Here is a 72,089-nt window from a genome sequence, read left to right as displayed (position 1 = left end):
GCATTGCAGGTATATTCTTGACCCACTGAGCTATTGTACCACTGTTAAACTTTTTAAGTGTTAGTCGCTCAGTCGTGCCCAACTCTTTGTGACCCCATGGACTGCGGCTCACCAGGCTCCTCAGTCCATGAGATTTTCCAGGCAATGATACTGGAGTGGGTTGCCATTTCCTTCTCCAGGGGATCTCCCTAACCCAGGGATCGAACCCAGGTCTCCTGCACTGGATGCAGATTCTTTACCAAGTGAGCTACAAGCCTTGGACAAGTGACAGGGATTATTTCATTTAACGTTCAGAGATGCATTTTATTATTATAATGCTTATGCTACATGGGGGTAAATTTAAGCCTGACAAGGTTAAGTTACATGCCCAAAGTCATACAGAAAACTTCCATTCTACTTTACCACTATGAAGTTTGAGATCCCTCGAAGAGAGTGATCAGATTAAAATAAAAATTCAGAACTGCTATAAATTTAAATTTACCTCAGGCCATTCAGAGTAATCATGTGGTTTGAAGAGTTCTGCAAATAAAGAACAGACACAATAGGTTAGTAGTTCTCCACGGAATTTGATTTCACTCACTGAAGTTACTGACTGAATAAAGAAATGTAATGTACAATAAAATTTGTAGGTGGTCTGCCTTTGTTAATTACTTCATCCATTTATTTATTCTCTACTCCTTTTTCACAGTCCTAACTTCATTTATAAATTTGCTGTGTCATTGAAGAAAGAGTAAAAACTATTTGGGGTTATATGATCTGAACATAAAAAATAAAACTATTCAAAGATCAAAATACAACACAACTGAATTCCTCTTTAATCTTAACGTAGGAAAGACTTTCTGGTAATGGTTCATTGATCTCTGTGCAATAACAGAAATAACTGATACACTTTATGACATTCAAATAAAAATAATTTTTTCATGACAAATATAAACTAAAAAATTCTGATAAACTGGAAAAAATATTTGCAACACCTATCATAAAGGGTTCATATATACACACAAACCCCAAAGATATGGAAATGACCCTTAAATTTGTAAAAGATATTTAAATGCAGTATGATAAGAAAAATGCTATAAAACTATATTGAAATACCATCTATTACTGGTGGGAATGCAGATTCGCACAACTTTTATGAAGCGAAATTTGGCAATGTTGAACAAAACTACTTTGCATTCATATTTGATCACAATTCAGGGAATATACCCTGAAGATAACCTTCCAACAATAGAAAAATATATATGCATAAGATTATTTATTGCAGCATTGTTTTTATTGCAAAATATTGGACACAAACTAATGCCTGTACACCTAAAGACTGACTGAATAAACTTTGGTATATTCATCCAATAAAGTTTTATGCAGTTGCATAAAAGAATGAGGAAATCCCTGTAAACTGATATGCACTGGTTTTCAAGACATTCTTAAATTAGGAAAAGCATGATGCAAGTAGGTACCTATACTATGCTATCTTTTATGTAAGAAAGTGGGAAGAATGACAAAATGTACATATGTATGTTTATTTGAGCAAAAAGAAACACAGAAAAAATAAACCAGAGACTAATAAGATTGGTTACATAAAGGATAAGGATGGAATTGCAGTAGAAGGTGAAGGGTTTGAAGGTAATGACTCTCTTTGAGTCTAAACTTTTGTTCGTTTCATTTTTGTCATGTTCAAAATAATTTTAAATTGCATTTTGATTTTTCTTGACCCATGGATTATATAGAAATGTGTTATTTATTTGATTTCAAAATAATGGAGGATTTTCCATAGTAACTCCTTTTCTAATGTGTGTGTGCATGCTCAGTCACTCAGTCATGTCTGACTCTTTGTGACCCCCATGGACTGTAGCCTGTCAGGCTCCTCTGTACATGGGATTATCTAGGCAAAAACACTGGAGTTGCCATTTCCTCCTTTAGAGGATCTTCCCATCACAGGGATTGAACTTGTGTCTCCTGCATCTCCTGCACCGGCAGCAGATTCTTTTACTGCTGAGCCACGAGGGGAGCTCTCCCTTTCCATAGTGCTGTGCTCAGTCACTCAGTCATGTCTGATTCTGTATGATCCCATGGACTTTAGCCTGCCAGGCTCCTCTGTCCATAGGGATTCTCCAGGCAAGAATACTGGAATGGGTTGCCATGCCCTTCTCCAGGGGATCTTCCAAACCTAGGAGTCAAGCCCAGGTATCCCATATTACAGGCGGAGTCTTTACCTTCTGAGCCACCAGGGAAGCCCCCCTTTCCGACAGTGATACCCAATTGGTATTATCAAGCCCAAAGGCCTATGTTTCAGCAAAATTTTCCCATCCAGTCACAAATGACTCTTTTTCTTTTCTACAATGAAAAGAAAAAAACAGGTGTTTTGCTCCTAAGTTTGCTTACCTGAAAAAACAACATGTGCCAAAGTGGAGGATTCCAGGAAAAATATGATCATACAGGGAAAGGCAGTCATTTGATCTCATCTAATGCCCTGCTTGGAGAGGCCTGTGGAAATGCTCAAGATAGTTTATTCATCATTTCTTGCACAGCTGTCTTTCCAAACCTAAGATAACCCACTACTCTGAATTGAACTTGGTCATGGTGGTCTCAAACTGGCCTGGTCTCTAGGGATTCAGACCTAAGAAGCCTCTTCTGCCCTGAAGAGGGAAAGAAAACCATTAAAATAACTTTTTCCCCCCAGCCAGCAAGCGTTGTGTTATTACAATCTGTTTTGACTTGGAAGAAGAATTAGCCTCAAGGCTATCACCAGGACTGAACCCAGGCATGTTACATATAAATGGATTTATCCTACAACATAAAGTAAGGTTAATGAATATGGATACTTTAAGAATTCTGAGAAAAAAGGTATGATCTGAGGACTATCTTGTACAATCAGAGCTATGTCACTTTATAATGCACATTGTTTGATTCCCTAGGGTAGACCAATTTCTGCCACACTGAAATGCTCCGTTTCCTAGTTAAGTTTCTTCATCCAGGCCATTTACATGTGCTCAAATACAAAGAATAGATTGAAAGTGGAATTGTTGGTCTGGTGATCATAAAGATTGTGTATACCTTTCCTGATAGGTGAATCAAGATAGTTGATATTAATCATTTTTTGATTCATATATAGGTACACATGATTTGATGACATCTATCAGTGAGATCCAAGTTCAAATTCTAGCTTCAACAGTTTTTAGAAGTATGAGCCTCAGAAAAAGTGTGAACATCATAGGATATTGAGAATATCAACTGATACTAGTATCAATATAAGTGGAGTTTCTTTTGTAAGAATGCAAATATTTAGCCCAGAGAGAAGATAATTTCCAAGTTATTTACACTCAACTTCCTTATGCCCTACTCTATTCATTCTGTCTCTTCTCCAAATTGCAGTTGGTGGGCATGTAGGGAAGTAAGGGAGATCCATATTAGCCGTACAGAGGAAACAAAAGCGGGTGATGGAGGAAAACAAACATAATGACAGAGAGAGAGAGATACCATCACTGACTTAGACTAAGAATCTGAAGAGCTGTTTACCTGAATGGGCTTGCTGCAAAAGCCTACTGTAGTTACCCTGAGGTCACAGCTAGCCTTGAGCAAAGTTACTGTTCAGTGAGTCTGTGGCTAGGGGCATATTGAGCAGAGGAGGCTGGCTCCCTGCTCAGTTGAGCGACCAATTGTTTGGCAAGAACCACCTCCTCTGATGTTTCATGCTCCAGCAGGCAGGGACACACATGGATGTTCTGTACTTGTGGTTTTTGATTGTGGATCATGAGGACAAGATGACATTTGCAAAGCAGATTAATTACCTACCTCATTCCAGACAATCTGGTTTACATTTTACTAGATACAAGACTGGTTCTTTTTCCTGGTGTCTGCCTCCAGAGGTCGCTTAGCCCATCCTGCTTCTCAGAAGGTTTATCTGTTTTGTTCTTTCTAGGACAGGATTTCTGACATCAGCCAGGGAAACTCCAGCACCACAACTAATAATCTCCGCAATACCTTAGTCTTCTGATGTTTTCATTTTTTCCCTTCCACTCCATCTTAATGTTGGCAAGTGTGAAAATTTGCCATTATGTGGAAAATTTCTCTCTCACACACTTTAAGCTCTCCTAGAGTAGTCTGTTAGTGTACCTTCTGCTGTTTGTCTTCCCTTCTCAGCCTTAGTCCCATAAACTGACATATTAGCCCCTTGGCATGACCATATTTTCTTGACATCCTACTCTTGATTCTTCCCTCCTTCCAAGCTGGGATAAATTAAGCATCCTGTTTTCCTGTCCCAGACCTTGGCTGTGGAGCAAGGAGAAAAAATTCCATACAATGAACTCTACAATCCTGCTATCATTACTACCTATCTAGGCCCTCTAGACTCCTAAAGAGGCCTCTTATTTTAATGTCAGATTGCTACCTATGCCACCCATCTCCATACAATTTCCTTTTTTATCTAACTTTTTACAGCAAAACACACCTCCACATTACTTTGAATAGTAAATTTCACCTCTTCTTTACGGAATAGGGAAAACTCAGGATGAACTAGCTCCACTTCCCCCCACCCCCACCCCCAGCCCCTGCCTTGTAATTCTGGTAATGTATCATCTACATTTCTGTTTTTATCCTTCTCTCCACATCAGCTTACCTAGGGACTTACACATTCATCCATTCCTTTCTTTTTGCCAGTACCTGGCTATGTGGTTTACATTTCCCATTATATTTATTCCTCACAGTAATCCCATGAGGTTTACATAGTTCTACAACTTGTAAAGGAAAAGGAAACTGAGGCTAAAAGGACTAAATTCATGTGCTGAAACTAACTAACTACTAACAAAGTTACGAATGGACAGAGATGGGATTCAAGCACAGGTACCTTTAGCTCCAAAGTCCGTATTCCACTACTTTTAAGTTTTCTTTCATTTTAGAGAATAAATTTCCCTTTAATTTACTATCTATAATTTTCTGAGACCAGTACCATGAACATCTTATGTGACACCCTGTGCCTTTCTTGGCAGTATCTTTGCTTCTAACTCCTTCTCTCCATGGTCAGTACTCTTAATCTCTCCACAATACTATCCCTCCCCCACACCACCCTCCCCAAGTAATTAGTTTGCATGCTCTGGAACAGAAAAATTCTATCTTTACCCAATTTTTACCTTGTAACTGCAGTATATTGCAGGGTTTTGTTTTTTAAATCAATTAATAAATATACAGTAATATGTACAGAAGGAATGAAGAAAGAAATCTATCCATTTTTGAAAATTGTGTTCTTGGATATCCTTGGGAGTATCGTCACAGATATATTTTAGACACACTGTATCTAGTCCACAAGACACAATCTTACTGGAATTTTTATTAGTCACATAAATTTGGTAAAAGTAACATCTCATGAGAAGAGTTGACTCATTGGAAAAGACTCTGATGCTGGGAGGGATTGGGGGCAGGAGGAGAAGGGGACGACAGAGGATGAGATGGCTGGATGGCATCACGGACTCAATGGATGTGAGTCTGAGTGAACTCCGGGAGATGGTGATGAACAGGGAGGCCTGGCGTGCTGCAATTCATGGGGTCGCAAAGAGTCGGACACGACTGAGTGACTGAACTGAACTGAACTGAACATCTTTATAATAGTTTCTTTTTACACTAATATGTTTTATTACAAAAGGTTCAAACAGACACAAAAATATGGAAAATAATATAATGAGCTCATATATACCTATCATATAGATTCAGTAATTATCAAGATTGGCACTTTTCCTTTACCTATTCAATTTTTTAGAAAAATGCTAAAGCATTATAAAGTGTTCCAGGCTTTGTCATTTCTTCCCTACAACTTCAACTGGCATCTCTCATACAGAGAATTATTTTCAAAAATAATCTTACTGAGATTCACACATTTAACAATTTAACATTAAGAGTAATTCGTATCATCTGAAATAATGGCTTTTTGTAATCAAATTGCCCTATTACCTCAAACTTGTTTACAGTTTGAGTAAAAATCCAAAGAAGGCCCACTTGACACTTGTCTCTTACAACCCTTAATGCAGAGAAGTTTCCTTCTCTTCTCATTGTTTCTCTGTGCCATTGACTTGTTTGAACGGGGTCAGTTTTTTTCACAGAACCACATTTTGCATTTACCTCTTAGCTTCCTTGTGATATTTTTAAACTCTTCCTCTGTATCAAAATACACTTCTGAATTGTCGGTTTTCTACTTATAAATGCCTTTCTTGAACAAGATGAATAATTAAGGGAATTTATTGGGGTGAACATAAGCTTTATTTTTCTCAGATGAGTAGAACTAAAATTAAAAAAAATTTATTGGATTTTAGTTGATTTACAATGTTGTGTTAAGTTTCAGATGCATAGCAAAGTGATTCAGTTATACATATACATATATTTATTCTTTTCCAAATTCTTTTCTTATATAGGCTTTTTACAGACTATTGAGTAGAGTTCACTGTGCTATACAGTAAGTCCCTGTTGGTTATCCATCTTATATATAGTAGTCTGTATGTGTTAATCCCAACATCCTAATTTATCCCTCTCCATCCATGTTGTCCCTCTGGTAGAGATGTTTGTTTTGAAATTTGTGAGTCTGTTTCTGGTTTGCAAAGAAGTTCATTTGTATCATTCTTTAAAAATTAGATTTCTTTAAATAAGTCTTTAACTTATTTCATTTAGCTAATAATATGTTGGTCCATCCATGTTGCTGCAAATGGCATTAGTTCATTCTTTTTTATGACTGAGTAATACTCCATAGTATATATGTAATAGCTTAGCTTATGGTGAATGGTGCCAGTATCTGTGGTCTCTGAAGGAGGAAATTTCACTCCAGTATCCAAAAGATGTGGTCTCAGTAACTCAAGATTTGTGTAATAAGCTTTTATTAGAGTGAAAAGTATAGAGAAAGCCTCCAGCAAAAGATACTGGCAGAGGGTAAAAGAATACCCACCTCACTAGTTTAAACAGGGCATTATATGCTTTTCAACTGGCTGCTGAGGACAGATAAAAAGAATGCCTCAAGGTTGGTAAAGTTCCACTAGACCCTGTCCCAAGGCATACACCCTGATATAACTTTGACACATATTAGCCAGGGATAACAGGTTCCAGGCAACTTCTCTGGACAAGATGTACTGTTGGTGTGTAATTAGGGGAAAAGTCTTGAGAAATAGATTCCCAAGCAAGATTTGATACAATTATAATCATTAACATAGAGACATAGAGTCTTAAAAAAGCATTCCCATGAGCAAGATATATTATACTTAAAGAAAGGCCAGTTTTCAAATGAAATATATTGTTGCAAAGTTTACACAGAGCTTTCTTTTTTTCTTTTAAATAAGCATGTCCTTGAGCAAGAGAGTTCCAGAAAAACATCTATTTCTGCTTTATTGACTATGCCAAAGCCTTTGACTGTGTGGATCACAATAAACTGTGGAAAATTCTGAAAGAGATGGGAATACCAGACCACCTGACCTGCCTCTTGAGAAATCTGTATGCAGGTCAGGAAGCAGCAGTTTGAACTGGACATGGAACAACAGACTGGTTCCAAATAGGAAAAGGAGTCCGTCAAGGCTGTATATTGTCACCCTGCTTATTTAACTTATATGCAGAGTACATCATGGGAAATGCTGGGCTGGAGGAAGCACTAGCTGGAATCAAGATTACTGGGAGAAATATCAATAACCTCAGATATGTAGATGACACCATGCTTATGGCAGAAAGTGAAGAACTAAAGAGTCTCTTGATGAAAGTGAAAGAGGAGTGTGAAAAAATTGGCTTAAAACTCAACATTCAGAAAACGAAGATCATGGCATATGGTCCCATCACTTCATGGCAAATAGATGGGGAAACAGTAGCTGTTTTATTTTTCTGGGCTCCAAAATCACTGCAGATGGTGACTGCAGCCATGAACTTAAAAGACGCTTACTCCTTGAAAGGAAAGTTATGACCAACCTAGACAGTATATTGAAAAGCAGAGACATTACTTTGCCAACAAATGTCTGTCTAGTCAAGGCTATGGTTTTTCCAGTGGTCATGCATAGATGTGAGAGTTGGACTATAAAGAAAGCTGAGTGCAGACGTATTGATGTTTTTGAACTGTGGTGTTGGAGAAGACTTGAGAGTCCCTTGGACTGCAGGGAGATCCAACCAGTGCACCTAAAGGAGATCAGTCCTGGGTGTTCATTGGTAGGACTGATGTTGAAGCTGAAACTCCAACACTTTGGCAATCCTGATGCAAAGGGCTGACTCATTTGAAAAGACCCTGATACTGCATCAGATTGAGGGCAGGGGGAGAAGGGGACAGCAGAGGATGAGATGGTTGGATGGCATCACTGACTCAATGGACATGGGTTTGGGTGAACTCCTGGAGTTGGTGATGGACAGGGAAGCCTGGCATGCTGTGGTTCATGGGGTCACAAAGAGTCGGGCATGCCTGAGTGACTGAACTGAACTACTCCTTGGAAGGAAAGTTATGGCCATCCTAGACAGCATATTAAGAAGCAGAGACATTACTTTGTCCACAAAGGTCCATCTAGTCAAGGCTATGGTTTTTCCAATAGTCATATGTAGATGTGAGAGTTGGATGCAAAGAAAGCTGATCACAAAAGAATTGATGCTTTTTAACTTTGGTATTGGAGAAGACTCTTGAGAATCCCTTGGACAGCAAGGAGATCCAACCAGTCCATCGTAAAGGAGATCAGGCCTGGGTGTCATTGGAAGGACTGATGTTGAAGCTGAAACTCCAATATTTTGACCACCTGATGAGAAGAGCTAACTCATCTGAAAAGACCCTGATGTTGGGAAAGATTGAAGGCAGGAGGAGAAGGGGATAACAGAGGATGAGATGGTTGGATGGTGCCACTGATTCAATGGACATGAGTATGGGTAAACTCCAGGAGTTGATGATGGACAGGGAGGCCTGGTGCCCTGAGCAATTACAGGGCCTACATGACTAAGACAAAAGAATGCATGAAGATAAGTGTTTGCCTCCTCTGCCTTCTTTTGGGTCCCTGAACTCCCTACCAAACTGCCTAAGTGTAACTTTCTCATATGTACTGCACTTTATTCATTACTCTGTTGATATTTAGGTTGTTTCCATGTCTTGGCTATTATAAATAGCACTGCAGTGAACATCTTGAACATCTCAGGGTACATTTATCTTTTCAAATTATGGTTTTCTCCAGATATGCCCAGGAGTAAGATTGCTGGAGAATTTGGAGTTCTATTTTTAGGTTTTTAAGCGGCTTCCATTTGTTCTCCGTAGTGATTGTACTGATTCACATTCCCACCAACCGTTCATTTGTTGTTTGTAGACTTTTTGATAATGGTCATTCTGATTGCTGTGAAGTGATACCTCATTCTAGTTTTGATTTGCATTTCTCTGATTAGTGATGTTGAGCTTTTTTTTTTTTCATGTCTTATTTTGGCCGTTTATATGTCTTCTTTGGAGAAATGTCTGTTTAGACCTTCTGCCCATTAAAAAACTTTTTTTGGAAGGGGAGATATTGAGCTACATAAGCTGTTTGTATATTTTGTGATTTATTTTGTATATTTTATATTTAATCCCTTGTTACTTGCTTCATTTGCAAATATTTTCTCCCATTCTGTGGACTGTCTTTGCATTTGTGTATGGTTTCATTTGCTATGCAGAAGCTTTTAGGTTTAATTTGGTCCCCTTTTTAAATTTTTGTTTTTACTTTCATTAATCTAGGAGGTAGATCAAAAAAGATATTGCTAAGATTTATATCAAAGAGTACCATATGTAAAATAGATAGCCAATGGGAATTTGCTGTATGGCTCAGGAAACTCAAACAGGGACCCTGTATCAACCTAGAGGGGTGGATGGGGAGGGAGGTGGGAGGGAGGTTCAAAAGGGAGGATGGAGTTTCAAAAGGGAGGGGATATATGTATACCTTAGCTCAACTGGAATTCTGTCACCTCCTCTAGCTTTGTTCGTAGTGATGCTTTCTAAGGCCCACTTAACTTTACATTCCAGGATGTCTGGCTCTAGGTGAGTGATCACACCATCGTGATTATCGGGTCTTAATGATTTGTTTTTTTGTACAGTTCTTCTGTGTATTCTTGCCACCTCTTCTTAATATCTTCCTCTTCTGTTAGGTCCATACCATTTCTGTCCTTTATCAAGCCCATCTTTGCATGAAATGTTCCCTTGGTATCTCTAATTTTCTTGAAGAGATCTCTAGTCTTTCCCATTCTGTTGTTTTCCTCTATTTCTTTGCATTGATCACTGAGGAAGGCTTTCTTTTCTCTCCTTGCTATTCTTTGGAACTCTGCATTCAGATGGGAATATCTTTCCTTTTCTCCTTTGCTTTTCACCTCTCTTCTTTTCACAGCTATTTGTAAGGCCTCTCCAGACAGCCATTTTGCTTTTTTTGCATTTCTTTTCCATGGGATAGTCTTGATCCCTGTCTCCTGTACAATGTCACGAACCTCAGTCCATAGTTCATCAGGCACTCTATCTATCAGATCTAATCCATTAAATCTATTTCTCACTTCCACTGTATAATCATAAGGGATTTGATTTAGGTCATACCTGAATGGTCTAGTGGTTTTCCCTATTTTCTTCAATTTAAGTCTGAATTTGGCAATAAGGAGTTCATGATCTGAGCTACAGTCAGCCCCTGGTCTTGTTTTTGTTGACTGTATAGAGCTTCTCCATCCTTGGCTGCAGAGAATATAATCAGTCTGATTTCGGTGTTGACCATCTGGTGATGTCCATGTGCAGAGTCTTCTCTTGTGTTGTTGGAAGAGGGTATTTGCTATGACCAGTGCATTTTCTTGGCAGAACTCTATTAGTCCTTGCCCTGCTTCATTCTTCATTCCAAGGCCAAATTTGCCTTACTCCAGGTGTTTCTTGACTTCCTACTTTTGCATTCCAGTCCCCTATAATGAAAAGGACATCTTTTTGGGGTGTTAGTTCTAAAAGGTCTTGTAGGTCTTCATAGAATCGTTTAACTTTAGCTCCTTCAGCGTTACTGGTTGGGGCATAGACTTGGATTACTGTGATACTGGATGGTTTGCCTTGGAAATGAACAGAGGTCATTCTGTCATTTTTGAGATTGCATCCAAGTACTGCATTTTGGACTCTTTTGTTGACCATGATGGCTACTCCATTTCTTCTAAGGGATTCCTGCCTGCAGTAGTAGATATAATGGTCATCTGAGTTAAATTCACCCATCCCAGTCCATTTTAGTTTGCTGATTCCTAGAATGTCGATGTTCACTCTTGCCATCTCTTGTTTGACCACTTCCAATTTGCCTTGATTCATGGACCTGACATTCCAGGTTCCTATGCAATATTGCCCTTTACAGCATTGGACCTTGCTTCTATCACCAGTCACACCCACAACTGGGTATTGTTTTTGCTTTGGCTCCATCCCTTCATTCTTTCTGGAGTTATTTCTCCACTGATCTCCAGTAGCATATTGGGCACCTACTGACCTGGGCAGTTCCTCTCTCAGTATCCTATCATTTTTCCTTTTCATACTGTTCATGGGGTTCTCAAGGCAAGAATACTGAAGTGGTTTGCCATTCCCTTCTCCAGTGGACCACATTTTGTCAGAACTCTCCACCATGACCCACCCATCTTGGGTGGCCTCACGGGCATGTCTTAGTTTCATTGAGTTAGACAAGGCTGTGATCCTAGTGTGATTAGATTGACTAGTTTTCTGTGAGTATGGTTTCAGTGTATTTGCCCTCTGATGCCCTCTTGCAACACCTACCATCTTACATGAGTTTCTTTTACCTTGGACGTAGGGTATCTCTTCATGGCTGCTCCAGCAAAGCGCAGCCTCTCCTCCTTACCTTGGACGAGGGGTATCTCCTCACCGCTGCCCCTCCTGACCTTGAAAGTGGATTAGCTCCTCCAAGCCCTCCTGTACCTGTGCAGCCATCGCTCCTTGGATATGGGGTAGCTCCTCCTGGCTGCCGCCCCTGGCCTCGGGCGTGGGGTAGCTCCTCCCGGCTGCCGCCCCTGGCTTCCAACATAGGGTAGCTTCTCTTGGCTGCTCCTGTGCTGTCACAGCCTGGCATTCTTGGCTGCCGCCCCTGACCTCAGATATGGGATAGGTCTTCCCGGCCGCTGCCCCTGACTTTGTACATGGGGTAACTCCTCTTGGTCACCGCCCCTTGGGCATGGGGTCCTCCCGGCTTCTGCCCCTGACCTCGGACGTGGGGTAGCTCCTCTTGGCTGTGCTATGTGCGCCGGTCACAGCCACCCATGCTATGAAAAAGATATTCAAGACCAAGATAACCACGATGGTGTGATCACTCACCTAGAGCCAAACATCCTGGAATGTGAAGTCTCGTGGGCCTTAGAAAGCATCACTAGGAACAAAGCTAGTGGAGGTGATGGAATTTCAGTTGAGCTATTTCACATCCTGAAAGATTATGCTGTGAAAGGGCTGCACTCAATATGCCAGCAAATTTGGAAAACTTGGCAGTGGCCACAGAACTGGAAAGGTCAGTTTTCATTCCAATCCCAAAGAGAGGCAGTGCCAAAGAATGCTCAAACTACCGCACAATTGCACTCATCTCACATGCTAGTAAAGTAATGCTCAAAATTCTCCAAGCCAGGCTTCAGCAATACGTGAACTGTGAACTTCCAGATGTTCAACCTGGTTCTAGAAAAGGCAGAGGAACCAGAGATCAAATTGCCAACATCCGCTGGATCATGGAGAAAGCAAGAGAGTTCCAGGAAAACATCTACTTCTGCTTTATTGACTATACCAAAGCCTTTGACTGTGTGGATCACAATAAACTGTGGAAAATTCTTCAAGAGATGGGAATACCAGACCACCTGACCTGCCTCTTGAGAAATCTGTATGCAGGTCAGGAGGCAACAGTTTGAACTGGACATGGAACAGACTGGTTCCAACAGGAAAAGGAGTGTGTCAAGGCTGTATATTGTCATCTTGCTTATTTAACTTCTATGCAGAGTACATCATGGGAAATGCTGGGCTGGAAGAAGCATAAGCTGGAATCAAGATTGCTGGAAGAAATATCAATAACCTCAGATATGCAGATAACACCACCCTTATGGCAGAAAGTGAAAAGGAACTAAAAAGCCTCTTGATGAAACTGAAAGAGGAGAGTGAAAAAGTTGGCTTAAAGCTCAACATTTAGAAAACAAAGATTATGGCATCTGGTCCCATCACTTCATGGCAAATAGATGGGGAAACAGTGGAAACTGTGTCAGACTTTATTTTTCTGGGCTCCAAAATCACTGCAGATGGTGACTGCAGCCATGAAATTAAAAGACACTTACTTCTTGGAAGGAAAGTTGTGACCAACCTAGATAGCATATTGAAAAGCAGAGACATTACTTTGCCTACAGAGGTCCATCTGGTCAAGGCTATGGTTTTTCCAGTGGTCATGTATGGATGTGAAAGTTGGACTGTGAAGGAAGCTGAGCACTGACAAATTGATACCTTTGAACTGTGGTGTTGGAGAAGACTCTTGAGAGTCCCTTGGACTGCAAGGAGCTCCAATCAGTCTTTTCTGAAGGAGATCAGCCCTGGGATTTCTTTAGAAGAAATGATGCTAAATCTGAAACTCCAGTACTTTGGCCAGCTCTTGCGAAGAGTTGACTCATTGAAAAAGACTGATGTTGGAAGGGTTTGGGGGCAGGAGGAGAAGGGGATGACCGAGGATGAGATGGCTGGATGGTATCACTGACTGGATGGACATGAGTCTGGGTGAACTCTGGGAGTTAGTGATGGACAGGAGGGCCTGGCGAGCTGAGATTCATGGGGTCGCAAAGATTCGGACACGACTGAGCGACTGAACTGAACTGAACTGAACTGATATGTATACCTATGGCTGATTCATGTTGAGATTTGTCAGAAAACAACAAAATTCTGTAAAGCAATTATCCTTCAATAAAAAATAAATAAAATTTAAAAGAGAGTATTCTATGTTTTTTTCTAAGAGTTTTATAGCATCTGATCTTACATTTGTCTTTCATTATTTTTGAGTTTATTTTTGTGAATGGTGTTAGAAAATTTTCTAGTTCATTCTTTTACATGTAGCTGTCCAGTTTTCCTAGCACCCCTTATTGAAGAGACTGTTTTTTATACGTTGTATATTCTTGCCTCCTTTGTCATAGATTAATTGACCATAAGTGCATGGATTTGTTTCTGGGCTTCCTATCCTGTCCCACTGATCTATATTTCTGTTTGTGTGCCAGTACCATGCTGTTTTATTACTGTAGCTTTGTAGTATATTCTGAAGTCAGGAAGTCAGAGTCTTGTGTCTCCATACAAATTTTAGTTTTTTTGTCCTAGTTCACTGAAAAATGTTTGGTAGTTTGATAGAGTTTGCACTAAATCTATCAATTGACTTAGGTAGTATAATCATTTTGACAATATTGATTCTTTTAATCCATGAACATGGTATATTATTCCATCTATTGAGTCATCTTAGATTTCTTTCATGAGCATTGTATTGTTTTCAGAGTACCAGTCTTTTGTCTCCTTAAGCAGGTCTATTCCTAGGTATTTTATTCTTTTTACTACAACAGTAAATGGACTTATTTCCTTAATTTCTCTTTCTTATATTTTGATGGGATTATTTCATTAATTTCTCTTTCCAATATTTTGTTGTTAGTGTATAGGACTATAAAAGATTCTTGTACATCAATTTTGCATAGTGCAACTTGACTGAACTCATTGATGAGCTCTAGTGGTTTTCTGTAGCATCTTTAGGGTTTCCTATGTGTACTATCATGTCATCTACAAACAGGGACAGTTTTACTTCTTTCCCAGTTTGGATTCTTTTTATTTCTTTTCTTTTCTGATTGCCATGGCTAGGACTTTCAAAACTATGTTGAGTAAAATTGATGACAGTGAACATCCTTGCTTTTTTCCTGGTCTTAGAATGCTTTCAGCTTTCTTTTCACCTTTGAGAATGATAATAACTTTGGGTTTGTCATATATGGCCTTTGTTGTGTTGAGGTAAATTCCCTCTGTTTCCACTTTCTGGAGGGTTTTTATCATATGTGAATGTTGAATTTTATCAAAAGCTTTTTTCTGTATATATTGAGGTGGTCATATGGTTTTTATTCTTCAATTTGTTAATGTGGTATATCACACTGATTGATCTGCAAGTATTAAAAAATTCTTTCACCCCTGGGATAAATTCTACTTGATCCTTTTAATGCATTGTGGATTCAGTTTGTTAAATTTTTTGTTGAGGATTATTTTGCCTATGTTCATCAGTGATGTGCTGTGCTTAGTTGCTCAGTCATGTCCAACTCTTGTGACTCCATGGACTGTAGCCCGCCAGGCTCCTCTGTCCATGGAATTCTCCAGGCAAGAATACTGGAGTAGGTTGCCATGCCCTCCTCCAGGGGCATTTTCCCAATCCAGGGATCAAACCCAGATCTCCTACATTGCAGATGGATTCTTTACCATCTGAGCCAACAGGGAAGCCCATATCATTAGTGATACTGGCCTGTAATTTTCATTTTTTGTGGTAGCTTTTTCTGATTTTCTTATCAGGGTTATGATGGCCTCATAGAATGAGCTTGGGAGTGTTCATTACTCTGTAATTTTTTGAAGGAGTTTCAGAAGTATATTATTAACTCTTCTCTAAGTGTTTGATAGAATTTGCCCAAGAAGCCATCTGGTCCTGGACTTTAATTTTTTGGAAGTGTTTAAACACTCTTTAAATTCCAGTGCTTGTGATTGGTCTGTTTATATTTTCTATTTCTTCATGGTTAAGTCTGGGAAGGTTGTATATTTCTAAGAATTTATCCATTTTTTTTCTAGGTTGTCCATTTCATTGGCATATATTTGTTTGTAGCAGTCTTATGATTCTTTATATTTCTGTGGTGTCAGTTTAAATTTTTCCTTTTCTGTTTCTAATTTTTTTTTTTTGATTGGAGCCTTCTCTCCTTTTATTCTTGTTGAATCTGGCTAAGAATTTATCAATTTTGTTTATCTTTTCAAAGAATCAGCTTTACTTTCACTGATTTTTTTTTTCTGTTGTTTTCCTCTTCTCTCATTTATTTCTGATCTGGTTTTTATGATTTTATTCCTTCTACTAACTTCAGGTTTTCTTTGTTCTTCTTTCTCTAGTTGCTTTAGATGTAAGGTTAGACTGTTTATTGAGTTTTGCTTGTATCCTGAGGTAAGTTTGTATTGGTACGGTCTTCTCTCTTAGAATTGCTTTTGCTACATCCCGTAGGTTTTGGACCAATATTTTTTTGTTGTCACTTGCCCTAGATATTTATTTATTTCCACTTTGATTTCTTCAGTTATTCATTGTTTAGCAGCATAGTTTAGCCTCTGTGTGTTTGCAATTTTTTTTACATTTTTTTTCCTGTAATTGATTCATAATTACATAACATCATGGTTGGAAAAGATGTTTGATGTGCTTTCCATTTTGTTAAATTTACCAAAGCTTGATCTGTGTGGCCCAAGATGTGATCCATTCTGGAGAATGTTCCATGTGCACTTGAGAAAAAATGATTTCTGCTGCTTTCAGATGGAAATATCAAGTTCATTTGGTCTGATGTGTCATATAAGGCCTGCTTTACATTATTGATCATCTGTCTGGATGATCTCTCCACTGATTTAAGTGCCCTAGTATTATTGTGCTAGTGTAGACCTCTCCTTTTATGGGTATTAGCATTTGCCTTATATATTGAGGTGTGCTATGTTGCATGTGTATTTATAATTGTTATATCTTCTTCTTGGATTGAGTCCTTGATCATTATGTAGTGCACTTCTTTCACTCCTGTAACATTCTTTATTTTAAAGTCTATTTTGTCTTATATGAGTATTATCAATATTTATGTCTTACTGCCATTTTTCTAATTGTTTTGGACTTTTTGGAAGGTCTTTTATTTTTCTTTACTTTTTTGTTCTCTTGTGATCAATGTCTGTTGTTAGTGTTGTGTGTGAATTACTTTTCTTTTTTTGTGTATCTGCTGTAGATTTTTGGTTTGTGGTTTCTCATGTGGTTTTGATATAACAGTGTATATATGTACAAGATTGTTTTAAGTTGCTGGTCCCTTAATTTCCAGTGCATTTTCAATTATCACGCACTAGGACTTCCATCTTCTCGTGATTGCTGGTTTTTATATCATATTTGGGTGTAGATGATTTCCTACATTTACTTTATGTTTGCCTTTACCAGTGAGCTTTCCTATTCATAATTTTCTTGATTCTAGTTGTGGCCTTTTCTTTTCTGCATAGAGAAGTTCCTTTAGGATTTGTTATAAGGCTGGTTTGATGGTGCTGAATTTTCTTAGTTTTTGCTTGTCTGCAAAACTTTTGATTTCACCTTTGAATCTAAATGAGAACCTTCCTGAGCAGAGTATTCTTGTTGCGGGGTTTCCCCTTTCATCACTCTAAATATATTGTGCCACTCTCTTTTGGCCTACAGAATTCTGCTGAAAAATCAGCTGATAACATTATGGGGATTCCTTTGCATGTTGTTTGTTGCTTTCCCTTGTTGCTTTTAATATTTTTATTTGTCTTTGATTCTTGTCACTTTGATTTATATGTGTCTCGGTGTGTTCCTCCTTAGGTTTATCTTGTGTAGGATTTTTGTGCTTCCTCTACTTAAGTGAATGTTTCCTTTCTCATATTAGGGAATTTTTAGCTATAATCTGTTCAGATATTTTTTCAGGCTCTTCCTCTGTTTCTTATCCTTTTGGGACCACTATCATGTGAATGTTCATGCATTGAATTATGCCCCAAAGAATTGGACATGACTGAGCAACTGAACAACAGCAACAGAGGTCCCTGAGACTGTCATCATTTCTTTTCATTCTTTTCTTCTTTATTCTGTTCCACATTGGTGATTTCCATGATTCTGTCTTCCAGTTCACTTATTTGTTCTTTTACCTCAGTTATTCTGCTATCAATTCCTTCTAGTGTATTTTTCATTCCATCTATTGTGTTGTTTATCTCTGCTCTTTTGTTCTTTAAATCTTCTAACTCTTTGTTAAACATTTCTTGTAACTTCTTAGTCTGTGCCTCCATTCTTTTTATGAGATCTTGGATCATCTTTACTATCATTACTGTAAAGTCATTTTCAGATAGGTTCCCTATCTTCACTTCACTTAATTGTTTTTGTGGGTTTCTACTTTTTCCTTCATCCAGAACATTTTTCTCTGCACTTTGATTTTGTCTGCCTTTCTGAGTTTGTGGTCTCTTTTCTGTTGGCTGCAGGATCATAGCTTCTGTTGCTTTTGGTTTCTGTCATCTGGTGGGTAAGTTTGGTCCTAAGCCTTATGCAGTTTTCCCAGTAGAAGGAAGTGATGCCTGCCCAATGGTGGGTAGTGCTGGGTCTTGTCCCACTGATGAGCAGGACCATGTCAAGGTGTATGTTTAGGGGTGGCTGTGAGCTCAGTATGGCTTTAGGCACCCTGTCTGCTGATGGATGGGGCTGTAGAGCTGAGTTTTAATGTAAGTTTCTCCACTTAGTTGTATAAATTCATATTTGTATACATTTTAAAATTTCTCCTTATTAGTTTCATTGTCAATAATTTCATGGGGTTGCAGCCAGTCTTCCTATTTATTCTTCTTCTTAAGTGAAGGAATTTCCCATAACAAGTTCTGGTAAGTTTAAAATAACAATTGAAAAGGTCAAGCAGAACCTTTGTACATTGAGTAGCAAAAATTCCTAGAGCAGCCACAGGTTGGATGTGCTGATGCACCCTCTCTAATATAGTCTTTTCATAAATGAATGTGATATCCCTTCTTTTTGACTTGCAGGGAAATTTATCTATCCTCTCAGCATATGGGAATTTCAAGAATACTATTTCTAAAATACAAATCTATTCTTATTTCCTTACTGAAGTCATCTATTGACTCTTCATTGTTTGTATTATGAGGTTATTATTTATAGTAAAACTTGAATATGAAGAAGTATAAGATTTTATTTTGTTTAACTGAAATAGACTTGTTCATGAATATCCATGAGCCAGTCTACCTGATAAAACAAAAAGTATGTTTGGACCTGTGGCTTCTGGGAGATGGAGATTGAATTCAGGTATGGGTCACAAGAAAAAGAGTAAAAAGAAAGGTAGATAAGTTGGAAAGTCTTTAAATATGCTCAGCACTAGTGTCCACCTTTTCAGTGTCATTAGAGGCACTTTATAAATTAAATTCACATAAGAAAAGAAAGCTGCCTGCACTTTCCAACTAAAAAGAGTTTTGTCTGTTAAAGATTCAGAGGTCTTTCCCTTCTAATTGCCTTTTGCTTCTCTTGGGCTCCTTTTCCTTTGTTCTCAAGAACCTAAGTGATACTTTGTATACTAGCATAGTTTTAGTTTTCCAGGTGGAAAAAAAGGCACTAATATTAAGATTAAGACAATTTCCTGATCCCTATTAGAAAATGACACCTACTTAAGTCAGATCTCCTCATCCATCTTTCCCCTACCCCCAAATACAGATTAATTTAGAGACCACATAAAATTGCACATGGCCTGTGTATGTCTGGAGCATAACTGACAATATTATCCACTTTGCATTCCTAAATTGTGTCCTTCAATCATAATAAGAACCACAAGGGCCTGACCCATACAGCATTGGCTCACTGGGAAAAATGGGGCTGCCACAGTACTTTAAGCCTCAGGTATTCCTAGTCATTCCTAGCAATAGTCATCTGCATCATTAGATTGAGACTGACATATTAAATATGCTTAATATTCAAAGATATGCAGCTCCATACAAAAGGTTGGTTGAAGTTCACTGTATTTGTTCGGATATAGGCTAAACTAATATAAGAGCCATAAAAGGGTATAGCATCCTCATTCATGACTTCTTTTCTTTCCATGTAATGGTTCCAAAGTTGACAGGTAGATCTGGACTGGAGGAGACTCTGACATACATAACCAAAGTCTTGCAATTTGGGGTAGATGACAGAGGGTGATCCATTTTTATCCACCTCTGGACCGATAAGAGTTATGCATAACTGTAAGGCCACATGCTAATTTAAAATTTATGTTTTCTAATGAACTGTAGAAATAATATTTGAAAACAACAATATACCATCAAAATAATGTCAGGTTCATGGTAATGACTTTATAAATATTTTTGCAAATGAAAGGGTGATAGCATAATTACTTTTTACTTAACATCCCAAGTGTCTGTTCTTTATTGTATGTATTCATTAGAATGAAAATTTACTGAACAACATTAAGTGAGCCTCTAATAGACTCACTTTTGTAGGGAAGCAGAATTTGCCACTCCTAAAGGGATCTCTTTGGCATAAGGATAATTTCAGCTTGATTGTTTTTAACACACAAAAGACTCAGGAAGAACCTCTGATCTTCCCCCTAATTGCCTAAAAGAAACTAGATTGAGGACCTGTTCTAGGAAGGGAGGTTTCACCAGAAATACCTAGAGTATATAATATAAACTTGGTGTGTTAGATAGCTCAGAACCTAGCAAATATCTCTCTGTGAATTGGTATGTGTGTGTATGTGTATCATCTTGTCCGTCTTTGGGATTTCTCATGTTTGGATTCCCAATGAGAAATTATATATTTACATAATTAAATTTTATTTTCTCCTGTGAAAGTCTCTCCAGTTCAGTTCATTCAGTCACTCAGTCATGTCCGATTCTTTGCAACCACATGAATTGCAGCACGCCAGGCCTCCCTGTCCATCACCAACTCCTGGACTTTACTCAAACTTATGTCCATCGAGTCGGTGATGCCATCCAGCCAATTCATCCTCTGTCATCCCCTTCTCCTCCTGCCCTCAATCTCTCCCAGAATCAGAGTCTTTTTCAATGAGTCAACTCTTCATATGAGGTGGCCAAACTATTGGAGTTTCAGCTTTAGCATCAGTGCTTCCAGTGAACACTCAGGACTGATCTTCTTTAGAATGGACTGGTTGGATCTCCTTGCAGTCCAAGGGACTCTCAAGAGTCTTCTCCAACACCACAGTTCAAAAGCATCAATTATTCGGCGCTCAGCTTTCCTCAGAGTCCAACTCTCACATCCATACATGACCACTGGAAAAACCATAGCCTTGACTAGACTGACCTTTGTTGGCAAAGTAATGTCTCTGCTTTTGAATATGCTATCTAGGTTGGTCGTGACTTTCCTTCCAAGGAGTAAGTGTCTTTTAATTTCATTGCTGCAGTCACCATCTGCAGTGATTTTGGAGCCCAGAAAAATAAAGTCTGACACTGTTTCCCCATCTATTTCCCATGAAGTAATGGGACCAGATGCCATGATCTTAGTTTTCTGAATGTTGAGCCTTAAGCCAACTTTTTCACTCTTCTCTTTCACTTTCATCAAGAAGCTCTTTGGTTCCTCTTCACTTTCTGCCATAAGGGTGGTGTCATCTGCATATCTGAGGTGATTGATATTTCTCCCAGCAGTCTTGATTCCAGCTAGTGCTTCCTCCAGCCCAGCGTTTCCCATGATGTACTCACGTTAAATAAGCAGGGTGACAATATACAGCCTTGACATACTCCTTTCATATTTGGAACCAGTCTGTTGTTCCATGTTCAGTTCGAACTGTTGCTTACTGCATATAGGTTTCTCAAGAGGCAGGTCAGGTGGTCTGGTATTCCCATCTCTTGAAGAATTTTCCACAGTTGATTGTGATCCACACAGTCAAAGGCTTTGGCGTAGTCAATAAAGCAGAAGTAGGTGTTTATCTGGAACTCTCTTTGTTTTTCCATGATCCAGCGGATGTTGGCAATTTGATCTCTGGTTCCTCTGCCTTTTCTAAAACCAGCTTGAATATCTGTAAGTTCACGGTTCACATATTGCTGAAGCCTGGCTTGGAGAATTTTGAGCATTATTTTACTAGCGTGTGAGATGAGTGCAATTGTGTGGTAGTTTGAATATTCTTTGGTATTGCCTTTATCTGGGATTGGAATAAAAACTGATCTTTCCAGTTCTCCAGCCACTGCTGAGTTTTCCAACTTTGCTGGCATATTGAGTGCAGCCCTTTCACAGCATCATCTTCTAGGGTTTGAAATAGCTCAACTGGAATTCCATCACCTCCACTAGCTTTGTTCGTAGTGATGTTTTCTAAGGCCCACTTGACTTCACATTCCAGGATGTTTGGCTCTAGGTGAGTGATCACACCACTGTGATTATCTGGGTCATGAATATCTTTTTTGTACTATTCTTCTGTGTATTCTTGCCACCTGTTCTTAATATCTTCTGCTTCTATTAGGTCCATACCCATTTCTGTCCACCACAGCACTGACCAATAGCTGAGCAGGACAACTAATGGTCACTCATTGACAGTTGGTTGCTTGTGGATAGGACCCACTGAGGCACTGACCAATGGCTGAGCAAGATCCATTGCCTAGTAACAGCATATGGAATAATGAGGCACACCAATGGCTGCCTGCTAAGGGCTATGCTCATCCTGCTCTATTACAACAAGAGTGGGTATCTTTGACTTTTTCCTCATCTTGGAGGAAATGGTTTTTACTTTTGATCACTAAGTATAGTATTAGCTGTGGACTTGCCATAGTGGGCCTTAGGAAGCATCACTACGAACAAAGCTAGTGGAGGTGATGGAATTCCAGTTGAGCTATTTCAAATCCTGAAAGATGATGCTGTGAAAGGGCTGCACTCAATATGCCAGCATTTTTGGAAAGCTCAGCAGTGGCCACAGGACTGGCAAAGGTCAGTTTTTATTCCAATCCCAAAGAAAGCAATGCCAAACAATGCTCAAGCTACTGCACAGTTGCACTCATCTCACACGCTAGTAAAATAATGCTCAAAATTCTCCAAGCCAGGCTTCAGCAATATGTGAACCGTGAACTTCTAAATGTTCAAGCTGGTTTTAGAAAAGGCAGAGGAACCAGATATCAAATTGCCAACATCCGCTGGATCATGGAGAAAGCAAGAGAGTTCCAGGAAAACATCTACTTCTGCTTTATTGACTATACCAAAGCCTTTGACTGTGTGGATCACAATCAACTGTGGAAAATTCTTCAAGAGATGGGAATACCAGACCACCTGACCTGCCTCTTGAGAAATCTGTATGCAGGTCAGGAAGCAACAGTTTGAACTGGACATGGAACAACAGACTGGTTCCAACAGGAAAAGGAGTCTGTCAAGGCTGTATATTGTCACCCTGCTTATTTAACTTCTATGCAGAGTACATCATGAGAAACACTGGGCTGGAGGAAGCACTAGCTGGAATCAATTCTGCTGGGAGAAATATCAATAACCTCAGATATGCAGATGACACCACCCTTATGGCAGAAAGTGAAGAGGAACTAAAAAGCCTCTTGATGAAAGTGAAAGAGGAGAGTGAAAAAGTTGGCTTAAGGCTCAACATTCAGAAAACGAAGATCATGGCATCTGGTCCCATCACTTCATGGGAAATAGATGGGGAAACAGTGGAAACAGTGTCAGACTTTATTTTTCTGGGCTCCAAAATCACTGCAGATGGTGATTGCAGCAATGAAATTAAAAGACGCTTATTCCTTGGAAGGAAAGTTATGACCAACCTAGACAGAATATTCAAAAGCAGAGACATTACTTTGCCAACAAAGGTCTGTCTAGTCAAGGCTATGATTTTCCCAGTGGTCAAGTATGGATGTGAGAGTTGGATTATAAAGAAAGCTGAGTGCTGAAGATTTGATGCTTTTGAACTGTGGTATTGGAGAAGACTCTTGAGAGTCCCTTGGACTGCAAGGAGATCCAACCAGTCCATTCTAAAGGAGATCAGTCCTGATCTTCATTGGAAGGACTGATGTTGAAGCTGAAACTCCAATACTTTGGCCACGTGATGTGAAGAGCTGATTCATTTAAAAACACCCTGATGTTGGGAAAGATTGAGGGCAGGAGGAGCAGGGGACGACAGAGGATGAGATGGCTGGATGGCATCACCGACTCGATGGACATGGGTTTTGGTGGACTCTGGGAGTTAGTGATGGACAGGGAGGCCTAGCATGCTGCGGTTCATGGGGTTGCAAAGAGTCGGATAGGACTGAACAACTGAACTGAATTGAACTGAACTGTCATAGATTGATTTTATTATGTTGATTGTGTTCCCTGTATAGTTACTTTTGAGAGTTTTTTTTAAAAATCATAAGTGAATGTTGAATGTTGTCAAAAGCTTTTTCTTCATCTATTGAGAAGATCATTTATCACTTTTGTTCTTTGATTTCTTACTGTAGTGTATCATATTGATTGATGTGTGGAAATTGAATATATAGTTCATGGAATTCTCCAGGCCAGAATACTGGAGTGGGTAACCTTACCCTTCTCCAGGGGGTCTTCCCAACCCAGGGATCAAACCCAAGTCTCCCACACTGCAGACAGATTCTTTACCAGCTGAGCCATCAGGGAAGCCCAAGAATACTGGAGTGGGTAGCGTATCCCTTCTCCAGTGGCTCTTCCCAGCCCAGGAATCAAACTGGTGTCTCCTGCATTGCAGGCAGATTCTTTACCAACTAAGCTACCAGGGAGGCCCTAGTGTATCACATTGATTGATTTGTAGAAATTGCATTATCCTTGTATCCCTGGAATGAATCTCACTCGATCATGTTGTATGATCCTTTTAACATACTGCTGAATTATATACACTAATATTTTGCTGGGGACTGTTTCATATATGTTCATTAGTGCTTTGCCAAGCTTTACTTTATTGTACTTTGCAGATACTGTTTTTTTTTGTTTTGTTTTTTTTTTGATAATTGAAGGTTTGTGGCAACCCTGTGTTGTCAGTTGATGGTTAGCATTTTTTAGCAGTAAAGTATTTTTAAACTAAGGTATGTACATTGTTTTTAAGACATAATGCTGCTGTACACTTTATAGGTTACATGTATATGTGTGTGCTAAATCCCTTCAGTTGTGTCCAAATCTTTAACTGTTGCTTCCCAGGCTCTGTAAACATAACTTTTACATGCATTAGGAAGCCAGTAAATTTGTGTTACTTACTTCATTGCAATATTTACTTCATGCAATAGTCTGGAACGAAATTCTGCCATATCTCCAAAGTAGTCTGTTTTGTCATATTCAATAAACCTGGAATATATGCATATATATTTCTTCCAGTGGGAATTTTTTAATTTTTTTATTTTTTCAAATAAAAAAAAAACTAGTTACAAGGAAGTATCTTGATTTTATTTTTCTGTCTCTATTCTTATCTATCATCAATCATATTTAAGGCCAGCATCTTCAAATTTCTTAGTTCCATCTTCATTTTGACCTTGTTAGTGAGTCTGCATCAGGTTTCCTTCAGTCTCCCTTTTTTAAGAATACTTGTGATGACATTTAGGGCTCACTTAGATAACTTATGTTTATATATATGTGTGTATATATGTGTATATTTATATACTATGTGTATATAGATGTCTCTGTGTATCTCTAATGATAATGTTATTACAGATATGTTTTATTATATGTATATGTCAGTATATTGGTAAATATATAGATACATATAGAACTATATATACATTTATGAATATATCCATATATACACATATGCATATATTTATGTGTGATTTTAGTATAGTTATGTAATAAATACCTGTACCTTTATGCATATAAATATATTTATGTATGCAAGGATTTTCAGAAAAGATATGCGTCAAATAACCCACATATCTAACACTCCTTTAGTGGATAATTTAGAAAGCTTGTGACCTGTTCTGTTTCACAGGCAGTGTCTCCAGCTCTTAATCTCCACTAACAAATGGACATAGAGGAAAAACGCCAGTACAAGGACTGTACATTCACTTCAACTCTAAACTTGTTTAATTTCTCCTCTAATGTCATGTGCCAGGATTATCTGCATAGACGTCTCTGATGACATCTCTGTAATATTTCAAAAATCTAGTGGAAGCATTGTCATAACTTACTATAATAAAGGAAACATTTTTGTACTTAGCAGATTTTTGTACTTAGCAGATTTTGTTCAAAACCGATTAAGTGGGTTTTGAATAGCGGTATTCAAAGGTTCTTTTCTAATTCTTAGCCTTCTTCACTGAAAAAAAGGTTAGATTAGGGTGACAAATATAAGCCTAACACAACTTTAAGTTCATCCTGTTTTAATATTTTATCACTAATATTTATGACAAATCTTTGAGACAGAATTTATTATTCTCACATTTTAAATTAGCAAATAGTAAATTAGAAAGTCTGAATATTATCTCAAGGTTGCTGAGTGATAGATGGCATTTGAATTCTGGACTTTCAGGCTGTGAAGCAGATTTAGTAGTTTATACTACATCTTTTCCTACTACTTCAAACTCTGTGTTTCCTACTTGACTAAAGATTGTAAACTATATTCATCATATAGTTTATTTAGGGTGTTGTCCCTTGTGATCTCAGTTGTATTCCCAAACCTTCTTGCTCTCCTTCTTCCTGTCCTCCAGCTCAGCTTCCCAAAGCTGGCTCCTCTGGCTGTCACCTGGGAGCTTTTTGAACATTCCTGGTCGTGAATTTGTACTATAATCCTACAAGATGTTCTCACTGGGGAAAATTGATTAAAGGAACACAGTAACTCTCTGTGTTAGTGCTTACGGCTTTATGAAAATTTCCATTTAACTACAAAAAAAAAAGTATTATGAAAATCAGATCTCCTATTGAGTCTAATGGGCTTCTAGTGTCCTTCAAAATACTAAGGGTGTAGGTATGTATTGAATTGTAGCTCCCGAAACTCATTCTTCTCTTTGTGGTTTGATGAGCCTTTGTTTTCAACTCAGGAGCTTGGAAAGCTCTCCCATCTCTTCTGTACCTTAGGGTTTCAAAGCATTATTGTTACCTTCTCCCTTCCTCATACATGTTCATCAGATTAAAATCACCCCAAACTCCTGCTGAGAGATGATCTGTGTGAGATCTTTACGAGAAGAACACATAAAACCTCCAGGTCTTATCTCTTAGGGGTCATCTGCACCAGGCTCCTCACCTACAGTCCATTAAAGGAGACTCCTCAGCTGGGGGAAGTTGAGGGGAGATCCTACAGGCACGGTCCCTGGAGCTGCAGCCCTCACACTCTGCCACCTGTGTGTCAGGTAGGTCAGAGATGCTACGGAGGCAGCCCTGGTGTGTCACGCTGGAGAAGACTGCTCCAGGTCAGTCCTTTCTGAAACAACTATTTATTTTCTGAGGAAATACTAAATGTCCAAAGTGCATATTTCTTTAAATGCAGCCAGGCTCCTTGTGGGCTGAGCCAAGGGTTGGGAGAGTGAACTTCTCCTTCTTAAAGTGGGCAAAGAGGACCTGTCCTAGTGTTTCTCGCAAGCCTCTATGAGGCCTTCTGTTCACCTGTATGTCCTGTGGGTTGAGGCAAGATTCCCACCATAATTACAAATCTAGGAGAGTGGGTCAGTTCCTTTAGAAGTAAGAAACTTTCATTTGGAAATGGGCCATTTGTTCCTGCGCCGGTGTGTTATGAGCATTCCTATGCATTTCTTCTACAGACTTGATAAAATGTCTTTCTTCTCATCATGGATCAAAGCTATTTTAATCATTGGCTTGGCATTTCCTCTTTATTGTGGTGAGTAAAATTTTCAATCCTGGATGAAGCAGTTCACACATCATAGAAAATGCAGGAAACAACTCCTATTATCAAGGAGTGGAGGAGCTTGCTGTGCTGGGCGTATAATACTTAAATTGGCACAATGAAATGACACGTGTTACAAATATATTTTCACAAATTGCATCAGTTGATTGGTTTCTCATTTCCCTGCTTAGAAAGGTAGAGATAGAAAGGGTGGTTAGAATGAACAGTAGAATTTAGATATTTGTTCATTTAGGACTAAAGATATTTATCTAATTTTCCCCATTTTTGGAGTTCGGATTTCATGGTTGCTAAATGCAGAGTGTGGGGAGTAATACTGTCCTCTAGATCTGGTATTCCTCAACAATCCTACTCATTGCTTGCCAGCTCTGAGTGCACTAAAGTCAAAATGTGTGTTAGGACAGAACTAATTGATCCCTCTGCTGACCACTTATCTTTCTTAAAGCACAAGGTGGCCCATGAATTTCAGAGTAGAGTAGCTGTGAGGTATTAAAGTGATTCATGATACTCGAGCTGAGTTTGAAGAAATTAAGTAGTAAGTAACTTATTCATATTAAGTGACTTCATACAAGCATATTAAGTTGCACTAAGCAAGGTGTTTTTTCTCTGACTAGAATATCTTATTTATAAAAATGAGGAAAAAAGATATCTCCACAGGAAGTTTTGGTGATTATTAAACCATACTTAAAGTTATTTTTTCATGGAGAGGTGAATTTAGAATTCTGTTTCCAGATTCGGAGTTATTTTGTGAAGTTGTTATTTTGATACTGCCACAGTAGCCTCACCTCATTACTTGATTGTTTGTGTAGGTGATGTGTATAGATGTGGGTATATCCTATCAAAGACTGTTTTTCCCTCTTCATCATCTTAGTTTTAATCTTCCTTTTGTATGTTGATTGTAGAAACTTCTTTTGCATCTTCAAGAAAAATGAGTGAAATGCGTGAAGCTGTAAGTTTATATTGATTAATGTGGGAATTGAAAAAGGTAAACTTTTCATTATTTAGTTTAAAAGGTAATTTTACCAAAAAAAAAAAAAACCCACCTAATAATTCTTCAGAAAGTAAGATGAAGTGTCCTTATTACTCTAAGTTCAAGAAATAGAATCTTGCCAGCCATTCAAACCATCTCTCATTTCAGACAAGGTAAAAATATCCCTTACTCAAAATTTTATTATTGGGCGTAAACTTTGTTATATACCATCATCTGAAAGCAGTTAAGTGGTGTTTAAAGTAGCGTTGTTTACCCTAGAAAAGAGAAAGGCTAAAATTAAAGTAGTTAAAAAAAATTTTCCAATTATAGGAGGAATATAAAATAATAATTTTCATAAAACCTCAGAGTGAAATATTATACAGAGGTGAAGAAAATCAACTACATTTCTGAACAACTAAACAGATGAATATATTTAAACATGCCTAAAAATCAGCTCATATAGCAATAAGTAAGTGAATGAGCATTCCTATGTTCCAATAAGAATTTAGGTATTATATATTTTAAAAAAAAGCAGGTTATGTCAGTATACACACACTTCTATTTCTTTATGTAAATTACCAACACTGCCATTACTAACCAAATTATATATATATGTATATGGTTAAATATACATTTATAAATACTAATATATATGAAAAAATACATATATGGTAGTAATCTGGAAGTATCAGATTATCTAATAGTGAAACTCTTGAGAAAAACGGGAGAATTATAATGAATTCACTTTTTTATACTTGTGATAGTTGCGTTCCAGTGTTGTGTTGGTTTCTACTGTGCAGCATTTTTTATATGTGAGTAACTTGTGTCTATTTTTAAACTTCAATATAGAATATATTTCATTTTGATACATACCATGATGTATTAATAACAAAGAAAATTTTATTCAAGAAATTCATTATCTGAAAAATATTATGTTGTCTGTTTATGTTTAACAGCCAGAGTGTAGTATATATATTCGTCAATTACATTTTTGTAGCAGAGAAATGGATCCAGTCTGTGCAACAAATGGCAAAACATACTCCAATAAATGCGTTTTCTGCAGTGAAAAAATGTAAGAACAAAAAACTCACTATTGCCTCTTCAAAAATAATGAAGACAAAATCAGAAAATAATAGGAACATCCATGTTTCTGATAGCCAAGGCACAGTAAAACATGGAAAATAACTGTTCTTTCCTGTAAAAGCCCCAGAAACACACTGGTAATCTTTGCCTGAAGTCTCATTCATAAAAATAGTTTTTATTTGACCATGAATTCCTGCTGGATGTTTCCTACATGTATAAACCAATTACATTTACTTGATTTAATTGCTTGACTTAATACTGGCAGTCTGGTGGCCGGGATAATGTAATTCTTAACTCCAGAGGTTGAATAATAACCTCTGTGATGTAGCTTCAAGCTACAGGGAGCATAACTGAGCAAGAAATTCTACTGCCTTTAGAAATTTAAATCCATTACAATTTATGTCAGAAAGGAATTCCTCTGATGGTTCACTTTGTCCCCTGAACTCCATGACGAGACTCCAAACTTTCCTCAGAGAGCAGGGCAGTCTAGGACACTTCTACCTAAACTCCCTTCCTGCCTCCTTCCCTCTGCGGGTGTTCCCAGTCTAAAGGTTCAGCCAGCCATCCTACTTCCTGCCTCAGTTTCTCCCACTGGTATTTCCTCTCACTGAATTGGGCTTTTACTTTTAGAGACCCAGGACTACAATCTCTAATCTTCTTCTTGAGGTCTGGGTGGGTTCCAAGGCTGAGTCAGGAGGGAACATGTAGAAAGAGTCAAGTCGCCCCAGGGGGTCAGAAGGACCTGTGCAGAGTAGGGGGCGTGGAAGGGGCCCTGCTACTTTGGGAGCACAGCCCTCCTAGCTCTGTCATAGTCAGAGTCTTCTCATGGAGACACACTTAGTGCAATAGTCAGGCAGTTTTAAATACTTTCTAAAAATAATTTTTCTTTCTTTACAGAGAACATGGAAGATTTGATTTTAGTCACTGGGGTCGTTGCTGACTCTGCCTCAGCCACACATTCCTACGGCTTTTATTGCAATCCTATTTTGCTATGGATTCTACAACCAATTAGTCTTCTAAAACAGGGCTTTAAATTCCTAGATGACCAGACTATGCCTTCAGTAGTACACAAGACAGAATGTAGATTGTTGGAGAATTTTTCCAACTCTAAGAACCCACCAATGAAAAAGATTCCTTTTTTCTTTCTTCAATTAAACATTGACAATGGTAAACCTACCTTAATTGTGTGTTTGATAATAGAAAACCTAATACAGTTTGTAATCATGAATATTTCAGTCAATAAAATGTTAAGTAATATTATCTTTATTAAAATACTCTTTCTGTTTTTGGTTGATTAGTGGGTTAAAACACCTGAATACTTTTGGTAACTATAATTAAAGAAATAGTCTCAAAGGTGAATAATCCATCACTTGGAAGTTTATTAAAAGTGCAGGCAGTTGGGCTTCTCTTTATTCTAAAGAGTCAAAACCTCTAGAAGAGGAATCTGGGAACGTGAATTCTAACAAATATTACACGTCAGTCTTCTGATCACAAATGCTAGCCAAGTGGTTCAGTAGCAGACCAGCCAAATTTGCCTTTATTGATTTAGAATATTCATTTGTGCTCCATGTCTGACGCTTCTCTATTTATCTCCAACCAGCAAGAACTGGCTTTATTTGAGTGGTCAGTTTTCATTTAAAGCTTGGTCCAGACAGAACTGTAGACTGACTACTAGAAAGCAAGTTTCAGGATGCTGCATATGTCATATCAGACCTGCTCGGCTTTTCAGTAAACATTTTTACCTCTAAAAGATAATCTATATGGGAATTACTTATTCATTTACATTCTTTAATAGTAATTCCTAATGAAAGTATCCATTAAAATATATAAATTTAGAGCCACATTATTAAAATCCATTCAACCACTTTAATGGCCTTTTTCATTGTAAAAGACATATATAAGAAATATTATTCAGTGAATTGCTCGTAAACTTATGCATGTATTCTTTTCCATTATAAAAAATTTAAAAATTAATTGAAGAACACTTTGTTTACAATATCATAAAACTTAAAACAAACTTTGTTTTTTAAGTATATATTCACAATGTTGTGCAACCATCACCACTATCTTCTTACAGAACATTTACATCATCTCACCCATTCCAAGAAAAAAAAAAACAACAGATAAACCGAGGTACTTCCCAATACCCCACCTATAATTCTTGGCAACCACTAAACTGCTTCTGGTCTCTCTGCCTCTTCGGGACATTTCACATCAATGGAATCATATAACATGTGAGATTTTCTTATAAATGGAACATATAGGTCTGTATCTACAGTAATACTTTGTTTTATTGCATTTTGCTTTATTGTACGTCATGGACACTACACTTTTTACTGATTGAAGGTATGTGGCAACCTCATATAAAGCAAGTGTATCAGTGCCATTCTTCCAACAGCATTTGCTCACTTTGAGTCCCTGTGTCACACTTTGGAAATTCTTGCAATGGTTCACACTTTTTCATTATTGTTATGTTTGCTATAGTGATTTGTGATAAGTAATCTTTGATATTTACTACCATGACTCATTAAGAATCATTTGATGGTCAACATTTCTTTAGCAATAAAGCATTTTAAAATCAAGGGGCATGTACATGGTTGCTTTAGACATAGTGCTATTGCATGCTTAATAGACTGCAGTATACTGTAACAAAGCTTTTCTGTGCACTGGGAAGGCAAAAATTTCATGTGACTCACCACTGAAATATTTAGTTAATTGGTGGGCTGAAACCAAACCCACAAAATCTCCAAGGTATGCCTAAATATCAGTATATATAGAAGGTATCTTTTGTTTCCAGTTTCTTTTACTTAGCAAAATGTTTTCAAGGTTCATCCATGTTGTAGGATGCTATCATACTTCTTTGCTTTTTATGACAAAATAATAATCCATCGTATAGATAGAACACATTTTCTTTATCCATTTTATCAGTGGACTGAATCTCCTTGATGTGTATAATGACACTGTAGCTATTAACAGTCCTGTACAGGATTTTGTGTGACCATATATTTTCATGTCTGTGGATATATACGTAGGAGTAGAATTTCATATATACTGAAAGACAAGTACAATTAGCCATTAAAAAGGCATGCTTCTTTTTTGGTAAAAATTTTCACATTTTTATTGAAATTTTGTGATTTCATTTTTGTGATCTACATGGTGGATTTTCTTTGTTTAAATTCTCCAATATTAATTCTTAATGAAATTGTTTAATGGACTGTACATTTTAGGAGTCACATTGTTAAAAAAAAAAAGCATTCAGTTTGTTTCAGGACCTTTTTCTCTGCATAGGTTGTGTAGAAAATAATTCTTCAAAGAGTAAATCACAATCAAAGTGAGATACTACCTCATACCCATTAAAAAGTCTACTATCAAAAAATCAGAAAAAAACCCAGTTGTTGGCAAATATGCAGAAAAATTGGAATTCTTGTGCACTGTTGGAAGAGTGTAAAATGGTGCAGCTACTATAGAAAACAGTTTGGCAATTCCTTTAAAGTTTAAAAATAGAATTACCATATAATCCGGTAGTTCTTCTGGACATATACTCAAAAGACTTGAAACCAAGATCTTGAAGAGATATTTGTATGCCAATATTCCTAACAGCACAGTAGCCAAGAAATGGAAGTAACACCTATGACCATCAACAAATAAACAGATAAGCAAAATACAGTATATACATACAATAGGATATTATTCAGCATTGAAAGAAAAAATTCTGACACATATTATAACAAAAGACAAATACTCGATGATTCCACTTATATGAAGTACTACTAGAGTAGTAGCAAAGCCGTAGACACATAAGGTAGAATGGTGGTTTCCTGGGGCTAAGGGAGAGGGAGATGGTAGTTGGGTAGTTGTTTAAAGTGTAGAGAATTTTAGTTCTGTGAGATGAAAAGAATTTTAAAGATTGTTCAACAGTGTCAATATATTTAATGCTAATAAACTGTATGCTTAGAAATGGTTAAGGCAATAAAATTTATATGTATTTTACCACAATTAAAATTCTGAAAATTATTCCGTGAACCCTGATGTATTCATATCTGTATTCTTTTTATTTTTATTAAAAATATTGCATAAAAACCTATTATGTATCAAGCCCTAAGTAAGATGATAGGGAAAAGCTGTTAAGCAAAAATATATATAATACTATTTTTTCGGAACTTTTAGTATACTATTTAAAATTATTGTCCACTAAGAGTGGAAACCATTTCTTATTGAGTCACTATTGCCTACCAAAGCTCTATGAAGCAGCTTCCCATATGTAATCTAACTTAGTTTTACAAGAATCTTATATTTTACTCAATAATGAAAATGAAAACCTTGGGATTTAATGGTAGTTAAAACTTGACACTTTAGTAGTAAAAGGCACTTTTAATATGCAACTTGTATTTTATTACTTTTAAACATGTTTATTTTGATATTTATATACCAAAAACAGTCATTTTTAGATATAATGCAATGATTATTATAAATATACCTAGATATATAACCATCACAACAATTTAAGAACATTTATATCATCCAATGACTGCCTACAATGTAGGACACCCGGGTTCGATCCCTGGGTCGGGAAGATCCCCTGGAGAAGGCAATGGCGACCCACTCCAGTAATCTTGCCTGGAAAATACCATGGACGGAGAAGTGTGGTAGGCTACAGTCCATGGGGTTGCAAAGAGTTGGACGCGACTGAGCCAGTTCACTTTCCTTTCCTTTCACATCATCCAGTATAATCTTTCTTATATTTTAGATGTCACTCCTACTTCCAACCCTCAGCACCAGGCAACCACCAATCTATGTTTTATTTGATTGCTTTGCCTTTTCTGGAAGTTTTATATAAATACAATGAAACACTATGTTGTCCCTTGTGTCTACTCATTTGACTTCTTTTTCTTTGTATAATGTATGTCCCAAGAGGATGAAATGGACAGAGATGCCCCATCCAACAAAATTATTCAATTGAACAATTAGGTTGAACAAGTAGGGGTTGTGAGAAGCAGGTTTTATAGTAACAAGAAATACAGTGACCTCTCTGCTATGGAATGATGTCATTTGCTTGTTTCAATAATTTTCAGACTGGCATGGAAGTGAAACCCATCAGGTTGAAGACCAACTGGAATATAGTTGATCCTGCTGATAGAGGTACTATCCTGTGGGCAGCCATTATCATCGGTTGGGATTAGTCCCTGGTGAGAGCATGGAATCTCATGGTTAGGCATTTGAGGCTCTGGAAGATCCCCTGGAGAAGGGAAAGGCAATGCACTCCAGTATTTTATTCCTGGAGAATCCCATGGACCAGGAGCCTGGTCGGCTATTACAGTTCATGGAGTCTCAAAGAGTCAAACACGACTGAGCAACTACGCACACACAAGGCTCAGATATCCAGGCAGGACTTAATATATGTTGTTGTTGTTGTTGTTTTTAATGACATCTTTTTTTTTATAGATTCTTTTTTAAGGTTTATTTATTTATTTGGTTGTGCTGGGTCTTTACTGCTTGGTGCAGGCCTTCGGGCAAGCCATGGCATGGGCTTCTTTGTTGTGGTGCGTGGGCTTCTCATTGCAGTGGCTTCTCTTCTTGCAGAGCACAGTCTTCAGTAGTTGTAGCACATGGACTCAGTAGCTGTGGCGCATGGGCTTTGTGGAATCTTCCTGGACCAGGGATCGAACCCGTATCTCCTGCATAGGCAGGTGGATTCTCATCCACTTTACCACCAGGAAAGTCCAATATGGTATCTTAATTTAGGCTTTATACCAGATATAAATATATAAAAAATCATTTGAAGTAAGAGAAAGGTAGAGAACTGATAATCCTGAATATTAGGATGTTTGATCTCTAGATCTTATTCTGTCGTACCTGTTATTCAGGCAAGTTCTTCTTTCTGGATTTCATTTAACCTTGCTTATACAATAAGACATTGCATTAAAGCAGGGATTAGTTGTCTGCAAGCATTTTTGATATTATACCCTCATAGGTAAAATGTTTTATAATATCTATTTATTTTAATTATATGTCATTACTATAATGTATTTTTAAAAATTATATTAAAGTATAGTTGATATACAGTGTTATATTTCTACTGTACAGAAAGTGACTCAGTTATACATATATATTTATTCTTTTTCATGTTCTTACATACATTGACAGGAACGTCTTTTGATCAATATAGAACATAACCAAAAACAGAAATTAAAAAGAATGTAAAAATTCATATTGGAACATCTCCAGGCATCCAACTTTAGAAACCACACAACATGATCAGTGTTAAAAAAAAATGTACAGTAAATTTGTACTAAGGAAGCTTCAGTCTCTCACTTGCCATCCCCGTACACACATACTCAGATCATCTCTATACTATTTCTACCATATAAGATAGGAAAAGTAATAGACTAAATATCTATAACTTTTCTTTTCTCTCTGTAACTCTTTAATACAGTAAAATTTTTCACTATATTACTCCCTAAAAGGTACAGCAAAGGAGGATCAAACTCAGGAAGCCAACAAGGCCATGAAGGTGAGAACACTTCCTGAAAAGTTAGAGTCAGTATGTGTGACATAAGGCAGGTTTTGTGATTATGCTTCTGGTATGTATGGAACTGTCAGCATTCTGAAGAAAAAAATCCCTTGCCAGGTTAAGATAGGACAAATATAAATGAACCTTGCCATGGCTATAGCTATAAAGAGGAAGAAATCATTGATGAATTTATCCAAATAATGAAAATTCAAAATGATTTCAGTATAACTACTTATTCATGAGACCCTGCAGGGCTATTTCTGATTCTTCTATCCAACTGGTTATATGTACACTGATTCATATTTCCCTATTTAATCAAAGGTATTCAACTCATCATCACAGAAACTCATCTGGGGCAACCTCCTGTCTTCCTGACTTAATAAAAGAGTAATGCAGTTTAGTAAAATTTATCTTTATTATCATAATAGCATATTTTAGTGTATTTAAAATTGTACAACTTAGTTCCTTATTGTCAAAAAATGGACTTCGTTACAGCTAACTCACTTTTCCACGAAGACTAAGAAATGTGCAGAGCCTTAACATCTTGAAATATCAAAAAATGAGAATTTCTCATCTTCTCTTAAAAAAAACTTTAATGAAATGTCAACAATCCTTTTTTATACTGCCCCAACCTGAAAGCAAAATATATAAAGCAACAAAGGTAATGTTTAAATAAGCTGAGATAAGATGGTTCATGGGCTTTCCTTTCATGATTTAAGACAGAACTTCAATAATCTATAATTTTAGATAATTACACCTATGATGCTTACTCCTTGGAAGAAAAGTTATGACCAACCTAGATAGCATGTTGAAAAGCAGAGACATTACTTTGCCAACAAAGGCCCATCTAGTCAAGGCTATGGTTTTTCCAGTGGTCATGTATGGATGTGAGAGTTGGACTGTGAAGAAGGCTGAGTGCCGAAGAATTGATGCTTTTGAACTGTGGTGTTGGAGAAGACTCTTGAGAGTCCCTCAGACTGCAAGGAGATCCAACCAGTCCATTCTGAAGGAGATCAACCCTGGGATTTCTTTGGAGGGAATGATGTTGAAGCTGAAACTCCAGTACTTTGGCCACCTCATGCGAAGAGTTGACTCATTGGAAAAAACTCTGATGCTGGGAGGGATTGGGGACAGGAGGAGAAGGGGACGACCGAGGATGAGATGGCTGGATGGCATCACTGACTCGATGGATGTGAGTCTGAGTGAACTCCGGGAGTTGGTGATGGACAGGGAGGCCTGGCATGCTGCAATTCATGGGGTCGCAAAGAGTCGGACACGACTGAGCAACTGAACTGAACTGAACTGATCTCTGGAGAAGGGAATGTCAACCTATTCCAATATTCTTGCCTGGAGAATTCCATGGACAGAAGCCTGACAGACTACGGTCCATGGGTTTGCAAAGTTTCGGACACGACTGAGTAACTTTCATCACACTTTAACCACATATCTGTGAGGACTAAAGCAAGTAAGTCTGTGAAGCCTTACCACAGTTTTGATAATAGAACATCTCTATTAGTATCAAATTCCCTTCCTTGGTTAAAGAAACACACACACACAACTTTAAGAGCGTTTCAAACTATTTTTTTCTATCAACCTTTTTTAAAGCAAGCACAACAGAATAGAATAGCAAAGGCAAGGCTTCAGTAGATTGAGATAGTGACTCAATAGCATTTATTTCAATGATTTGGAATAAGATGGAACTGAAATAGTCCACAGGAGTAGATCGATACTACAAACTCAATTATATAACTTTCTGAACAACTGTTATGTTCCTAGAAATATAAGTAATTTTATAATACCAATTTTCTCAAAAGAGCTTTACACAGGATTGTTTCTTATTTAATTGTGAATAAATCTTTTAAGTATCCATTGTGTTCTTTCAACCACTTAGGGATATGAGAGTGACAGAGAACAAGAACCCACAAGAGACATTATATTTTTTGCATGGTTATTTAGGCAATCATGATTTTCATAGGAAATTATGTATGCCTTGTGTTTTCTAAAACAGGAAAGTCATTAAAATCATACAGAGTCAGAAATATTGAATTCAAGAATTTTCAAACTTTACTATGAAAAAGAATGTATAGATCAATCATATAGAATGTGTCCTGAGTTTCCTTACCCTTTGTAAAAACCATGGAAATACCCTTCAGTAAAACAGAAAGGATAAGAGGAATCATTTCATATAGAAAGTTACATCAAGGAATCAGCATGGAAAATAACTAATAAATTTAAGTTGGTCACCACGTTTCCTAAAAAGAAAAAGAAAACATAATAACATTATAAATTCTGTATGAGACTCACCGTGTTTCCTCTGAGTTAGGATTTTTGACTAAAGGACTCAGAATTGGTATAATCTATTTTTTGAAGGGCCAGGAGCTGTCTAGTGACCATAGCCAAACTCTGTAGCCATCTTTGGTCTTCTCTATGCCAGTGAAACCATGCTTACTTGCTCTATAAAAGTATGTTTTGACTGGCAAAGAGTGTTTTAAGAATGAGAATCAGCCTTCTCTGCTTCAGAATAAATTGACATCATTGCCTGTTTAATTTCTGAAGAGAATGAGAGTTTTCTTTTATGGACTGGCTTGGCTCTCTGTGCAGATTCCAATGGCTTTAATTCCAATTTGCACTGGAAAACTGCACCTTGGGGCAGATCCTATTGAGGCATATCTCAGAGGCTGGCTGATCATCTAACCAGGTTTTGAGTATTTTCTGACCCTCAATTCCCTATGTAGATGTCCCTCTTGCCTCTTCTCCCACCTATAGAAAAGGAGGATGGACACACTGCTTTCTAGGCCGACTGTTTGTCTACTGATGCTTCTCCAGTTGTGATAATCCTCCTGCTGAATTTAACTTTCCTGAGGCTTCTCTCTAGTGTTGTCTTCCTTCTTACCCATCTCTCCATCCCTGAGCAACAAAAGCATATTGACCCAACCTCTGAAAGCCACACTATTTGGATCTATCTTCATAGGAAGGAAAATTTGTGTTTTCTTCTATTGCTTCTTCTATTGTTTTCTATTGCTTGATTGTTTAGTAGCTTCTCTCTTTAAGACATAATCAAATACTTACATTGTGATCAAGTAAGTGCATGAAAATCTAGCCTAATTAAAAGTTAAGTGGATAACAGAATTTTGGAAATTTAGTTCAAAGAACAATATTTAAGATACAGTCCCTTCTTTATCCTGTTTCATTCTATAAAGGGTCACTTCGTTGTTCCTGCATGGTTTGTAATTATAAATGGACTAAAAAAGTGTAGGGAAAAGTTAAAAAATCCGTACAATGCAGATAATGAAAATATATCTTTATAATGAATATATTATCTCAATGTCACTAAAGTAAAAGTTAAAAATTGTTTTAGGTGAAGTAATTCATCTATTTCTATTGTTGTTAACATTTTAATTGTTTAGTTTTATTTCATTCATTTAATTTGGGTGTTGCACTGCAAATGAGAGTAATTATAAAGATAACCCCACAACAAAATTCTTTAGAAATGATAAATTCAAAGGTATAGCAATTGTGCCTTAGTGTATTTGAATTAATGCCAGTACTGACTAGAGTTCTTTTTCTTTTATAATTTTATTTGTTTATTTATTTTTGGCTGAGCTGAGTCTTTGTTGCTGCGTGGGCTTTTCTCTAGCTGTGGAGCGGGGGCTACTCTCATGCACCAGCTTCTCACTTCATGGCTTCCCTTGTGTGGAGCACGGACTCTGAGCTAATGCTCAGCAGTTATGGCACACAGGCCCAGTTGCTCCACAGCATGTGGTATCCTCCTGGATCAGGGATAGAACCTGTATCCCCTGCACTGGCAGCAAACTCTTCATCACTGAGCTACCAGGTAAGTCTCTATCCTAGAGTTCTTAAAGAGGCATTAATATTAAAAATAAGCATTAGTATGAAGATAAACATACAGATTTTGTTTCTTACCTAACTTCATTGCAGAATGCACGTGCATTGCTATATGTGTTGCCATCTGATGCACAGACAGGAAAGTATTCATTGGTGCAATCCATCATATCTTCAAACTTGTCACAGTCAGGCTACAATAACAATATGAAAAGCATCTTCCACACACTGTGAGCCTACTGATGTCCAAAACTTAGTTCTTTCTTGATTTAATATTTGAATATTCAATTTGAATTCAAATTTAAATACTGTAATTATAATATTAGAATATTTTTTGACACATGGAACAAGCTCTGTGACGGTTTTGAATACCTGAAAATAGTTAGATGGCACATTCTATTCATATCTATTTTCTTTTCCACTCTGCTATTCTGAGCTACCATCACCTCCTTCAGGTCAATTGTAGTGTCTGTCTGAGTGGTTGACTACAGCCACTTTTAAGATTCCCAAATATTTGTATTGAATCCTTGTATCTTTGCTAAAAACAAAGCCCACTTTTCTTAGGATCAACATTCAAATCCTTAATTGCCTATGAAACTAAATATCAATGGCTTCCATCAATTATCTAAGTCATCTTACACTTTGATCTCTGTCTTTGTGTTCCAGCCCCAGAGATCTCTCCATTTTGGACAATATCTGCACTACTCTTTCACTGTTACATGTAGTTCACTTGCTCCTTATTTCCCCAACACATCCACAGTGCTATTATACACTTCCTTAAACAACCCAGTTGTATCTGAGTCTTGCTATCTTCTGCTTCTTCTCAAAAATATGGAACTGTGCTGCTGAGGAAAACAGTATTTACAATAATATATTTTAATGGTATAACAAACACTAAGTTTTAATTTAAACATCCAAATGATAGTTTACCAGATGTATTTCAAAACTTGTTGAAATTCCAAAGAGAATACCTGCAACCAGAGCATAGATTAATATGTCACTCTTTGATGTTCTTTGACAAGTTATTATCTAAAAACAGAATAAAGAATATTATTCTTTGTAAAAAAAAAAACTCAATATATATTTGTGATGATGTCTTTGTGTTTCCGAGATTATGCAATGAGTTGACTCATTGGAAAAGACTCTGATGCTGGGGGGACTGGGGGCAGGAGGAGAAGGGGACGACAGAGGATGAGATGGCTGGATGGCATCACGGACTCGATGGACGTGAAGCTGAGTGAACTCCGGGAGTTGGTGATGGACAGGGAGGCCTGGTGTGCTGCGATTCATGGGGTCACAAAGAGTCGGACACGACTGAGTGACTGAACTGATCTGAACTGAACTGATACAAGAAAAATCCAAAACTTAAATCTCAGTCAATATGCATTCATTTATGTCTGCTTTGAATCTGACTACATTGCACATACTCTTCCATAGTAGTTTCTATAACTCCAGCTAACAGTAACTCTGTCAAAAATAGGTAGTACCCCACTTTGTAGATGAGAACTTTGAAATATAGTAAGAGCCTGAACTTACATGAAAGCATTCCACATTCAAGGATTAGGATCTGCAAACAAATCATTATATCTCATCTAGCCTGCCAGGCTCCTCTGTCCATGGAATTCTCCAGGCAAGAATACTGCAGTGGGTAGCCATTCCCTTCTGTAGGGGATATTCCTGACCCAGGGATCAAACCTGGATCTCCTGCATTGCAGGCAGACTGTATACTGCCTGAGCCACCGTGGAAGACCAATTTTATTCTAGTATGCTTTAAAAGCACCTCCTACATCATCCATTGAGCATTGGTATAAAAAATTTTATTATCAGTCTCATCAGTGAGGACTCTATCCATAGTTGGCCCACGTTTTGACAAATACTGAATGATTAAAAGTTTCTCACTGAGAGAAAAATTACTCACCAGAGGAAATGGAAGATGCCAAAATGAAGAATGAAATAGAAAGTAAGCCATTTTGTCTTTTCAGTGAACTGGCAGTGAGGCTCTGGGAAAAGAAATGAGTTCAAATAGTAGTCCGAAAAGACACATATCTTGGTGATTGTATTCAGCTGAAGGAGAATGGCAAAGATTACTTCCTTGAAGGATCCTCACCTCAAAAGAATACCTCTGCTCTCTATCCATCCCAACATTCCCAATTAGAAAGGCCCTTTGGCTCAATCTTCATGAACACTTCAGGAAGAATAAAATAATTTACTGAAAATTGTTCATACAACATAACCATTTATCAAAAAGCAGGCATATATATGTAGCTACTTTTAAAAAATGGTATAAAAGGAGGATGGAAAGATACCATCAATCAATCACTGCTCTGCTCTTTGTCATTGTAGATTAGAATATATTCTTCATTCTGACTTCATTTGTTAACAATTATTATTTTTAAGATTCATGTATGTTGTTACATCTATGGATAGGAAATTATTTTTTAAATCACAAAATACTATCCCATTCTTTAATGAATATACCATAGCATGCTTATCCAATCACTTACCAAAGTGGGCTTAACCCTATTTGAGTTGTTTCCAGTTTGTGGCCATTATAAACCAAGGTGCTATAACATTCTGTACATAGCTGTGTATGACATTTATATTTTTCCCTCAGGTAACTAACTGGGAATTGGATGGCTGAATCATATAATGGGTCTATGGTTTGTTTTTTAAGAAACTATTAAACTTTTTATAAAGAAGTTTTTATTTTAATGAAGTCCAATAAATCAGTTTACTTTCCTGTATCATGCTTTTGATGTCATAGCTAAGACATCTTTCTTAAGTAAAAAATCATAAAGATTTTTCCTTATTAAAACTTAGTTTTCTGTCTTACATCTAGATCTAAGAAGCTTTTCATGTGAATTTTATATATGGTATGGAGTGTGAATTGAAGTTCACTTTTTTGTATATGAATATCCAGATGTTCAACCATCATTTGGTGGGGTTTTTTTGTACATTTTATTGTGTTTTCTATAGATAGTTGTGTTATACTTGAATAATGGCCAAACTGCATTTTCCTTTCAATCTGGATAAACTATCTTTTTTTCTTGGTGGATTACTGGCTAGATCTTTCATAACAATGTTGAATAAAAAGTAGAGCTGAACATCTGTTATCTTTTTTCCTTTTTAATGTTTTCAGGGAACATTTTGAATTTTACTATTAAATGTAAAGTTGTAGATTTTTTGTAGCTGTTTCTCAGGTTGAGGAAATTCCCTTCTATTCCTAGTTTTCTGTTTTTTTTCAATCATTAAAATCAAGACTAGCTTTTGGATTTTGTCCATTTTTTTCCATCTTCTGAGATAATCATACTTTTTTTTGGCTAGTTTGATGTTGTCGCTATGTTGAATAACTGATTTTCAAATGTTAAATACAATTTGTATTTACAAACTTCACTGTGTCACTTTATATATTCTTAACTTCAGTTTTTCAAAATTTTGTTTAAATTTTGTAATTAATAATAAAGCATATCAGCATGTAGTTTTCTTTTCTTGTAATGTCTGTGTGGTTAGATTATAATCTAACTGGCTTCACAGAAAGATATGGAAAACATTCCTCCCATTTCAGTATTCTGCAGGATTTTGTTTTGAATTGATATTATTTCTTTGTTATAAGTTAGGTAAAATTTTCTAATAAAGTTTTCTAGGTAGCTAATTTTCTTAGAAAAGAAAGTCAATTCATTTAGTGAATAGGACTCTTCAGATTGTCTATTTGTGAAAAAACCTTGGTACTGCATGTTATTTAAGGAATTCATGCATTTCTTCTTTATTTAAAAAAATTTCCAGCTGTTTTGAAATATAATTGACATGTACTGTTTTGTAGGTGTATGATATGGTGACTCAATACATTTATATATTGTAAGAAAAACTATCACCATAGGGTTCATCAATACATTTGTCACTTAATACAATTAACATTTTATTTTTGTGATGAAACATTTAAGATCTACACTCTAAGCAACTTTCAAATATACAATACAGTATTGTTAACTATGCTTACCATGCTATACATTTGGTCTCCAGAACGGATTCATCTTAATAACTAGAAGTTTGTATCCTTTGATGCATATCTCTTTATTTCCCGAACCTCCCAGTTCCTGGAAACTTCCATTCTATTCTGTTTCTTCCAATTCAACTTTTTTAGGATCCACACATAAATGATGTCAAACAGTATTTGTTTTTCTGTGTCTGACTCATTTCACTTACTGTAATGCCTTCAAAATCCATCCATGTTATATCAAATAGCAAATAACAGAATTTTCTTCTTTTTATAGCTAATAACATTCAAATATATGTATATTCAATGTATTCACATAGAATAGATTGTTTCCAAATCTTGAATATTGTGACTAATGCTGCAAGGAACAAGGTGGTTCAGCTATCTCTTCGTTTCTTTTGGATTTATACCCAGAAGAGAGACTGCTGGCTCATGTGGTAGTTTGGGGCTTCCCTGGTGGGCTCAGATGGTAAAGAATCTGCCTGCAATGCAGGAGACCTGGATTCGAACCCTGAGTTGGGAAGAAGTCCTGATGAACGGAGGAGCCTGGCAGGCTATAATCCATGGTGTAGCCAAGAGTTGAACACAACTGAGCAACTAAGCACGCACATACATGGTAGTTTTATTTTTAAAATTTTGAGAAATTTCCAGCCTGTTTTCCATAGTGGCTGCTCCAATTTACATTCCCACCAACAGTGCACAAGTTTACCCTTTCTTTTACATCCTTACCAATGCTTGTTATCTCTTGTATTTTTATTGATAGCCATTCTGATTGTAGGTTTGATTTGCATTTCTCTGATGATGAGTGATGTTGAACACCTTTTCATGTACCTGTTGGCCATTGGTATCTTTTGAAAGCTGTCTATTCAGTTCCTCTGCACATTTGTTAATCAAGTTGTTTCATTATTTATTGTTGTTATTAGGTTTATTGATTTTTACATAATAACTCCAGAAAGAATGAAGGGATGGAGCCAAAGCAAAAACAATACCCAGTTGTGGATGTGACTGGTGATAGAAGCAAGATCCGATGCTGTAAAGAGCAATATTGCATAGGAACCTGGAATGTCAGGTCCATGAATCAAGGCAAATTGGAAGTGGTCAAACAAGAGATGGCAAGGGTGAACGTCAACATTCTAGGAATCAGCTAACTAAAATGGACTGGGATGGGTGAATTTAACTCAGATGACCATTATATCTACTACTGCAGGCAGGAATCCCTTAGAAGAAATGGAGTAGCCATCATGGTCAACAAAAGAGTCCAAAATGCAGTACTTGGACGCAATCTCAAAAATGACAGAATGATCTCTGTTCGTCTCCAAGGCAAACCATTCAATATCACAGTTATCTAAGTCTATGCCCCAACCAGAAACGCTGAAGTTATGAAGTTGAACAGTTTTATGAAGACCTACAAGACCTTTTAGAACTACCCAAAAAGGATGTCCTTTTCATTATAGGGGACTGGAATGCAAAAGTAGGAAGTCAAGAAACACCTGGAGTAACAGGCGAATTTGGCCTTGGAATGTGGAATGAAGCAGGGCAAAGACTAATAGAGTTTTGCCAAGAAAATGCACTGGTCATAGCAAATACCCTCTTCCAACAACACAAGAGAAGACTCTACACATGGACATCACCAGATGGTCAACACCGAAATCAGATTGATTATATTCTTTGCAGCCAAAGATGGAGAAGCTCTATACAGTTAACAAAAACAAGACCAGGAGCTGACTGTGGCTCAGATCATAAACTCCTTATTGCCAAATTCAGACTTAAATTGAAGAAAGTAGGGAAAACCGCTAGACCATTCAGGCATGACCTAAATCAAATCCCTTATGATTATACAGTGGAAGTGAGAAATAGATTTAAGGGCCTAGATCTGATAGACAGAGTGCCTGATGAACTATGGAATGAGGTTTGTGACATTGTACAGGAAACAGGGATCAAGATCATCCCCATGGAAAAGAAATGCAAAAAAGCAAAAATGGCTGTCTGGGGAGGCCTTACAAATAGCTGTGAAAGGAAGAGAGGCGAAAAGCAAAGGAGAAAAGGAAAGACATAAGCATATGAATGCAGAGTTCCAAAGAATAGCAAGAAGAGATAAGAAAGCCTTCCTCAGTGATCAATGCAAACAAATAGAGGAAAACAATGGAATGGGAAAGACTAGAGATCTCTTTAAGAAAATTAGAGATACCAAGGGAACATTTCATGCAAAGATGGGCTCGATAAAGGACAGAAATGGTCTGGAACTAACAGAAGCAGAAGATATTAAGAAGGAGTGGTGAGAATACACAGAAGAACTGTACAAAAAAGATCTTCACGACCCAGATAATCATGATGATGTGATCACTAATCTAGAGCTAGACATCTTGGAATGTGAAGTCAAGTGGGCCTTAGAAAGCATCTCTATGAACAAAGCTAGTGGAGGTGATGGAATTCCAGTTGAGCTGTTTCAAATCCTGAAAGATGATGCTGTGAAAGTGCTGCACTCAATATGCCAGCGAATTTGGAAAACTTGGCAGTGGCCACAGAACTGGAAAGGTCAGTTTTCATTCCAATCCCAAAGAAAGGCACTGCCAAAGAATGCTCAAACTACCACACAATTGCACTCATCTCACATGCTAGTAAAGTAATGCTCAAAATTCTCCAAGCCAGGCTTCAGCAATACGTGAACTGTGAACTCCCTGATGTTCAAGCTGGTTTTAGAAAAGGCAGAGGAACCAGATATCAAATTGCCAACATCCACTGGATCATGGAAAAAGCAAGAGAGTTCCGGAAAAACATCTATTTCTGCTTTATTGACTGTGTGGATCACAATAAACTGTGGAAAATTCTGAGAGAGATGGGAATACCAGACCACCTGACCTGCCTCTTGAGAAATCAGTATGCAGGCCAGGAAGCAACAGTCAGAACTGGACATGGAACAACAGACTGGTTCCAAATAGGAAAAGGAGTACATCAAGGCTGTATATTGTGACCCTGCTTATTTAACTTATATGCAGAGTACATCATGAGAAACACTGGACTGGAAGAAACACAAGCTGGAATCAAGATTGCCAGGAGAAATATCAATAACCTCAGATATGCAAATGACACCACCCTTATGGCAGAAAGTGAAGAGGAACTAAAAAGCCTCTTGATGAAAGTGAAAGAGGAGAGTGAAAAAGTTGGCTTAAAGCTCAACATTCAGAAAATGAAGGTCATGGCATCTGGTCCCATCACTTCATGGGAAATAGATGGGTGGAGAAACGGTGGAAACAGTGTCCGACTTTATCTTTCTGGGCTCCAAAATCACTGCAGATGGTGACTGCAGCCATGAAATTAAAAGACGCTTATTCCTTAGAAGAAAAGTTATGATCAACCTAGATAGCATATTCAAAAGCAGAGACATTACTTTGCCGACTAAGGTCCATCTAGTCAAGGCTATGGTTTTTCCAGTGGTCATGTATGGATGTGAGAGTTGGACTGTGAAGAAGGCTGAGCACCAAAGAATTGATGCTTTTGAACTGTGGTGTTGGAGAAGACTCTTGAGAGTCCCTTGGACTGCAAGGAGATCCAACCAGTACATTCTGAAGGATATCAACTCTGGGATTTCTTTGGAAGAAATGATGCTGAAGCTGAAGCTCTAGTACTTTGGCCACCTCATGAGAAGAGTTGACTCATTGGAAAAGACTCTGATGCTGGGAGGGATTAGGGGCAGGAGGAGAAGGGGACGACCGAGGATGAGATGGCTAGATGGCATCACGGACTCGATGGATGTGAGTCTGAGTGAAGTCCGGGAGTTGGTGATGGACAGGGAGGCCTGGCGTGTTGCAATTCACCGAGTGGCTGAACTGAACTACATATTTTGGAAATTAACCCCTAGTCTGACATATGATCTGCAAATATTTTCTCATATTACACAGATTGCCTTTTCATTCATTTTGTGGATTTTCATTTTGTCTTCCTCAGGTTCCCCCCCCCCCCCCCCCCCGGCCCCGCCATATCCCAACTTGAGTTCCCTCATGTTTGTTGTCTGGGAGCTTGAGACCTCAGAACCATGGGAAATGCCAGGATCCTGAATTTGCTGAAACCCATCAGAAGCTGACCAGTGTCACATGAGCTATGCAGTTCTGAGTCAAGCTAGGATGTGGATTCATAGGGGTCCTCTAGGGGTCTGTTCCCATGTGAGAGCCACAAGGTGGACCCAAAGCCTGGAGTTGCTGGAGCTGTCTGAGATTTTGGGAGCCTGAAGTTCCTGGAGTGGATTGAGAACCTGAGTTCATGGGAGCTTCCTGGAGCCAAGAAGCCACCAGTGACCACAGCCATCAGAGTGGGCCAGAAACCTGAGTTCACACAGCCCTCTGCAAGCTGAGGAAGCTGCCTGGACCTTGAGAGCTGTGGGACAAGGGATGGGGAACTGGAGCCAGCAGGTGGCTAGGTGAAGCTGGGGCCTGAATTCAGTGCAGCTTTCCAGGTGCCTGGTGCCAAGGATGCCACCTTGGAGCCACTGGGGCCACTGGACACGAGGGTAACTTACGACCTGTCTTCACAGGAGCCCATGTGCTTTGAGCTTGGGTGCAACAGGGACCTGTATTCCGAGGAACCTCTAGGGGGCGCAGCCATGGGCGGAGCCTGGGTCGCCGGAAAAGGCTGACTTTCTGATGAGTGGGTTTCTAGTTGTGGAGGCTTCTGGGAACTTCGTGCTGAGGAGGACTCCTTGGGCCGCTGGAGGAGGTTGGCAACAGGTGGTGGGTCCCGGGGAGGACCAGGAGTACGGAAGTGGTGAGTGAACTGGCTTTTTTGGTTCACGAGCAACCCCCTTGGCAAACTGGTGGCAAGGGTACGCCTTTGAGGCTGCAGGAGCTGCCTGGGGCGCTGGCATAAGGTTGGAAGGGCTTGAGTTCCTGGCACTAGTGGGGAGACACATAAGGCTTCAGGAGTGGGTCAGATGCCGGGACGAGCCAGCTCTGGAGTCCTTAGTGTATTCCAGTGCTCACTTTACTTCTCCCATGAGCTGCATGGGCTTGAGAGCAGAGTATGGGGCTACTACAAATTTGTCTTTCTTACTCTCCTCAGTGCATCCTTTCTTATCACTATGCTTCACCAAGGTGCTGGTCATCCCTCACTTGGAATTCTAAACTTTTGGGAGGGTGATTTTTCATGTGCAGATTGTTGTTAAAATTGACATTTCTTGGCTGAGGCTGCTGACTGGCAGGGGGCGTAATTCCTAGCTGTCATTTTGCTGAAGTACTGCGCACTGAGTCTTTTTCTGAGGGCCATGCTTCACTTACTGGGAACTCGTCTGTTAAACTCTCTAGTCCTGTTATTTCTAAATTGATTCCTGCTGTTCTTGAGGGATTAATGAGGTCAAGAAGACTAGGCCTTCCAAATGTGTCAGGTGGAGCTGGAAGTCAATCTGCTGAAGATGGGACTCTTTAAAGAAGGTAATTCCTGGATCTCTATTGATTCATCTGCTAGGGAATGACCGAAGTGTTATTGGTAGAATTGGATGTCCTTGATATTTTTATTTCCCAACAGTCAATGATGGCATCTCATTAATGAAAAATATGTCCTTTTTACTCTTGATTTTCCGTTTCTCTGGTAAATAGTTTTACTGGACCTTGTGTTAATCATTTGAGTTACCGGAGGATGTTGAAAACAGTGAAATTAATCACTAGAATTGTTACCAAAAGATGAGTGAGGTTGGGCTGCTTGCTGTTCTAAAGCCAATAAACAGGCCAAATTGGTGGAAAGGAAAATTTGCTTTATTTCAGATGCTGGCAACTGTGGGGGAGGGCAGATGTCTGTCCAAAGGCCAACTGCCTCCCTGTGTCCCCCCACCACCACTCCCATCATTGCAACCAGTGGGCAGAAGCTTTTATGGACAGTTTGGAGGGGGTTACATGCAGAAATATCACAGTCAGCTCTGACAGTCATCTTCAAATTGGTCACTGATGATATGACCAACATCATCTTGGGGTTGTTTTGATCTTCAGTTGTACAGTTGATCTTCAGTTCCAGGGTCTGTTTGTGCTCATTTCTTTGAGGCCAGTTCTCAGAATTATGGTTGCTTATATTGTGGGTACAGTCCGGTCATCATGTAGTTTATTTCTTCACCCTGATGTTTTAGTGTCTACAAGACAGCTCACAGAGGTGGCTCAGAATGTTATCTATAGCCCTTGAAAAATAACAAATGGTCCTTGACTATGCTTAATGACTACATTATTATTATTTGGTCTCCTTTGACTGTTTCCTTTGTTTCTGCACTTTTCATTTCTCTGGTTAAATTTATTCTTTGACTAAAGTTTTCCACAGACACAAGACAGACAGAGGAATGGGGGGGTTGGGGTGGGCAAGGACCATAGGGTCCTGCTCCATTTCAGAATATTTTTTTTTTTTTTGTCAACTTTGTGATCCCTGAGTTTGTAACTTTTTTGTAGTTCCTGATTGTAATGACCTTTCTCACCCCAGGATATTTGAGTCTTCCTTATTACTTAGAGCATGAGACTTGAAAAGACCATTTTATTTAGAGGCTAGAGATCTGGGTACTCTTTACATTTCTGTAATTAAGCAATTTGACTGACTTTTCTTTCATTTTATGACTTTGAAATTTTTTTTTAGTTTATAAACTTTTATAGCTAGACTGAGTGATCTTTCTTAGCTCAGTTAAACCCTGGTAATCTGATTTATTGGTTATAAATTCCATGTCATCCAATATCAAGAGTAAATTACATGATGACCCACAGTTGTCACTAGGAGACAGACCCAAGTATTCTTGGCTTCTTTGTCATAAATTAATTAACCATATATGAATGAGTTTATTTCTGAGCTCTCTATTCTGTTAATTAGTATATATGTCTTTTTTATGCCCACCATACTGTTTTGATTGCTATAGCTTTGGAATATATTGATAGGTTGAAATCAGGAAGTGTGATGCTTCCAGCTTTGATCTTTCTCAAGATTGCTCTGACTCATTGGAGTCTTTTGTGGTTGCATATGAATTTTAGGGTGGGTTTTTTGTTTTTTTTTTTGTATCTTAAAAATACCATTGGAATTTTGAGAGGGATTTCATTGAATACGTAGAATGTGTAGGGCTTCCTTTGAGTAGTATGGACATTTTAACAATATTAAGTCTTCCTTTCCAAGAACATGAAATATCTTTTCATTTATTTGTGTCTTCAGTTTTTTTCATCAGTATTTTATTGTGTCTAGAGTAGAAGTCTTTCACCTCCTTGGTTACATTTATTCCTAGATTTTTTCTTTTTATGCAATTTTATTGGGATTTCTTTTTTTAAATTTCTCATTCTGATAGTTTGTTGTTAAGAGTATAGAAATGCAACTGATTTTTGTATATTCATAGTTTTTTTCCTGAAATTTTACTAAATAAATTTATTAATTTTAACAGTTTTTGTTTTTGTTTTGCTGTGTTCTTTAAGTTTTTCAATATATAACAACATGCCATCTGCAAATAGAAACAGTTCTACTTCTTCCTTTCTGATTTGGATGATTTTTATTTCTTTTTCTGGCCTGATTGCTCTGGCTAGGACTGACAGTACTATTTTGAGTAAAAGTGGTGAAAGTAGATAACTTTGTTATCAGTATTAAAGAAAAAATGTTCAGTTTCACCACTGATCATGATATTAGCTGTGGGCTTGTCATATATTACCTTTATTATGTGGAAGTAAGTAATAAAGTACCTCAGTACCCAGTTTTTTGAGAGTTTTAATTAGGAATGAATATTGAATTTGTCATATGTTTTTTCTGCATCTATTGAGATGACCATCTTATATTTCATCTCCTCAATTTGAATATGTCTAGTGTTTTTCTAATTACATGGGATTATAAGTTTTTGTGAGGATAGAACACTCTGTCTCTCTCTCTCTCTCTCATATATATATATATATATAAACTTGAATATCTGCTAATATCACCAGCTCTCATCCAGTACCATGTGACACTGTATTTTTTTAAGTTTCTCCCCTCACATGTATGCACCTTAACACTTTATCAATGAGAAACCTGGTTCCCACTATCCATTATTCATTTCCTTGTTTGTTAAATCCCAGTATTTATAACCAGGGAAGCCACCAGGGAAGCCCATACACAGTGTTTAGAATTGTCTAAATCAAAGCTAATACTGTTTCATAATTCTTATAATACATATAAGTAAGGTTTCTGACAAGGGCACAAAGAACGGCTGGGGTTGGGGGAATAAAAATACACTGTTGTAAAGTTCTCACTTTGTAAGTCCTTCAAATTTCTATATAAAATTTAGAATACATTATAAACACCCAAGAAAAGAAATTCAGAGATTTTGATTGGGATTGCATTCAGTTCATAGATCTATTTGAAGAGAACTGATGTGTTCATAACAGTGTCTTCTAATCATGAATTTGGAGTATTCCTGACCTTATTTAGATTTTCTTTAATTTTGTTTAAAACCATTTTATAGCTTTCAGTAGAGAACATTTCCTATGTTTTGAGAAACTTATTCCTAATATTTTTGTTTATTGTGTTGTTGGGTATGGTTTCGTATTAGATTTTTATTTTTAAGTATTAGCTTTTTTCCCCTATAAATATAAGTTGAATTTTCTCTATATGTTGATCTTGTATACGGTAACTTGATAAGTTAATTAATGTATGGGTTGGGTACTTAGAGAAGCAGGCATCAAGACAGAGATTAAAAGTGCAAGTGATTTATTGGTGGGCAGCCTTGAAAGATAAAATGGAGAGTGAGTACAAGTAGCTAAGGAAAGATGCTATGCTCTGATGGACATCTGACATATATGAAAGGAGATGGCAAAGTGAGAAATATAGGGTAAAGAGACCCTAGACTTCAGTGCACCTCTAAGAAAGCCTCAGTGAACCATGGAAGAGCATTGTTTCAACCCAGCCCCTGTAGTGGATCTGAAAGTCATTGAATCTGATGACCACCAAGTATGGGCACTCCTCATAGCTGATCCAAGTTCTCTCTTAAAGGAAGATCCAAATTGTGTATACAACTTTGGCTGTCATGATTCCCTGTTTGTGTTACATAGGTCAGTATCGCCCTTATTATAATCCATATTAATTCCACTTATCTCAGCTATGCTATGACCAGTTTTGATGGTCTCAATGGCTTATTTGCTGGTGTAAGTCAAGCCATTATTTCTAAGGTATTGGAGCTTCTGGTAAGCACAGATTTTCCAAGCTGGAGTTTCCCACTTACCACTTATAGTCACAACTGGGAGAGGTAGTAGCAAGTGACATCCATGCGAATTAACTGAGATTCATATATATTTCTTGCCCCTGTTTTTTGTAAATGTACACATCTTCCAGTTGATTAGAGTCAATTACTCCAACCAAAATAAATGACTCTTCTTATTGATTACTGTTTCTTGAACACACAGAGTCCTTTGTTTCAAGTGATAATTTTTGTTTTTTGTTCAATGGGACTCTGTGAGAATGTGCTTTGTTTGTAGGCCAATACTTCTTGTAAGCACAGTGTCCCGAATACAAGGACTGAGTGTTTCATTGGGAGAGATGATTTGGGACAACTCCTATCAGAAGATTGATGTATTCTTTTTTTTTTTCTAATTTTTATTTTTACTTTATTTTACTTTACAATACTGTATTGGTTTTGCCATACATTGATATGAATCCACCATGGGTGTACATGCGTTCCCAAACATGAACCCCCCTCCCACCTCCCTCCCCATAACATCTCTCTGGGTCATCCCCATGCACCAGCCCCAAGCATGCTGTATCCTGAGTCGGACATAGACTGGCGATTCGATTCTTACATGATAGTATACATGTTACAATGCCGTTCTCCCAAATCATCCCACCCTCTCCCTCTCCCTCTCCCTCTGAGTCCAAAAGTCTGTTATACACATCTGTGTCTTTTTTGCTGTCTTGCATACAGGGTCGTCATTGCCATCTTTCTAAATTCCATATCTGTGTGTTAGTATACTGTATTGGTGTTTTTCTTTCTGGCTTACTTCACTCTGTATAATCGGCTCCAGTTTCATCCATCTCATCAGAACTGATTCAAATGTATTCTTTTTAATGGCTGAGTAATACTCCATTGTGTATATGTACCACAGCTTTCTTATCCATTCATCTGCTGATGGACATCTAGGTTGTTTCCATGTCCTGGCTATTATAAACAGTGCTGCGATGAACATTGGGGTACATGTGTCTCTTTCAATTCTGGTTTCCTCGGTGTGTATGCCCAGCAGTGGGATTGCTGGGTCATAAGGTAGTTCTATTTGCAATTTTTTAAGGAATCTCCACACTGTTCTCCAAAGTGGCTGTACTAGTTTGCATTCCCACCAACAGTGTAGGAGGGTTCCCTTTTCTCCACACCCTCTCCAGCATTTATTGCTTGCAGATTTTTGGATTGCAGCCATTCTGACTGGTGTGAAGTGGTACCTCATTGTGGTTTTGATTTGAGTTTCTCTAATAATGAGTGATGTTGAGCATCTTTTCATGTGTTTGTTAGCCATCTGTATGTCTTCTTTGGAGAAATGTCTATTTAGTTCTCTGGCCCATTTTTTGATTGGGTCGTTTATTTTTCTGGAATTGAGCTGCATAAGTTGCTTGTATATTTTTGAGATTAGTTGTTTGTCAGTTGCTTCATTTGCTATTATTTTCTCCCATTCAGAAGGCTGTCTTTTCACCTTGCTGATATTTTCCTTTGTTGTGCAGAAGCTTTTAATTTTAATTAGATCCCATTTGTTTATTTTTGCTTTTATTTCCAGAGTTCTGGGAGGTGGATCATAGAGGATCCTGCTGTGATTTATGTCGGAGAGTGTTTTGCCTACATTCTCCTCTAGGAGTTTTATAGTTTCTGGTCTTACGTTTAGATCTTTAATCCATTTTGAGTTTATTTTTGTGTGTGGTGTTAGAAAGTGATCTAGTTTCATTCTTTTACAAGTGGTTGACCAGTTTTCCCAGCATCACTTGTTAAAGAGATTGTCTTTACTCCATTGTATATTCTTGCCTCCTTTGTCAAAGATAAGGTGTCCATATGTGTGTGGATTTATCTCTGGGCTTTCTATTTTGTTCCACTGATCTATATTTCTGTCTTTGTGCCAGTACCATACTGTCTTGACGACTGTGGCTTTGTAGTAGAGCCTGAAGTCAGGCAAGTTGATTCCTCCAGTTCCATTCTTGTTTCTCAAGATTGCTTTGGCTATTCGAGGTTTTTTGTATTTCCATACAAATCTTGAAGTTATTTGTTCTAGTTCTGTGAAAAATATGGCTGGTAGCTTGATAGGGATTGCATTGAATTTGTAAATTGCTTTGGGTAGTATACTCATTTTCACTATATCGATTCTTCCGATCCATGAACATGGTATATATCTCCATCTATTAGTGTCCTCTTTGATTTCTTTCATCAGTGTTTTATAGTTTTCTATATAGAGGTCTTTAGTTTCTTTAGGTAGATATATTCCTAAGTATTTTATTCTTTTCGTTGCAATGGTGAATGGAATTGTTTCCTTAATTTCTTTTTCTACTTTCTCATTATTAGTGTATAGGAATGCAAGGGATTTCTGTGTGTTGATTTTATATCCTGCAACTTTACTATATTCATTGATTAGCTCTAGTAATTTTCTGGTGGAGTCTTTAGGGTTTTCTATGTAGAGGATCATGTCATCTGCAAACAGTGAAAGGTTTACTTCTTCTTTTCCAATTTGGATTCCTTTTATTTCTTTTTCTGCTCTGATTTCTGTGGCCAAAACTTCCAGAACTATGTTGAATAGTAGCGGTGAAAGTGGGCACCCTTGTCTTGTTCCTGACTTTAGGGGAAATGCTTTCAATTTTTCACCATTGAGGATAATGTTTGCTGTGGGTTTGTCATGTATAGCTTTTATTATGTTGAGGTATGTTCCTTCTATTCCTGCTTTCTGGAGAGTTTTTATCATAAATGGATGTTGAATTTTGTCAAAGGCCTTCTCTGCATCTATTGAGATAATGATATGGCTTTTATTTTTCAATTTGTTGATGTGGTGAATTACATTGATTGATTTGCGGATATTGAAGAATCCTTGCATCCCTGGGATAAACCCATTTGGTCATGGTGTATGATCTTTTTAATGTGTTGTTGGATTTTGATTGCTAGAATTTTGTTGAGGATTTTTGCATCTATGTTCATCAGTGAAATTGGCCTGTAGTTTTCTTTTTTTTGTAGTATCTTTGTCAGGTTTTGGTATTAGAGTGATGGTGGCCTCATAGAATGAGTTTGGAAGTTTACCTTCCTCTGCAATTTTCTGGAAGAGTTTGAGTAGGATAGGTGTTAGCTCTTCTCGAAATTTTTGGTAGAATTCAGCTGTGAAGCCGTCTGGACCTGGGCTTTTGTTTGCTGGAAGATTTCTGATTACAGTTTCAATTTCCGTGCTTGTGATGGGTCTGTTAAGATATTCTATTTCTTCCTGGTTCAGTTTTGGAAAATTGTACTTTTTTAAGAATTTGTCCATTTTTTCCACGTTGTCCATTTTATTGGCATATAACTGCTGATAGTAGTCTCTTATGATCCTTTGTATTTCTGTGTTGTCTGTTGTGATCTCTCCATTTTCATTTCTAATTTTATTGATTTGATTTTTCTTTCTTTGCTTCTTGATGAGTCTGGCTAATGGTTTGTCAATTTTATTTATCCTTTCAAAGAACCAGCTTTTGGCTTTGTTGATTTTTGCTATGGTCTCTTTTGTTTCTTTTGCATTTATTTCTGCCCTAATTTTTAAGATTTCTTTCCTTCTACTAACTCTGGGGTTCTCCATTTCTTCCTATTTTAGTTGCTTTAGGTGTAGAGTTAGGTTATTTATTTGACTTTTTTCTTGTTTCTTGAGGTATGCCTGTATTGCTATGAACTTTCCTCTTAGCACTGCTTTTATAGTGTCCCACAGGTTTTGGGTTGATGTATTCTTTTTATTGAGGATGCAGTAATGTATAGTGGTCTCTTAATTCAGCGTATGCTATATTCTGATGGATCCATTGCCTACAATCTGGTGCTTAGTCTGTGCTTTCAGCAGGTTATTCTAGTGCTCAAGAAGGTCAGCAGCTTCTAGTTGGTACTATTTGTGATACTGCAATTGTAACCCATAGTCATGAACCCATTCCAGTGACACATTTGCTGTGAATGTGAGTGGCTAATATGTTGTGTAGAGTCCCAAGATTGTGAACCTGGTACCCTGTAAGCTCCTGGATAGTAGTGTTGATTGAGGTTTTGCAAGCTGTAATTATAAACCCACATCTGAAGTAAATATCTGTTCCCGTGAGAATTAACCACTAACCTCTCAAGAGTGGGGGACTAGAAATTTAATGTAGTCAAATTGTCATCAAGTTGGCAATTGGTTGATAATTGGATCTCAGTATGCCTATTCAGGGTTTCCCTTGTGGCTCAGCTGGTGAAGAATCTGCCTGCAATGTGGGAGATGTGGGTTTGATCCCTGGGTTAGGAAGATCCCTTGAAGAAGGGAAAGGCTACCCACTCCAGTATTCTGGCCTGGAGAATTCCGTGGAGAAGTCCTTGGGGTCACAAAGAGTCGGACACAACTGAGCGGCTTTCACTTTCACTTTCTTGGAGAAGGAAATGGCAACCCATTCCAATATTCTTGCCTGGGAAATCCAGTGGACAGAGAAGCCTGGTGGGCTATGGTCCATCAGGTCACAAGAGTTGGACACAACTTAGTGACTAAACCACACCACATGCCTATTCAGGACATGTTACTGATCTTTATTTCTGACTGGATGGACATTTAGAGATAGAAGTCACTAGATAGTCTTTAGTAAATGAGACTCATGTTGAAACCCATGCATAGCCCCCATCTCTGCCACAGAGGCTACTTTATTAATGATCCCATTGTACCTGCACTGCTGTGTCTGAAGGCAAAGCAGACATCAAATGTATAAGTCATTTTGTCAGTTTCTGTCACATGTATGTATTATTCACTGCCTCTTTCATAATGGATACTTTCTGTTTGACATTAATATGTGATTTAAAGATCTTCATACTCATGCATACTCCATTATGTTCATCCATATGCCTCTACTCCAGTCTTTCCATTCTTTTCCAAGATCGGCACATATACATATATTTTTTTCCTTCTCATTATAAGCTACTTCTTTCATACAAGGTTGGTAGTAGATTCTGTCCACTGAAGGTTTTTACGGCTGCATCCTAGTATGGCTGTAATGCAGCTCTCTTTCACTTCCAACTTGCCCTGATATCTATAAGTTCATGCTTTTTGTATTTTCTTCAGGCACTTTAAAGTCCCAGTCATATAGCCACATGTATGAACTGACTCAATAAGAATCTATGGGAAATTAGTAAATTTGACTGTGTGGATCACAGTAAACTGTGGAAAATTCTAAAAGAGATGGGAATACCAGACCACCTGACCTGCCTCTTGAGAAATCTGTATGTAGGTCAGGAAGCAACAATTAGAACTGGACATGGAACAACAGACTGGTTCCAAATAGGAAAAGAAGTGCATCAAGGCTGTATATCGTCAGCCTGCTTATTTAACTTCTATGCAGAGTACATCATGAGAAACCCTGGACTGGAAGAAACACAAGCTGGAATCAAGATTGCCGGGAGAAATATCAATAACCTCAGATATGCAGATGACACCACCCTTATGGCAGAAAGTGAAGAGGAACTAAAGAGCCTCGTGATGAAAGTGAAAGAGGAGAGTGAAAAAGTTGGCTTAAAGCTCAACATTCAGAAAACGAAGGTCATGGCATCTGGTCCCATCACTTCATGGGAAATAGATGGGGAAACAGTGGAAACAGTGTCCGACTTTATCTTTCTGGGCTCCAAAATCACTGCAGATGGTGACTGCAGCCATGAAATTAAAAGATGCTTATTCCTTGGAAGAAAAGTTATGACCAACCTAGATAGCATATTCAAAAGCAGAGACATTACTTTGCTGACTAAGGTCCATCTAGTCAAGGCTATGGTTTTTCCAGTGGTCATGTATGGATGTGAGAGTTGGACTGTGAAGAAGGCTGAGCACCGAAAAATTGATGCTTTTGAACTGTGGTGTTGGAGAAGACTCTTGAGAGTCCCTTGGACTGCAAGGAGATCCAACCAGTCCATTCTGAAGGAGATTAGCCCTGTGATATCTTTGGAAGGAGTGATGCTAAAGCTGAAACTCCAGTACTTTGGCCACCTCATGTGAAGAGTTGACTCATTGGAAAATACTTTGATGCTGGGAGGGATTGGGGGCAGGAGGAGAAGGGACGACAAAGGATGAGATGGCTGGATGGCATCATGGACTTGATGGACATGAGTCTGAGTGAAGTCCGGGAGTTGGTGATGGACAGGGAGGCCTGGCATACTACAATTCATGGGGTCGCAAAGAGTCGGACACGACTGAGCAACTGAACTGAATATATGTCTTCCTCTTTGTTTCTAATCCTGCCTCCAGACTAGCCTCAAATATTTCAGAAAGTTCCCTTATACAGAAGTGAAACTCTGCTCTCTCTCATTTTTGGTGACTAATATAGAATGGGCAAATTTAATTCAGATGACCATTCTATCTAATATGGGCAAGAACCCCTTAACCTCAGAGTCAATAAAAGAGTCTGAAATGCAGTAGTTGGGTGCAATCTCCAAAATGACAGAATGATCTCTGTTCATTATCAAGGCAAAGCATTCAGTTATCACAGTAACCCAAATCTATGCCCCAACCACTAATGCCGAAAAAGCTGAAGTTTAACGGTTCTATGAACACCTACAAGGCCTTCTAGAACTAACACCAAAAGAAGATGTCATTTTCATTATAGGGGATTGGAATGCAAAAGTAGGAAGTCAAGAGATACCTGGAATAATAGTTTGGCCTTGGAGTATGGAATGAAGCAGGCAAAGGCTAATAGAGTTTTCCAAGAGAACACACTGGTCATTGCAAACACCCTCTCCCAACAACACAAGAGACGACTCTACACATGGACATCACCAGATGGTCAGTAGTGAAATCAGATTGATTATATTCTTTGAAGCCATAGATGGAGAAGCTCTCTACAGTCAGCAAAAACAAGACTGGGAGCTGACTGTGGCTCAGATCATGAACCTCTTATTGCCAAATTCAGACTTAAATTGGAGAAAGAAGGGAAAACCACTACACAATTCAGGTATGACCTAAATCAAATGGCTTACAGTTATACAGTGGAAGTGACAAATAGATTCAAGGAATTAGATCTGGTAGAGTGCCTGAAGAACTATGAACGGAGGTTTGTAACATTGTACAAGGGATGGTGGTCAAAACCATCCACAAGAAGAAGAAAGGCAAAAAGGCAAAATGGTTGTCTGGGGAGGCCTTACAAATAGCTGAGAAAAGAAGAGAAGCAAGGCAGAGTAGAAGCAGAAAGATATACTTTGCTTTGGATGCAGAGTTCCAAAGAATAGCAAGAAGAGACAAGAAAGCCTTCCTAAGTGATCAAGGCAGAGAAATAGAGGAAAACAATAGAATGGGAAAGACTAGAGCTCTCTTGAAGAAAATTAGAGCTACTAAGGGAATAATTCATGCAAAGATGAACACAATAAAGTACAGAAATTGAATGGACCTAACAGAAGCAGAAGATATTAAGAAGCTGTGGCAAGAATACATAGAAGAACTATACAAAAAAAAATCTTAATGACCCATATAACCATGAGAGTATGATTACTCACCTAGAGCCAGACATCCTGGAGTGTGAAGTCAAATGGACCTTAGGAAGCATCACTATGAACAACGTTAGTGAAGGTGATGGAATTCCAGTTGAGCTATTTCATATCCTAAAAGATAATGCTGTAAAAGTTCTGCACTCAGTATTCCAGCTAATTTGGAAATTTCTGCAGTGGCCACAGGTCTGGAAAAGGTCAGTTTTCATTCCAGTCACAAGAAAGGCAATGACAATGAGTGTTCAAACTACCACACAATTGCACTCATCCACACCTTAGCAAAGTAATGCTGAAAAATTTCCAAGCTAGGCTTCCACAGTACATGAACCGAGAACTTCCAGATGCTTAATATGGATGTAGAAAAGGCAGAAGAACCAGAGATCAAATTGCCAACATCTTAGGATCATAGAGAAAGCAAGAGAGTTCCAGAAAAACATCTACTTGTGCTTTATTGACTATGCTAAAGCCTTTGACTATGTGGAAAATAACAAACTGTGGGAAATTCTTAAAGAGATGGGAATACCAGAACACCTTACCTGCTTCCTGAGAAACCTGTATGCAGATCAAGAAGCAACAGTTAGAACCTGACATGGAACAAGAGAATGGTTCCAAATTGAGAAAGGAGTATGTCAAGGCTGTATATTTTCACCTTGCTTATTTAACTTATATGCAGAGTACATCATGTGAAATCCCAGGTTGGATGAAGCACAACCTGGAATCAAGATTGCCGGGAGAAATATCAATAACCTCAGATATGCAGATGACACCACCCTTATGACAAAAAGCGAGAGGAACTGAAGAGCCTTTTGATGAAAGTAAAAGAGGAGAGTGAAAAAGCTGGCTTAAAACTCGACATTCAAAAAACTAAGATCATGGCATCTGGTCCCATCACTTCATGGCAAATAGATGGGGAAACAGTGGAAACAGTGATAGACTTTATTTTGGGGGGCTCTTAAATCGCTGCAGATGGTGACTGCAGCCATGAAATTAAAAGATGCTTGCTCCTTGAAAGAAAAGCTATGATCAATCTAGATAGCATATTATCAAGCAGAGATATTACTTTGCCAACAACGTTCCATCTAGTCAAAGCTCTGGTAGTTCCAGTAGTCATGTATGGATGTGAGAGTTGGACCATAAAGTAGCTGAGCACTGAAGAATTGATGCTGTTGAACTGTGGTGTTGAAGACTCTTGAGAGTCCCTTGGACATCACAGAGATCCAACCAGTCCGTCTTAAAGGAAATCAGTCCTGAGTATTCATTGGAAGGACTGATGCTGAAGCTGAAGGTCCAATACTTTGGCCACCTGATGTGAAGAACTGATTCATTGGAAAAGACCCTGGTGCTGTGACAGATTGAAGGCAGGAGGAAAAAGGGATGACAGAGGATGAGATGGTTGGATGGCATCACCAATTCAATGGACATGAGTTTGAGCAAGATCCGGGAGTTGGTGATGGATAGGGAAGCCTGGTGTGCTGAAATCTATGGGGTCACAAAGAGTTAGATTCAACTGAGCTTCTGAACTGAACTGACTATACTCAAATAGTCTAGATTTATTAGTTTTTAACTTTAAGAGTCAATATACATCTGGATTGATTTGCCTTAAGTCTCAAACATTACTTTATTTTTCAAAATATCACAAAACGATCTAAACATTTTTGTTTCCCCAAGTGGGTCTCTTCTAAATTTAATATGAAGAATGTTTATTTCTTTGTTTGTCTGGACTCCTGCAAATAGCTATTATACTGACACAAGGATTCTTTCAAATGTACTTGCTCAAAGAGACTAAAACATAGAGGAAAAAAATTGGTTGTGCATAAAACCTATCATTATTTGAACCATCATTATGTTTTATCAAACATAGACATTTTCATGAAACATCATAAAATAATTCAACTTTCCTCCCAATCAAGCACTTACTTTTATCAGAAACAGCAAGATAATACAAAGTTCTAAACATTCCTGCCCTGGAAAATTATTTAAAGTATTTGCAGAATAAAAATCAGTCACTATAATGTAAGGTAAGAAAACTAAATGAGCATTTGCTGTTTTAAAATTAATATTAATTCAAGATACCTCAATAAGTATTCCAAATTATTAAAAATAATTTTAAATATAGGATGTGGTATGGGTTTGGAAGTGCTCAAATATAAAAACATAGGACATCATTAAGTCAAAATTGATTAAAGAGTTGAACATAAGAACTGAAACTATAAAACTGCTAGAATTAAGTCTTGGTGATGACTTTTTGGATTTGACATCAAAAGCAAAGGCAACAAAAGGAAAAATAAATAAATGAGATTACATCAAACTAGTTTCTGCACAGCAGAGGAAACCAACAAATGAAAGGGCAACTTATGGAAGGGGAGGAAATGTTTGCAAATCATGTATCTGATTAGGAGTTAATATCCTCTGTGTGTGTGTGTGTATATATATATATATATGTATACCCATACAGCTTCATAACAGAAATAACAATCTAATTAAAAAATGGACAGAGCATCTGAGAGATGTCTTTCCAAAGAAGACATAAAGTGACCAATAGGTACTTGAGAAGGTGCTCAACATCATTAATCATCAGGGAACTGCAAATCAAAACCACAGTGAGATGTCACCTCACAGTCACCTCGCACTTGTTACAATGGCTATCAATAGGAAGACAAAAACTAACAAGCGTTGGTCAAGACGTGGAGAAATGGGAACTCTTGTGCTGGTGGTAAATTGTCACAGCCACTATGGAAAATATAATGGAGGTATCTTTAAAAATATAACTACCATAGGATCCAGCAGTCCCATTTCTGTATGTGTCTAAAGGAAATGAGATCAATATCTTGAAGACCTCTGCATTCCCTTGTTCATTGTGGAATTATTCACAGTAGCCAAGATTTGGAAACAATATAAGTACTCATCAATGGATGGACGGGTAAAGAAGATGTATATAAAAGTGCAGTGTTATTTAGCTATAAAAAAGAAGGAAATCCTCTTGTTTGATGCAACATGGATGGACTTTGATGGCATGATGTATGTGAAATGTCAGACTCAGAATAACAAATACTTTATGATATCATATATGGAATCTAGAAACAAAAAAAAAGAGCTCAGCTGGGGTGGGAAAAATGGGTGAAGTTGTCAAAAGGTATAAAGTTTGAGTTATGAATAAAATAAAATGTAATGTACAGCATGGTGACTATAGTTAATAATGCTGTATTGCATATTTGAAAGTTACTAAAACAATGAATCTTAAAAATGCTCATCACATGAAAATAAAATAATTATGTGTGGTGACTGATGTTAACTAGACTTATTGTGGTAATCATTTCTTGTATAAATATTGAATCTTTATGTCGTACCTCTGGAACTAATATGTCAGTCATACCTCAATTAAAAAAAATACATAGGACATGATACTACCCTGTTGATAATTAGTGGAGTACTCATTGAAGTGATTCTTATTTGCTCCACAGCTTTTATGTCAGTAGCTATATAAATCAACTGCTTTTATTCTGTAATCTCTGATTTTCCATGGCCTACATTTTTGGGGGACCTCTGGTTACAAAACAAAGTACAATATTTAAAATATTGTGAAAAAATTTCTCATTATGAAATCATTGTATTTATATAAGCACTATAGAATTCTTAAGCCTGCCAAACTCTCCCTTCTCTCTAATAAAGGGAATTGCGTGTGAGAGACTTACCACTTTTATATGCCCTAGTACACCTGACTGATACAGACTTTAAAAAAATGTTTATCTCTATGTTTTACCTAAATGGTTCTTGTCCCATAAAATCTAAGGGAAATTTATTCTCTAAGTAGGCTGTGATTGATTCTCATTCCTTTATTGCTTTATAAAAATCTTCCTCTCCTGTTAGGGGAGAGGTATGCACCACATGGTTCTATGTGCAGATAGAATGATATGTTTAGAGCCTATCATTGTTCTATGTACATGTCTGCTAGATATGTAATTGTACTAGACTGCAATTTTACTGCTCATTCAAGAAGTTCAACTACCATAAACCTTCTAAGTGCTAAGTTGTTGTACCAGGACACTATGAGAAAATGGAAACACAATACTCTGTATTCTAAAAGCTCCAGGAGCAACCTGGCAGATCATTATGTATCCTTCCTATGATTTCCCCACTTTTAATGTTCTTCCCACTGTCTTCTTTCTTGGACACAGTGTTCTCCATCTCTGCCCTCGGGGGCTGTGTTTTCCCTTTGCTCTGTGGCCTGTGGAATTTGCTTTGACGGAGTCAATGTGATTCATTTTCCAGGGTCACACTGTGCCAATCCTCACAAAGTGCACTTAGAAAAGTGCCTCCACTTGGACATTTATTATTTCTCTACGCTCACCTTCTTCTGAGGTGACCTTTCATGGGTTATTACTTTCCAGTCTTTAAAAAAATGTGCTTTTCTGGTAAGACAGAGCAGAGGACATGTGGTGTGTAAGGCAGTAAGGCAATCCAGTCCATCAGGAGTGACTGTATATCTAGGAAGGTGATTACACCTTAAAAAGCAAATACAAATTTCATGGTCCACTGTCTCTTCTAGTAATTATGAGAGAAGGTTTTATTTCTTTATTTCCATCAATTCTAAATCAATGTTTTATTTTTCTTGAGTATTTTTGGGGTGGAGGGAGAGAGTTTGAGGTAAATTGACAGCTTCATTGCAGGCTCCTTAAAGAAGTTGACCGATAAAATGAAATCCAGTCTTCTCTCTGTTGGGAATATGTGAAAAGCATGAAAAGGATGCATGTCTTTTATCCAGACAGAATGTGCCTGTGCTCCTTTTCAGAATTGGGTTTCATGTGGTAAAGCTGAACTCTTTGATCTCCTCAGTTCTGTTCACCCGTAACTCTCTAATTAATGCAAACCAACTCCAGTCCAGGAAAGACTATGTTAGAAAAACCTCAGTTTAGCTCTGATGTCCCCAGTGACGAACAACCTGAAGTTGCTCAGTCGTGTCCAACTCTTTGTGATCCCATGGACTATACAGTCCATGGAATTCTCCAGGCCAGAATACTGGGGTGGGTAGCTGTTGCCTTCTCCAGGGGATCTTCCCAACCCAGGGATCGAACCCAGATCCCCTGCATTGCAAGTGGAATCTTCACATCTGAACCACCAGGGAAACCCAAATAGTTGTCCATGATTGTTAAGAGAAATCAAATATGTAATAGTGCAAAAAAAGGGGGAATTGGATCAAGAAGTCATGAATTTAATTCCTGTTTTTTATGTTCAAAATATTTGTGTCTTGAGCAAGTAATTTCTCTACTCTGCACATAAATTGACATAATGCAGTTCACTCAGCAATACTTCAAGTGCCTATTTATGCATTTAACCCTATTCAAGGGGACTATAATCTATATTTAAGCAACGATGCCTGTCTTTGTAAAACTTACATGTCACTAGAAGAAACACATAGTAGGTAAAGGCCTAATAAGGAAGTAAATTTTATAGAATATTAGAAAATAATAACTTCTAAAAAAGTAAGTAGGTTAAATGGAGTGTTGAAACAGGAATGTGTGTGGTAACAAATAAGATAATAGGATAGTCTGAGGACCTAGCATTTGAACAAAGACCTAAAAGAGGTAAGGGATTGGGCCAGACATTTATCTGCTAGAAGAGGATTCTAAGCAAAGGGAAGAGCTAGAGTAAAAGTCCTTAGGCTGGGATCTAGTTCATGGCATGATTAAGTAACAGCAGAGAGACTTGTGTATTAGCTTGGCTGAAGGAGAGGCAGCTGTGCGACTCTGGAGGGGCTGTGAGTAGATGCCCCACGTCCAAGGACAGAGAAGCCCCAGCAGGATGGTAGGCACTGGAGCAGCAGATGGGTGGAGCTAGAGCAACTTTGAGGAGATACCTCATGTCCAAGGGCAAAGGAGACGCCCCAGCAGAACTGTAGGAGGGGCAAATTCACGTTTAGACTCAAACCCTATTCCTACTAGAGATGCTCAGAGGGCTCAAACAAACCTTGTGTGCACCAGGACCCAGAGACCCCACAGAGACTGAGATAGAACTGTGTCTGAGTGTCTCCTGTGGGTCAGTAGTGGACTGCCATAGGGGCAGGGGCTCTGGGTGTTGCAGACTTGGGTATGGCTGGGTGCAGCAGACTTGGGGATGGCATAAGCCCTCTTGGAGGAGGTCGCCATTAACCCTACCATAGAGCTGCCAGAACTTACACAGGACTGGGAAATAGTCTTTTGGAGGACACAAACATAACCTTGTGCACACCAGGACCCAGGAGAAAGGATCAGTAACCCCACAAGAGACTGACCCAGACTTGCCCGGAAGTGTCCAGGAGTCTCCGGTGGAGGCATGGATCAGTGGAGGCCTGCTGCAGGGTTGAGAAAGGTTGTTGCTGAGCCACGAAGGACACCAGGATTCTTGGCCTCCGGAGGAGAAGAATTAAATCCAGGGCCAGAGACAAGGCTTGATCGCTCAGAGCGTTTGTGTAATAGAGTTTTATTACAGTATAAAAGGGATAGAGAAAGCTTCTGACATAGACATCAGAAAGGAGCAGAAAGAGTACCCCCTTACTAGTGTTAGCAATGGAGTTATGTACCTTTTAATTAGTTATTACAATGAATCAAAAGAAAGTTCCAAGTTTGTGAAAATTTTACCGGACCCACTCCCACAATTTACATTTTAGGATAACATGGTTAGACTTTAACAATAGAAAGATCCTACCAGACCTACTAGCTTAATATACATTCTAAAATATCAGGATTAGTCAGAAGGTTTTCAGGAAGGAGAAACTGTCCTCCAGCAGGATACATTGTTGTTTTATAATCCCTAGTACAGAGTTTAAACTGTGTTGTGTAATTGACTAAGACTAAGGAATGTAGAGGAAAATAAAAACGTTTGTCTTTTTCTCCTCCTTGAGAATTTCAGACCCCTATCTCCACTTCGAGAGCCCCAGACCCTCTCTCCTTGGGGACTGTGGACTTCTTATCAATTTGCCTAGGAATTGACTCTCTCAGTTGGGGACTCTGAGTGTAGCAGTGCATATATGGGACCTTTTGAAGGAGGTCGCCATTATCTTCACTATCTCCACCATAGTTTGGCCCCTGGTAAATAACAGGGAGGGAACACAGCTCCACCCATCAACAGAAAATTCAGTTAGAGATTTACTGAGCATAGCCCCACCTATCAGAACAAGAACCAGTTGCTCCCTTGTTCAGTTTCTTCATTCCAGAAGTTCCATAAGCATCTTATCCTTCCCTATTAGAGGGCAGACAGACTGAAAACCACAATCACAGAAATCTAACTAATCTGATCACATGGACCACAGCCTTGTCTAACTCAGTGAAACTATAAGCCATGCCATGTAGGGCCACCCAAGACGGATGGGTCATGGTGGAGAGTTTTGACAAAATGTAGTCCACTGGAGAAGGGAATGGCAAACCACTTCAGTATTCTTGCCCTGAGAACCCCATGAAGAGTATGAAAATGCAAAAAGATAGGACACTGAAAAATGACCCTAGGTCAGTAGGTACCCAATATGATACTGGAGATCAGTGGAGAAATAACTCCAGAAAGAAGGAAGACATGGAGCCAAAGCAAAAACAGCACCCAGTTGTGGATGTGACTGGTGATAGAAGCGAAGTCCAATGCTGTAGAGAGCAATCTTGCATAAGAACCTGGACTGTTAGGTCCATGAATCAAGGCAAATTGGAAGTGGTCAAACGAGATGGCAAGAATGAGCGTCGACATTTTAGGAAGCAGCAAACTAAAATGGACCGGAATGGTTGAATTTAACTCAGATGATCATTAGATCTACTACTGAGGACAAGAATCCCTTAGAAGAATTGGAGTAGTGATCATAGTCAACAAAGGAGTCCAAAATGCAGTACTTGGATGCAATCTCAAAAATAACAGAATGACCTCTGTTCGTTTCCAAGGCAAACCATTCAGTATCACAGTAGTCCAAATCTATGATCCAACCAGTAATGCTGAAGGAGCTGAAGTTGAACGGTTCTATGAAGACCTACAAGACCTCCTAGAACTAATACCGCATCCCCCCCCCCCCCCACCCCACAAATGTCCTTTTCATTATAGGGGACTGGAATGCAAAAGTAGGAAGTCAAGAAACACCTGGAGTAACAGGCAAATTTGGCCTTGGTGTACAGAATTAAGCAGGGCAAAGGCTAATAAAGTTTTGCCAAGAGAACACACTGGTCATAGCAAACACCCTCTTCCAATAACACAAGAGAAGACTCTACACATGGACATCACCAGATGGCCAATACCAAAATCAGATTGATTATATTCTTTGCAGCCAAAGATGGACAAGATCTATACAGTCAGCAAAAATAAGACCAGGAGCTGACTGTGGATCTGATCATGAATTCCTTATGCCAAATTCAGACTTAAATTGAAGAAAGTAGGGAAAATCACTAGACCATTCAAGTATGACCTAAATCAAATACCTTACAATTATACAGTGGAAGTGAGAACTAGATTCAAGGGATTAGATCTGATAGAGTGCCTGAGGAACTATGGATGGAGGTCTGTGACACCATACAGGAGATAGGGATCAAGACCATCTCCAAGAAAAAGAAATGCAAAAAATCAAAATGGCTGTCTGAGGAGGTCTTACAAACAGCTATGAAATGAAGAGAAGTGAAAGGCAAAGGAGAGAAGGAAAGATATACTCATTTGAATGCAGAGTTCCAAAGAACAGTAAGGAGAGACAAGAAAGCCTTCCTAAGTGACCAGTGCAAAGAAATATAGTAAAACATTAGAATGGGGAAGACTAGAGATCTCTTGAAGAAATTAGAGATACCAAGGGAACATTTCCTGCAAAGCTGGACACAATAAAGGACAGAAAGGGCATGGACCCAAAAGAAGCAGAAGATAATAAAGAACAGGTACAAGAATACACAGAACTATACAAAAAAGTTCTTCACGACCCAGATAATCACAGTGGTATGATCACTCACCTAGAGCCAGACATCCTGGAATGTGAAGTCAAGTGGGCCTTAGGAAGCATCTCTACAAACAAAGCTAGTGGATGTGATGGAATCCCAGTTGGGCTATTTCAAATCTTAAAAGATGATGCTGTGAAAGTGCTGTACTCAATATGCCAGCAAATTTGGAAAACTTGGCAGTGGCCACAGGACTGGAGAAGGTCAGTTTTCATTCCAATCCCAAAGAAAGGCAATGCCAAAGAATGCTCAAACTACTGCACAATTGCACTCATCTCACACGCTAGTAAAGTAATGCTCAAAATTCTCCAAGTCAGGCTTCAGCAGTACATAAACCATGAACTTCCAGATGTTCAAGCTGGTTTTAGAAAAGGCAGAGGAACCAGAGATCAAATTGCCCACATTTGTTGGATCATGGAAAAAGCAAGAGAGTTCCAGAGAAACATCTACTCCTGCTTTCTTGACTATACCAAAGCCTTTGACTGTGTGGATCCAATAAACTGTGGAAAATTCTGAAAGAAATGGGAATACCAGACCACCTGACCTGCCTCTTGAAAAATCTGTATGCAGATTAAGAAGCAACAGTTAGAACTGGACATGGAACAACAGACTGGTTCCAAATAGGCAAAGGAGTACATCAAGGCTGTATATTGTCATCCTGCATGTTTAACTTCTGTGCAGAGTACATCATGAGAAACGCTGAGCTGGAAGAAGCACGAGCTGGAATCAAGATTGCCGGGAGAAATATCAATAACCTCAGATATGCAGATGACACCACCCTCATGGCAGAAAGCAAAGAAGAAACTAAAGAGCTTCTTGATGAAAGTGAAAGAGGAGAGTGAGGAAGTTGGTTTAAAGCTCAACATCCAGAAAACTAAGATCATGTCATCCAGTCCCATCACTTCATGGCGAATTGGTGGCGAAACAGTGGAAATAGTAACAGATTTTACCAAAGGAGCCGGGGGCGGGGCGGGGGTGGGGGCGGTGCGGGCGGCGCTCCAAAATCACTGCAAATGGTGACTGCACCCATGAAAGTAAAAGACACTTGCTTCTTGGAAGAAAAGTTATGACCAACCTAGACAGCATATTAAAAAGCAGAGACATTACTTTGCCAACAAAGGTCCATCTAGTCTAAGCTATGATTTTTCCAGTAGTCATGTGGGGATGTGAGAGTTGGACTATAAAGACAGCTGAGCCCCAAAGAATTGATGCTTTTGAACTGTGATGTTGGAGAAGACTCTTGAGAGTCCCTTGGACTGCAAGGAGATCCAACCAGTCCATCCTAAAGGAGATCAATCCTGAATATTCATTGGAAGAACTGATGTTGAAGCTGAAACTCCAATATTTTGGCCACCTGATGTGAAGAACTGACTCATTTGAAAAGACCTGATGCTGGGAAGCATTGAAGGCAGGAGAAGGGGACGACGGAGGATAAGATGCTTGGGTGACATCACTGACTCAATGGACATGAGTTTGGGTAAACTCTGGGAGTTGGTGATGGACAGTGAGGCCTGGCGTGCTGCAATCCATGGGGTCCCAAAGAGTCAGACATGACTGAGCGACTGAACTGAAGTGAACTGAGAATAGTAGTAGAAATTAGAATGGCCATTGGTGGTCATGTCATGTATATCACTGTAGGGTATTTCAGAATTTTAGCTCTTACTGGTTCTGAAAGAGAAACTGTGGCAGGTAGTCTTAACTTACAATGGGATATAAGTAATTCATATATTTCATTGTCCCTTGGTAATTTTGAATTATTTTTTGTTATTATTTAATTCCCCTTTCTCTGCAGTTGTCAAATTCCTGCTCCTCTTCTCAGTCTCTAGACCCCTTGCCTGTTACATACAGGCTCGTATCTCGAGGATGAAAGTCACATAGAATGCTGGAGTGATTTCAATATATTCCTCCATTATCTAGGATCCTGGCTTCTTTGGTCATTTTCAGATAATATCAGAAATTATATGCACACACACACACACATATATGTGTGTATATTATATAATTTTATGTAATACAAAGGTATAAATATTTATATAAAATTATAATATGTATTTTATGTCTAATTTTTCTAATTTTCAGAGAAAGAGTTGTTTTGATAAAAACCAGTGTGTTAAAGCTGAATGCAAAGTTTTCTCTTTAGAGAAAGTGGAGGGTCTACTTTGATTTGCTCATTATAGTGTTTTCAATATTTGTAAGTCTCTTTCTATTTTGTAAATAACTTCATTTGTATCATTTTTTTAAAGTTATGTTTCATATATGAGTGATATGATATTTGTCATTCTCTGGCTTCACTTAGTATGATAATCTCTAGGTTTATCCATGTTGCTACAAATGGCATTATTTCATTCTTTTCTGTAACTAATATTCCATTATATATATAAACACCACATCTTCTATATCCATCCTCTGGATGTGGATGTTTAGGTTGCCTACATGTCTTGGCTGTTGTCAGCAGTGCTGCAGTAAACATTGGGGTACATATATCATTTCAAATTATTGTTTTCTCCAGATATATTCCCAGGAGTGGGATTGTTCAATCATATGGTAGTTCTATGTTTAGTTTTTTAGGGACCCTCCATACTGTTCTCCATAGTCCTTGTACCAATTTATATTCCCACCAACAGTGTAGAAGCATTCCTTTTTCTCCACACCCTCTGCAGCATTTATTGTCTGTAGATTTTTTG

The 72,089-nt window shown here is 38.1% G+C and overlaps 2 protein-coding genes across 2 annotated transcripts in view; one reads left to right on the top strand and one right to left on the bottom strand.

Annotated features, from left to right (window-relative positions):
• SPINK13 (serine peptidase inhibitor Kazal type 13) overlaps nucleotides 1-2,452 on the bottom strand; it is a 3,139-nt gene extending 687 nt beyond the window's left edge. Inside the window, exons 1-2 of the mRNA XM_052644436.1 lie at nucleotides 2,383-2,452; nucleotides 482-519 (exon numbers count right to left, since the gene is read on the bottom strand). Coding sequence (XP_052500396.1) covers nucleotides 482-519; nucleotides 2,383-2,452 — 108 coding nt within the window. The remainder of the gene's footprint in view (nucleotides 1-481; nucleotides 520-2,382) is intronic.
• A 24,919-nt stretch (nucleotides 2,453-27,371) lies between these two features.
• Nucleotides 27,372-30,455, top strand: LOC128050286 (sperm-associated acrosin inhibitor-like). Its single transcript, XM_052642466.1, has 4 exons — nucleotides 27,372-27,438; nucleotides 28,365-28,411; nucleotides 29,389-29,504; nucleotides 30,413-30,455. Exons 1-4 carry the CDS (start codon nucleotides 27,372-27,374, stop codon nucleotides 30,453-30,455), a joined length of 273 nt encoding a protein of 90 aa, XP_052498426.1.
• Nucleotides 30,456-72,089: the final 41,634 nt, after the last annotated feature.

Source organism: Budorcas taxicolor, chromosome 7 (genome assembly GCF_023091745.1).
Source record: "Budorcas taxicolor isolate Tak-1 chromosome 7, Takin1.1, whole genome shotgun sequence".
NCBI classification, from domain to species: Eukaryota; Metazoa; Chordata; class Mammalia; order Artiodactyla; family Bovidae; genus Budorcas; species Budorcas taxicolor.
This window is presented reverse-complemented; position numbering and strand designations above follow the sequence as displayed.

Excerpts from the sequence above, each read along its gene's own strand:
- LOC128050286 (XM_052642466.1), top strand. The coding sequence starts at position 27,372 with ATGTCTTTCTTCTCATCATGGATCAAAGCTATTTTAATCATTGGCTTG. Across the intron at positions 27,439-28,364 it reads GGCATTTCCTCTTTATTGTG|AAACTTCTTTTGCATCTTCA; the intron begins GTGAGTAAAATT and ends TGTTGATTGTAG. Across the intron at positions 29,505-30,412 it reads GTTTTCTGCAGTGAAAAAAT|AGAACATGGAAGATTTGATT; the intron begins GTAAGAACAAAA and ends CTTTCTTTACAG.